Source organism: Gorilla gorilla, chromosome 21 (genome assembly GCF_029281585.2).
Source record: "Gorilla gorilla gorilla isolate KB3781 chromosome 21, NHGRI_mGorGor1-v2.1_pri, whole genome shotgun sequence".
NCBI lineage: Eukaryota > Metazoa > Chordata > Mammalia > Primates > Hominidae > Gorilla > Gorilla gorilla.
The window spans coordinates 34,989,603-35,061,019 of NC_073245.2; the positions used below are offsets into that span (position 1 = coordinate 34,989,603).

At 50.8% G+C, this 71,417-nt stretch overlaps 2 protein-coding genes across 7 annotated transcripts in view; both read right to left on the reverse strand.

The window, feature by feature from the left end:
- Positions 1-3,411: 3,411 nt before the first annotated feature.
- Positions 3,412-58,104, reverse strand: ACSS1 (acyl-CoA synthetase short chain family member 1). 5 transcript variants are annotated; one of them, XM_004061918.4, is made up of 14 exons: positions 57,460-58,104; positions 47,760-47,856; positions 28,019-28,218; positions 20,707-20,882; positions 20,181-20,333; positions 18,639-18,786; positions 17,265-17,402; positions 12,383-12,475; positions 11,206-11,318; positions 10,781-10,907; positions 9,985-10,112; positions 9,774-9,837; positions 6,443-6,561; positions 3,412-5,116 (listed from the first exon to the last, which is right to left on the reverse strand). In XM_004061918.4, exons 1-14 carry the CDS (start codon positions 57,788-57,790, stop codon positions 4,937-4,939), a joined length of 2,067 nt encoding a protein of 688 aa, XP_004061966.2. In that variant the 5' UTR covers positions 57,791-58,104; the 3' UTR covers positions 3,412-4,936. The 5 variants fall into 5 exon arrangements, with proteins under 5 accessions (XP_004061966.2, XP_063558129.1, XP_055228873.2 ...); XM_063702059.1 differs by lacking the exon at positions 57,460-58,104 and adding an exon at positions 53,163-53,323; XM_055372898.2 differs by lacking the exon at positions 47,760-47,856 and having other exon boundaries at positions 57,460-57,914.
- An 11,277-nt stretch (positions 58,105-69,381) lies between these two features.
- Positions 69,382-71,417, reverse strand: part of VSX1 (visual system homeobox 1) — a 12,976-nt gene continuing 10,940 nt past the window's right edge. For both annotated transcript variants that reach the window (XM_004061922.3, XM_055372578.2), the window contains one exon: positions 69,382-71,417. This exon is cut by the window's right edge and continues 806 nt beyond it. The gene's annotated coding sequence lies outside the window, so the exon portion shown is untranslated.

Consider the following 71,417-nt stretch of genomic DNA (forward strand, 5'->3'; position numbering starts at 1 on the left):
CTAGAATCACATCCCTAAGTAATGTACCTGCATGCAAGCCTTTATATCAGGCTCTGCTTTCCAGGCAACCCAGGCAGCAAGAGATACAGAAATTAGAATGTGAGAAATTTCATCATATGGGAAGTTGGGGTCCTCAACAAAAGAAGAGAGAATAGGCAAAAATGATATTTAAAGAGACAATGGTTGAGATATTTCCAAAATGATACAGACATCAATACAGATCTAAGAAGTCCTGCAGAACCCAAGCAAGATAAAAAAAAAGTCAACAAAAAATAAAACTGCAAAAACCAAAGACAAGGAGAAATATCAAGAGCAGCCAAAGGAAAAGTGGTAGATTAACTTTAAATGACCATTTGTTAGTTTGACAGCCAACTACTCAACGGAAACATGGGAAAACAGATACCAATGGAAATGAGATCATTGTAGTGCTGAAAAAAATAATTAACAGGCTAGAGTTATACACCCAGTCAAAATATCCTTTAAGAGTGATCATGAAATAAATACTTCCAAGTAGACAAAAACTAAATGAATTTCTTATCAGCAGACCTTTATTAAAAGAAATGACAAAAGTCCTTTCAGGCAGAAGATAAATTATTCCAAATGGAAGTTTGGAGGTATAGAAGAGATACCAAAAAATGATAAATATATGGGTAAATGTAAGTTAATATTGTCTATATAGAACAATAATAAGATACATACAACTATAATAATACTGCCTTGTAGAATTAAAATAGAGAGAAAACTAAAATGCATGATTTATAAGTTGGAAGAGAGGTTTATATGTTGTTAAAGTGTGCTCTTAAAGTCTTTGTATTGACTGGGAATAGGGTAAGGTACCAATTAATATTGAAGCCTGCAACTTATAATCTAGGGTAACAATTAAAATGGTAAGAGTTTATAACTTCAAGCTAATGAGGAGAGGGCAAAAATTAGAATAATAAAAAATAGTCACTCTAAAGGAAGGCAAAAAAAACAGAACATAGAACAAACAGGGCAAATAAAAAGTACTGAGTTAGATGATGGATTTAAACCCAAATATATAAATAGTTACGTTAAATGTAAGTAGATTAAATGCATCATTTAAATGGCAAAGATTGCCAGAGTGGTTTAAAAAACCAAGGTGAAGCTACATGCTATTTACAAGAGATACATCAAAAACATAAGGCTATAATAAGATTAAAGTTAAAGGAATGATCCACTGGACACCATGGTTTTCTCCTGTGGTCCCAGCTACTTGGGAGGCTGGGGTAGGAGGATTGCTTGAGCCCAGGAGTTCGAGACCAGCCTGGGGAACACAACAAGACCATGTCTCAAAAAAAAAGAAAGAAAAGAAAATTAAAGGGATGGAAAAACTATTCCATGCAAATATTAACAAAAAGAAAGCTGATGTGACTATACTAATATCAGACGAAATATATTTTACAGCCAAAAGAAAGCACATTTAGAGACTAAAGGGGGATGCCTCTTTTAGAGTCAATTCATCAGGAAGTTATAACAATTTTAAATAGCACCTAATACACAACAAATAGATAAATACATAAATAATTGTGCTAGATAAATTTGCAAATAGATAAAGCTTCAAAATGTCCAAAGCAAAAACTGACAGAACTAGAGAAACAGAGAAATTCACAGTGGAAGTGGGAACTTTTAACAAGTCTGTCTCAGTAAGTGATGAAACAACTGAGTAAAAGTGAGATGGGACATGGATTTGAACAACATGATCAGCAACTTGACCCAGTGGATATGTATACAATCTTCTACCCAATGATTACAGAATACTTCTTTTCTATCTCGAATGGGACCTTTCTAAAAATTGGCGATAGGTTGAGGCACGCAGCAGGCCTCAACAAACTTCAGAGCACAGAAGTCATGGGAGAGCATGCTGTCTGATCACAGTGCAAATAAGCTAAACACCAATAACAAAAACTATAAAATAACAAAAACTAAATGTTTAGAAATTTTAGAAATAGGCCAGGCGTGGTGGCTCACACCTGTAATCCCAACACTTTGGGAGGCCAAGGCGGGTGTATCACCTAAGATCAGGAGTTTGAGACCAGCCTGGCCAACATGGTAAAACCTCGTCTCTACTAAAAATACAAAAATTAGCCAGATGTGGTGGCGTGCACCTGTAGTCCCAGCTACTTGGGAGGCTGAGGCAGCAGAATCGCTTGACTCAGGGAGGTGGAGGTTGCAGTGAGCCGAGATGGTGCCACTACACTCCAAACTGGGTGACAGAGCAAGACTCCATCTCAAAAAAAAAAAAAAAATTTAGAAATATTTTTCCAAACAATCCATGATGCAAAGAAGTCATAATGTCAAGTAGAAAAGCCAGAACTGTACCCCCAAAAGAGCAGGTACAGCTGCAGACCTGGCCCTGGCACAGGATATCTGGGAGCAGGTTGGATAGCCAGTCTGTTTGCTCTGCAGAAATTTCTTTGTGGAATAGCAGAGGGGTATTGCAGCGATGCCAAATAAACATAGAACAGGATCCTAGAAGCTGGAGAAGGAGGAACCCTTGGCCAGAAGCCCTGGAGCAGCTCTGTTTGTTAATTATTTCTGTAGTAACCAAGGGAACATTGGTGAGCACCCCACAGAGTAACCACAGGTCAGCATCAAAGTAGGCAAGTAGCTGGCTGGCAGTATTTCACAGCATCTTTGCTTTTCTTCCCAAATCTGCAGTTTGAGAGAGGTGGCTTGCCCTGGGAACTCTGCTGGTAGGGCATCATGCAGCATGGTCCAGAATCCCTTTCTTTTTTGTCACAACCTCTGTACAATATGAAGTAGGAAAGTTGCATTCGTTTGTATTCATTTGTGGCTGTAACTAAATATCATAGGCTGGGTGGCTTAAACCACAGAAATCTGTTTCTATGGAGGCCAGGAAGTATAAGATCAAGGGGCTGGCAGATGGGTGTCAGGAGCAGACCCAGACCACTGAGATTCTGCCTCTGTGGCACTGATTCAGTGTGTCCTGATGAAGGACCAGCCCACCCTAGCAGAGGGATGACCCAGGGACCAGGCCATGCTCCTCATGCACGCTACTCAGAGCCAGGTTGTCCCTCGCTCTTGCCTGTGCTCTAGCCCAGTGCCGCCTGCGGCCTCCAAGTGATGGTGGTAGTGCGCCTATCTGACCTTCTGTGCATGGCCTCTGGGCACTTGAAATGCAGCAACTGCAGACTGGGAACCAAATTTCTATTCTGTTTAAGTTACAGTTAAGTGGCCACGTGTGGCTGATGCATCAGTGCAGTCAGCCATCCTTGGTAAGGCAGGTGAGCTCACCAAGGAGCAGTCAGGGCTGTGAGTGTGAACCCCCCAGGAGAAAAGGCCCCTTCCAATTTTGTCTGTAGGACTATATTCAGGGAAAAAAAAAAGACTAGCATTATTGGACCAAAAAAAATCACCACAAACAGAAAATGAACAAAATAAAGCTTTATTTGAACTCCCTCCCCTACAGATCATTCAGATGCCCGGGACCATGTCCAGGTTCCTCTCAGCAACATGGAAAGCTAAGCCATTTCACAAACGTACAACTGTAGCTACACTACAGCCCCCCATGCCCAGGGCACAGCTTTGTTGCTAAGCCTGTAACAAAAGACCACCACTCAGTATTTGTGTGCGCTGCAGCCAACACCACCTCCTGGGCATCACAGGCTCACTCACCCAAGAGGCCAGCACAACCACGACCAAGTGGGTACTCAGTAGCCCAGACACCCCCCGAACACTGGCACTGCCACAAGGCCCTGAAGGGTAGACTGTGGGGCAAAGAGGACAAACTCTCCCTCCCCTAAGGGACCCGGCTCACTGGGCCTCCTTCCCCTGCCAACCGCCAGCCCCTGCATGCCTAGCAGGGAGGTAAGCACCCACTGGCGTCGTGATTTCCATTATCTTGCTAATGTTGACAGCACCTAAGTCACATTAAAACAAAGAGAGACTGGATCCAGGCCTCCAAGTCTCATCATTGGACCTCAGTGGTTCTCACCGCCACAACCACAGAGTGAAGGTCAGGCAGCGTTTGCCAGGATTTGGCTCTGACCAAGTTAGTGCTCTAACAAGTCACCTGAGTTTCTAATAGCTTCCCTGAAGAACCCAACTATTTGGAGTATGTTGCCTCTCCTATCAAGAGGCATCTGGGGGCACAAAAATCTTTCTGGATCACAGCTTGAAGAAACAGAACATAACTGGTGTAGCTTCAGAACTAAGGTGGCCACATTCACCCCACCGCTTAGGAGTTAGCTCCATTATACACAACCAAGCACAGGAGAAACACTCACCAGGAAAAGATGCCGGAGGCTTGGAAGTTCTCAAGGGAACTGTTTAGACAGAGGTACAAACATCTCCAATTCAGACTTCCAAATACACTAACAATAATTAAAAATGTGGCCTCTGATCCTCATGTTTCCTCACCAGTAGAGGCAAAAAAGGAGATTTTCATAACTACATGTTAAAAAGAACATGTTCAAGTAAATCCACACACTACATGTGAGTGTTGCATGCTGTTCTTCCACAATATAAAAGTATAAAAATAAGATTTCTGACCTTTGTATCTAGACAGATCTGGAGAAAACACGGTTGCTACTAGCTAACTAGCTCTGTGTTATCTGAGCAGGCACGCTATCCCAGGGCCTCACCTTCCTGTGCTGGCTCAAGAGGGCAGAGGAATGGAGATGGCAACGCCTTTTCATTCCAGGAAACCAAACTCAGATGGCAGAACCAGCCCTAGCCATGTCGCATAGCCTCTCCATGGGTGACACTCCTGGGACCTCCAATGGATGGGAGAAAGGGCTCTCAGCCCAGCTTCACGTGAGGGTGTTGTGGGTCATGTGTGGGGTGGGGGCTGCTTCTGGGACGCAGGAAGACGTCAACCTCAGGGGTACCTTCTGGGAAGGACAAGCCAGGGCTTGGGTGCCCGCCCATCCCAAGAGCCCCACAAGGTGCCAGCTCACTTAGCGGCAGCCTGCTTGTCCTTGCACTTCTGGTAGACACTCAGGATCTCCGTGATGATGCTGGGGTCCTCCAAGGTGGTAGTGTCCCCCAGCTCCTGGGCCTCACTAGTGACGATCTTCCTCAGGAGCCGCCGCATGACCTTCCCAGACCTGGTTTTTGGAAGACGTTTCACCACCTGGCAAGGAACAGGCACGGTGTTAGAGCGTGGATGGGCCCAGCCTCCGTGCAAGCATGGACTGCATTGAGATCAGAAGGGCTCTGCTCAGCGGGGATGCCCTCCCGGGGATCCACAGTGGATGTCTAAGCCTCCACCCCAGAGAACGGTGAGGCCCGAGGTCTTGGCTTTATCCTCCTGCTGTCTGGACCTAAGCTGAAATCCACCCCGATGCCCTCCGCCAGGCGGGGTCCACCCAGGCCGGGTTCACCCGTACTGCCGTCCATCTGTCCTGCCACTGTGCCACGTGCAGGCACCCAGGTGGAAGCAGGTCCAAGCACCCACTGGGTGCCTCATCTCCATTCTCTGGCCTGGGACTTAGCAGGTTTTGTCTTACATCAGAGGTGAGAACTACTTAAGAGAAAAATTTTGTCTTAGTGTTTGAAAAGCTAACATGGAGCATGCTCAAACAACTACAGCCCATTCACTGCAAATGGCAATGCATTAAGAGCTGTGTTAGGGATCTTTGACAGTCATTCTGTCTTTTGAAATAGTTCAGTTCACCTAGGGTGAGTCCGGGTCTCCTGAAACTCTGGTCGCTGGGCCAAATGTGTCAACTCTTGTAATACCAAGTGGATCCTGGCTCTGCCGCCTCTGAGGGCCGCCAAACCCAGAGTCACAGCGCGCAATGTTCATAAAGGAGGGAATGAAAAGCCGAGGGTTGAAGAGGCAGCCCAATCCTCCCCTGATTCTGACCCCCTGGGTTGGGGGTCTGCGATCTCCTTCACTGCCACCAGGAAAAGTGCTCAAGAACCACACAGGGGCTGGAGAACCCTGGTACTGTCCCCATGTCTCTAATGAAAATCCCTAAGGTTCTTCACCAGCAGCCCCATTTCTGTGACTAGCCTGCACATGCCAACATATGAGAGCAGAAGCCTGCCTAGGTGACTTCCTGGACAGGTGAGCTGGCTGGGCGTGGAAGCCTGCCTAGGTGAACTCCTGGACAGGTGAGCTGGCTGAGTGTGGAAACCTGCCTAGGTGGCCTCCCAGACAGGTGAGCTTACTGAGCATGTAGGCCTGCCTAGGCAACCTCCTGGACAGATGAGCCCACTGAGCATGGAAACCTGCCTAGGCGACCTCCTGGACAAGTGAGCTGGCTGAGCTCACTTCTCCCTCTATGACAACACAGAGACCCACCATCCTCACCACCAGCCAGGAAAACCAAACAGCTAGTGTCCATTTTGATGCTAATTGGAAAAGAGTAATATGCTCCTAAAAGATCACTGTCACTTGACAATTGTGGGAAGCACAGCAGCATAGCCCCATCTTTGTGGGAGGCCCACTCACCAGGATCTCATCAGGCACAGCATATTTGGCAATCTTGGTGGCCACCATGGACTTGAGCTCCTGCACCACCACATCTGAGTCACCCGCACTATCTTTCACCACAATGAAGGCGAAGGCAGCTGAAAATAAAGCCAAGTTTGGGGATGTATTAAATACTAGACAACGAGCCAACTCCTGAGGCAGGGTGCTATGCACAGACTGCCAGAAATCCAAAGGGCTTTTGAATCCTATGTTAGTGACATTGTAGCAGCTGGTTTCTTTAGTTGCAAACCCAAAGATGCACTTCAGTTTCATGAAAAGTGGCAGCGATTCTAACAGCTCCACAGATGTTCCAGGTGAGTGCACATGTGTGGCTGAGAGCTTGGCATCTCAGCTCTAATGCTGACTGGCTGCGTGTGACCTGGGATATGGAACCTCCCCTCTCTGTGTCTGCATCTGTGAAATAACCCATAATGTGGTTTGATGGAATGAGACTTCCATGAGAAGGTGCACAGATGCACAGCAAATGGGCACCACCAGCCTTTGGGGGCGTGTGTGCAACATGGTGCCATGGGCCAGGGTAGCTATTTCAGTTCAATTAAATCAGCAGCTCCCTGGCTGCATGAGCCACACTTCAAGTGCCATTCAGCACCATGAGCAGCCAGAGGCTGCCACCCTGGACAACGCAGACAGCTGAGAGGCAGCTGAGAGTTCTGCTGGGCAGCACGGGCCAGCCCACATTATAGCATAAATACTAGGTTTCGTTTTTCAGTACTCTGGCATGTTCCAGGAAGAGTTCACACTGTGAAGAGGGATCTAATTTGATTTTTGTCCATATAAGGAGTTGCTCGTCCCGGTGCCATCCCTGATAGCCTGCCCGTCCCCACTGGCCTGTGAGGTGCTCTGTCTCTCCCTCGAAGCTTCTATATGTGTGTGGCTCTCCTACTGCTCATCTGCCCCAGCCCCATGCCACCTTCACCCATTCTTCCCTGGCATGTAGCACCTAACTGACTGTGTCGTTTCCTTGGTGATCATCTTTCTTGCTCTTTGTCTGTCTCTCTCCTCTACTCTTGACCCCTCTATGGGGTCAGAGACCTTCTCACTCACTGCTGTGTCCCCAGCATCTAGAACCATGCCTGGAACACAGGAGGTGCTCAACACATGGTTGTTAAGTGCATGAATGGATGATTGGTTTTCTGAACAAGCTACGATCTGTAAAGACCTACAGCCTTTGCCTGAAAGGCCTTCCTATATCCATGTGGCAAACTCCTATTCATCCCTCAAGACTCTCAGTTCAGCCACCTCCTGCTCTGTGAAGCCTTTCCTGACTCCACCCATGAATCTAGTTTATGGCACATGCTATGTGGGAACAGCTGTCAGTCCCCCTGCTGCCACCCCACTAGGCTGTTAGATCTTTGAGGGAAAGAACACCGTTTTTCTCATCTTGGTCGTTGATATGGGATCAGAAGTTAGCCTGGACTGTTGAGTTCTGAGGATGGTGCTGGAGGGAGGAAACCTTCCACATGGGTGGAGGAGCCAGTTAAGAGCCAGGAGGAGGCAGGCAAGGCTCAGGACACTGGAGACAAGAGAGACAAGAGCCTGGCCAGCAGCACCAGGGGCTTGCTGGGTCTAGGTCCTAGACAAGGTCCAGGGGCTGCCCTTTTTCAGAGCAGCCGCAAAACAGAGACAGTGGGGACAAATATACGATATTCACAGGCAGCTTTAGAGCCAACAAAGAGCTGTTCATCAGCTCTTCATAATTATAGAATGGATACTCAAATTCATTAGAAATCAGGAAAATGCACATCATCATACACATGATAGACAAATTCTCCCCACACACCTGGCAGACATTAAGAAACCTGGCAACACCAGACTTGCAATAGCTCCACACACGCAGAACATGCCCTGGGCAGCAGCGTCCGCAGCAGACCATGCCCCAACACCACCCCAACAGACCTAAGGCTAGGCCGCCCTATGAAAGACAGTGATTGTGATGCCCAAACGTTTGTCTAAAGGTCACTTCCATTGTCCTTTCCTTGATCTTGCACTTGCTTTATGGAGTCCAATCCAGGGGCTGCTGAATCCCCAGACACAGTGGACCATGCCCGGACCCCTCTCAGTGGCCCCAGGGAGTACTGGCTCAGCCACTGGACTCAGACATAGATGGGGCTTTCAAATCCCAGGACACATCAGTGCCCTGTGGACCCCCAGCCCAGAGACGTGAAATGCAGGAGTCCTCAGAGGAGGGGCCCAGGCTCCTGCCAGAGCGAGGTACCCTCAGGGGGGCACTAAGTTACCCTAGTCACACCTGAGAAACTGTCCTCATCTCCATCCTCTCTGACCCTCCTGATCACATCTGGACATGTCACCGGGCAGGGGTCCCTACCAGCTCTCTCCCACATCCCAGCCTTACCAGCATAGCCTTTCCATGGCAACTGAAAATGCTGTTTGTAAAGCACTGAAACAAATTCTCAATCTTGCAATGCGTCAATTTAAACAGAGCATTTAAGTAAATAATGGAATAACGGCACATAGAAGTGCAGGGAGGAAGGTGACATCTGGGACACACTGTGACACAGGGTGGCCTCCCAGCGGGAGGGCAAGCCTGACCCCAGGCCACTGGGCAGGACAGGAGAAGCCAGTCTGCCCAGCAGTGCCCTGGCATGGGGTCAGTGTGTCCAGGTCACGCCAGGCCAGGCAGTGTGCCTGGATGGACCTGGCATTGCAACACCTGGGTGCTCCCGCCCCTTCCCAGACCCAGCCACCAAGAAGCTGGCAGACTCGAAACAAAGCGTGGCCTTGGTAAAGACCATTCTAGTCCCTCGTTCTGCAATCCCCCAGCATGTCGCTGTGCAGTGGGAACCACAGGTCAGATTCGTCCAAAGAGTCCCAGCGCAGCACACAGCCTGCACGCTCCAGAGCACACTCCGGCACACACGCATGGCGGCTGCAGAGCTGGCTTGAGTGCTACAACCAAGCCCGTGAGGATACGTGAGGCTGGACATTTTCTCATAAACTCTCTGTAATGGGGCTGGACGGTGTCCCCACCAGATACACCATGGACAGAGGGGGAAACCCCCCAAGCTTAGCCAAGCCCAACTAGGTCATGGCCACTGTGGATGTGTGTCCTGAAAGGACAGCAGAACCAGGGCATTTCAGAAACCCGACCGAACACAAGTGCTGTTCAGCCTCCTCCCCTACAGTTTCCACTTAAGAGAGAAGAACACCGAGAGCTTGGCCCACAGTATCCCCTATCACTCCACTCTCCAGACTCTGCTCCTCGTACAGAGGTGCCCATAATGGGTGTGGGGTCAGGAATCAGGGAGGAGCCCGTCTCCAGGACACTCACCTTCTCCTTTGATGTCGTGGGGGTAGCCAATGACAGCACTTTCCGGCACTGCAGGGTGGTCGGCCTGTGTACAACAGAGAACAAAAGGGCAAAATGTGGTGGCCCCGGGTGCTAGAAGTCACTCGGGCCAGGGACTCCCACCCCAACTTGCAGGTCCACAGGGGCATCATGGAGGTGCAGGAGTGAAGGAAGAGGCCCAGCCTGTGCTCACGATGGCGTCCTCGATCTCTGCGGTCCCCAGCCGGTGGCCACTGATGTTGATGACATCATCCATCCGCCCTGTGATCTGGTAATAGCCGCCCTCAGTTCGGTAAGCCCCGTCTCCAGTGAAGTAATAGCCTGCACCACAGCAGGGAAATTCAGCACCAGGAACCCTGAGCCAGGACCCATGTCCCAACCTCAGTAAGTATGAAGCTCTGCAGCCCAGCACACGGCTGAAGTCTCACCCATCGGCCCTCCTTGCAACTCCAATGCTTCCCTATGTTCTAGAGCATGGACAGGTGGCTCCGAGATATCGAGACTTCGGGGAGCAGAAGGTATACAAGCAGCACATCCAAGATGCTTCTCCAAAACACTGAGTCTTGTTTACAAGCCTGAGACTGAAAATTACTTGTTCCAACAAGACAGAGGAGATAGCGTTCATATAAATTTCCAACCCAAGGACAAAAAGGGAAACTGGGAAAAAATAAAAGTAAACTGGAAGAAAACTCCCAGCCGTAGCTAACAGGATCCTACCATGGGCCTGGCTGCAGTGCAGGACTTCACACCCACACCTAAGTAGCCCCAAGAAAGTCCCCGAACGGGGAATCACTCCCACTGTCAAGATAAGGAAAGCCAGGGAGGTACAGCAAAGGGAGAGGGGTGTGGAGTCAAACTCTGGCCTCGCGAGCACCTATTCCTGGCCACGGTGCTACGCTGCACTCAAATTCCATTAAAAATGTTTTCTGAGAATAAGATTCCAGAAGTCAGCTGAAAAGGAATGAGAGGGTCCCTGACAGCCTACTCACCTGGGTAGGCCTTGAAGTAGGCGTCCACAAATCGCTGGTGGTCGCCATAGATGGTCCTGGCCATGCCCGGCCAGGCCTGGGAGATGCACAGGGCTCCGGAGACGTTGCTGCCCTCCACAACGCTGCCCTGTAGACCCCGGACACGCATGTGAGACAGGGCAGGCTCTGGGTGAGAAGCGTGCCAAAAAATGACAAGCCCTGCCCTCAAGGGAGCTGTCCATAGCTCTCCCCTCTGCCCCTGAGGAGGGCCCCAAGCCACCTGTGTGGCCACTACCCAGTGCACGATACCAGCTGCAGTGAATGCTGCGAGGTCAGCAGCCTCCTGCCAGGTACAGACCTGGGCACACAGAAGAGAGCTGGGCTGGGCAGGCAGGGACAAGGGAGGGCAAGCACATGACCCCCATGCAGGGGAGGCCCATACACACCTTCTCATCCATGAGGATGGGGACAATGCCAAAGAAGGGCCTCATTGCCATGGCAGGGAGGATTTCCGCCCCTTCTTCCGAGGGCCGTGGTGCGATGCAGATGCCACCTGTTTCTGCAGGTATGACAAGAAAGAAATGCATAATCAGCCCCGGACCCAGGGATACGTGTATCCAGAGTGGGTGGTGGGTGGGACTGTCCCTGTTGTGGGCAAGGAAATGCCTCAGGGGCACAACGATCTTTGAGGCAAACCAGATGTGGGTCTGGTGCCCTCCACTGCGGATATGAGAGGCGGCCCCACGGTGGCCTCAGCCCCAGGAGCTCTGGCATCCCACAGCCAGGTGCAGGCCCCCTCGCCATGTCAGGCCCTTGCTTGACGTGGGAAAGGGCAGAGCCCACCCACTTGCACATGAAGATGGGGAAAAAGAACTGCTTCTAGGCCAGCGCCCATTTGACATGAACCCAACAACGAAAAAAGATGCCCTCAAATCCTACCCTCATATTATTTCCAGCCTGTACCAGGGAAATGCCCCAGTGACTCAGCTAGAGAATCTCTGTCCCAGGTTTTCCCGAATGGATGGGACTGTCCCATGGGAACACCTCATTTTCTGGCTTGAGGATGAGCCCTCAGATAGTTACATTCATTACATCTATGGTGGTCTCTCGCCCCAAGCCTCCTAATAAGTCAGATACCCAAGAGAAGGGGGGACAAATCCAAACAAAATGTCACAGGAAAAATTCCTTTTCCCACTAAAATTTAAATTTAGACTCATGATCCCTTAGAAGATGGGGCCTGTCTCATCAGATGTTCCCCTATTCAGAAAGGGGCACTAGGAAGGGACACGGCCCCTGAGCTCCTGCTGCACACCAGGCCTTGGGCAGCAAGCTGAGCTGTGTCACCTCAGTTCACCCTCACCCAGGCGTGTGGGGAGCGCCCCCACCTCACAAAGGAGGAAACCAAGCCTCAGAGAAGTTGTGACAAGAGGTCCCACAGCTGGGAAACAGCAGCCAGGCGACCTCTGAGTTCCCTCACTCTAGGCTCCAGGGTTTCCGCAGTCTCGGGCGTTGACGCGTCTTCTATCGCACCTGCTGTTGAGAGCTTGGACCCCAGTCCCAGCCTCACACCTGACCCTGCAGACCCAGCACTTAGACCGGAACCTGTTCCCCAGGCCTCCTCACCTGTCTGCCACCAGGTGTCCACCAGCGTGCACCTGCTGTCCCCCACCACCCTGTGAAGCCACTCCCAGGCCTCACAGTTGATGGGCTCTCCCACTGAAACCACACAGAAAAGAAAAAGATGTTAACAGGCTGCAAATAAACCTGAAACCAAAAGGAAGTTTTGTTTTTTGTTTTTTGTTTTTGTTTTTCTTTGAGACTGAATCTCACTCTGTCACCCAGGATGATCTTGGCTCATTGCAACCTCCACCTCCCAGGTTCAAGCGATTTTCCTGCTTCAGCCACCTGAGTAGCTGGTATTACAGGCGCCTGCCACCACACCCGGCTAATTTTTTGTATTTTTAGTAGAGACGGTGTTTCACCATGTTGGCCAGGCTGGTCTTGAACTCCTGACCTCAGGTGATCCTCCTGCCTTGGCCTCCCAAAGTGCTGGGGTTACAGGTGTGAGCCGCTGTGCCCAGCCAAATAAAGAGATTTTTAAGGAGAAAACAGCTCCGTGATTTTTGTTTTTGAAGAACATACAAGGAGACCTGAAAATGCAGTGAGACATACCGTATTTATGGTCATCAAAGAAATGCACATGACCATGATGTGTTTTTACCATTAGATGATCGATATCAAAAAGCCAGTAAGAATGTGGGGAAAACAGGATTTCACAGACACCATTAGGAGGATAGTTTGGTTCAGCAATTTTGAGGAGCAATCTGGATGTTTCTCTTAACATTTAAAACTCCATACAACCAATACAACTACTCTGAGCAACTGCTTGGGGCAGAATCTACTACAGCTAAATACCTCAAAAAATGACCCTTGACGTACACCCCACAGAAATGACTGCAGATGCCACCAAAAGTGGCTATGTAAAGGGTGTCCTCAGCAGCTCTGCTCATGTTAGAAGCCACACACATCCCTCAGGAGTAGGTGGCTAAATACAATATGGCACGCTCCTGCAGAGGAACGCCACATTGCAAAGAAGATGGCGAACCTCCACGACCCACAGCGGCATGGGTGAGTCTGAGGCATGACACTGGGCAAGGGAGGGGTGTGCTGTGTGATCCCACCCAGCTGAGGTTCAAGTGCAGCCGGATCTGTCCGTGGTGATGCAGGCCACACTGTGGTCATGGCTTGGGTAACTCTCGTGACTGGGAGGAGCCATAAGGGGGCTTCTGGGGACTAGGAATTTCTGTAGCACTTATACACGTAAACATCTCTCAAGTTGAACACTTAACATCTGTACCCTTTAGTACACATTATATCTCAATAGAAAGGAAGAAGATATGTGTACACCCTAGGATTCTCAGTGTCTACCTTATATGACATTTCCACACCAGGCCAGCACTCAGCCAGAACTCACCAGGCTAGACGTGCTGTCACTAAAACACTGAAATACTCTCGTGCTGGTGGTTGCCTCTTGCTCAGGACCACTCACAACCCACAGCCTGTCCCGGCAGTGGCCCCCGCGTCCATGCTGCATGATCAGTGCTGGCCACATGGGCAGCTCAGTGTCTTGTGTGTCACAGCTGCACTCAGAACATCCACAAGGGGCAGGGAGATGCCCCACAGCGCTGGTGGACACGCTGGGAGACTGCGACAGCCTGCACCCAGCCACGGGGCTGTGACCACACAAGCCAGGGCAATCCCCACAGCAAAGCAGGTCCATGTCGAAAAATGCAGATTCTACAATCTTAAAAGAAACATTACAGCATCATAGCACGGTGTGGTAACTTTGGTGTTAAAGAAAACATCATTTAACAGAGCTGCATCCACTACAGGAACTTAACTGCAGAGACAGGGCCGAAGGTGCAGGAGCAACAACCCCTGGAGCAGAGGTCAAGGAAAACTTCAGCTTTTTTTTTTTTTTTTTTTTTTTTTTTTGAGAGAGAGAGAGACAAGGATCTTGCTCTGTTGCCTGGACTGGAGTGCAGTGGCACGATCATGGCTCACTGCAACCTCGACTTCTGGGGCTCAAGGATCCTCCCATCTCAGCCTCCCAAGTAGCCGAGGGACTACAGGCATGTACCACCATGCCCAGCTCCTAAGGACATCAGCTTTAAGTACAATGCTCCAATTTCTTCTTTTCACAAGAGTGTGTCCATGTGTTACTTATGAAATTGAAAGTTTAAAAAAGCTTTGAGAAATACAAATCTAGGGGGAGTGTCTTGAGTGAGTGGGATTCTGATGACTCAATGGATTAAATGTCGCGAGGGCTGATCCCAGCTGCCTGGAATGGGTCTGGGCTGTGGAATTGCACCGACAGGTGTGCCAGCACAGCGCTGGCCCTGGCCAAGGTGTGGAACACACTGACCCCCAGCACTGCTCCGAGGTGCTGGGAGCCCCAGGTGCAAGACATCACAAGACGCCACGCTGCCTGCCAACACCGTACACCAAGAACAGAACAGCGAGGTGTGTGATTAGCACCTGGCCTCCCGCAGGGCTCTGCGGCTAGAACCGGTTATGCAACAGGAATAGGAATGTGCCTATCAACCAGCTAAATACACAAAACCCAGCTGAGCCTCTGCTGGGGGCTGTCCCCCTGGCTCAGAGGTGTTCCAAGTCTGTGGGGACCCCTAGGAGAGGCAGAGGCTGCTGGGATACACATCCCACTCTAATGCAGCTGCCAGAGCACACCCCTTCCTGAAATGCACTTAGGACGGTACCCCTTGTCATTGGACCCCGTGAACCTTCCTTCAGGAGACAAATCCCATGAGTGTATCTGGAAAACCAAATCTTGCCCTTCAGCCCTGTCCCCACCTAATGCCTAGGGCCCACTCAGGTGGCCCTGCTGACAACACCTAGAGGATCTGGGTGAGTTTCTATGGCCCTGGCCACCCCGCTGTTTGTTCCCAGTCCCTGGGTACTACATGGCCCAGGCAGTCAGAATCACACGGGCCTCTCAAGCCCAGCTCCAGCATGCCAAGAGAGACCACTCAAACTCACCACTTGTTATGGTTTGAATGTTTGTCCCCTCCAAATCTCACGTTGAAATGTAATTGCCATTGTAACAGCATTAAGAGGTGGAACCTTTATGAGGTGATTATGCCAAGAGGCTTCCACCCTCATGAGTGGGATTGGTGCCATTATAAAAGGGTGAGTTCAACCTCCTCTTGCTCTCTCTTGCCCTCTCTTTGCCCTTCCACCATGGGACGATGCAGCAAGAAGGCCCTCACCAGATGCCAACACCTTGATGTGGACTTCCCAGCCTCCAGAAATGTGAACCAATAAATTTCTGTTCATTATAAATCACCCAGTTTCAGGGTATTCTATTACAGCAGCACAAAGCAAACTAAGATACACCATCTAGAAAAGAACCCCATACTCTTTCTGAGAGGTGAAGGGGACAGTATGGCAAGGGACTTGTTGAGGGTACAGGGTGGGGGCACAGAGCCCATCAATCAGGTGGGGGGCAGAGTGAGTTTTACGGACTCTAGAACCAAGTGCTGCATTCAACACAGGCTGCCCTACTTGCTGAGTGACCTCACGCCGGTTCTCTGACCTCTCTGTGCCTCCTCTTCCTTCTCTGTAATGTGAAGCAACATCTGCTGTTTGCTCAAAGGACTGATGTGAAGATAAAGGCATTTAATACATATTTGCTCTTATTAATAGTATTCAAACTCCTCCTGTTTTTTCATCTAGAAAGCTGGTTGAGAAACAGAAGGTTTTTACTGTTAATGGGGAAAATAAGGGAAAAGAGGAGGAGGAGTCATTGGATGCCTGCTATTCCTCAGGAGCTCTCCCCATTAATCACCTCCATGCTGAACATTACACTAAGGCTCACATCTGACCCTCTGTGGCATCCTCGCCACCCTGTAGGTGGGTCTCATCCCCATCTCACATTTGGGAACAAGTGGTGAGTTCTGCAGGGCACAGCCCCAGCTGCTGTGCCTCTCAGCCTGTGGCCCAGATGCCCGCATGGCCTCGTGGTCACCCAGCAGTAGTGGAATCACATGTTCACTGGGAGGTACATGCTCCCTTCCCAAGGATGCATGTGGCCGAATGGGACACTCTTCCATGGTCATTGCCCTGCATGCTTCCCCGGTGAAAAGCCACCAAGCAGGTGGCTGACCATGGGTGACCACACGTCAAGGCAGACATGAAATGTGGCAGGGACAGAAGAAAGAACAGCAGTCACCAGCACCCAGTCCCTCCCAGCACCAGCCCAAAGGACAGACACTGCCGATACTGTCGAAACCACGCCACTGGCACGTTTCCAAAATGTTTCCATGTGATTTGGCAATATCCATCAACATTACCAATAGGCCTAAGCTTTGAACTGTCTGCCTGGAAATGTCTACAGTAACAGCAGGGCAAAAGTGCAGGATGGCATCCTCTCCACAGACTTGGAGACAATCAAAAGGTCCAACTATGGGGCAGTGTTTAGCAAACTGTAGTTATACTATTATTACTATTATTTAGACGACTGAGTCTCACTCTGTCACCAGGCTGGAGCGCAGTGGTGCAATCCTAGTTCACTGCAGCCTGAAACTCCTGGGCTCAAGCAATCCTCCCACCTCAGCCTTTGCCACCACACCCAGCTAAGTTATACAGTTAAATCCCATGCAGCCACTAAAGAACTGACCTGGCCCTTAACTTATTGAGTGGGTAAGTATTCCTAATGAAGATTAAGCTACAGAAATTGGGCACAGAAACAACGGCACAGAAAATGTCTAGAATGTTGTTCCCCAGACTGGTAACTGCTGCCAGCTCTGGGGAGGGGCTTACAGGTGGGAAGAGGTGCTGGTGCTTTCTACCAGATCCGGTCTGGCATTGCATGAGTTCACACATACAAAGCCGGGCAACTTCATGACTGAAGTCCTGCTGAAGCCCATATTGGCTCTGAGGGTCTAGGGCAAGCACACCCTCTCCTGCTGCAGGGCAGGCCACTCACCTGACCCCAGGGTCCGCAGGGAGGAGCGATCATACTTCTTCACCCAGGCATCACCATATTTCAGCAACAGCCGGACAGCCGTTGGGGCGCCATAGAACTGATTGATCTTCAACCTCTCTACTGTCTCCCAGTACCGACCTACAGAAAGGCCGAAATTCACTGTCAGCAGGAGAGCTGACATGGTTTACTTTAAACTCAGAGATCAGCCAAGACTTCCTGAGTGCTGGGCATGTGCAGACGTGCATATGTCCATATAAAAGGGATCCCCCCAACCCCCCACCCCTGCCAGTGAAAGATGGAAAGAAGCCCCATGGGACAGGTCCCCAATGGCCGCTCTCCTCCAAGCACTCCCCAGATCCATGGGCGGCACATTCAGGAACAGTCTTCACCTGGCTTAGGGTGATGGCCTAGTTCAAGGTGATACTACGTGGATTTAATAACCCATGGAGCATTAACACAGAGCTTTCACTCGGTCACACTTACATGGGCTCTAAAGTGGTGACTGGTGCTTCCCCTGGTGACAGTACAGCTGCCACTGCGTGTGTCCCAGGGAGCAGGGCCATGTGCCCGGCATGCATACCCCTGGTTCCTGTAAACCCACTACCCACACCATCCCCTCCACATGGGACACTGAGCTTCTAAGGGCTGAAGTGGTGGCCTGAGACAGCACCTGGGCCATGGCCCTTAATCCCTGGTCTTGCCCCTACAGCTTCTTCCTTGAGCACACCCAGCCCCCAAAGGCAGGGATGGAGCACTGGGAGGTGATAACACAGTCCATGCACAGTTGTCAGTGCCATGGAACGCTGGAGCAGCAGCCTTTGGGCAGAGCCACCATGATCTGCTTACATTAAAGAAAATATTTGAAGACACTGTGCTGTGTGGGAGGACGATGCCCAAGGGAGCCAGACATCACCTTGTCCTCAAAGTGATCTGAATTTAATGGAGATGGTTCTAGGCCATGCATAACATGGTCTGAGGGACGGCCCTGAAGGCTCAGGGGCAGGGCTGGGGACACAGAAGTGGCGGGCAGCTGGCCCTGGCTTCGAGAAAGGGCTGGATCTGGGCAAGCAGCCTAGAGGTGAGGAGGATGCCAATGGCCTGAGGCCGGCAGTTTAAGTCAGAGGGCAGGAGTGCAGGAGCAGGGGCCTTGAGATGTCCTCCAGCACCAAGTCAGACTCCCTGCTGCTGCCTGTCGGATCTTTCTGAAGACCTAGTGCCTGGCCCCACCGGGCATTTCGACAGCAGGACCTGGAGAGCCACACCCTCACCAGAGCCCAGGCGTCCCCCTTCCATGAACCTCTCCACAAGCCTCGAGCCTCAGGCTCTCTCCCCTGACACCAGCATGGGGTCCCAAACAGGGTTCACCATCCTTACCAGCATTGGGATAAACTGGGGTGCTCTCAAAAAGGACGCTGGTGGCACCATTGCAGAGAGGCCCATACACCACGTAGCTGTGTCCTGTAATCCAGCCGATGTCGGCCACACAGCCAAAGATGTCACCTGGCTGGTGGTCAAACACAAGCTGCAGAGACAGGAAAGGAGCATCAGGAGCTTGTCCCCCCACCCCACCATGTTCACACCAGGTCACTAGGAAATAGGCATGCATAGGCTGCAGTCCATAGCTGTGAGAGGCAGCTGGCTCCTCAAACGGCCTCCAGCAGCAGGACAGGTGGGCACACTGCAGAGTCCGTCTAGTTGTACATTTAACACATGGACACCTTTTTGCATTACCTTATGCCACGATTTTTTAAACCCCTTAAGAACTACAAAAAATAAAAGCAAAAAAGGCCAAGAATGGCATCAAGCATCATCAGCTTCAAGGAGCATGAGAGGACAGACATCCGAACCCCCTTTATTCTTCCACAGCAGCTGAGTGGAGCCTGATCCCATCTCAGGATCTAACTGCCCACGTGCAGGAAACACAAAGGCAGAGGGACAACAGGCACAACCCAGACCAAAGGACACCAGAGAAAAATGGCTGCATGTGACAATGGCCAAGTGTAAGGAAATGGGGGAGCATAGGCTTAAAAAGACTTAAAAGACATATCAACAATATTTTAGGCCGGACACGGTGGCTCACACCTGTAATTCCAGCACTTGGAGAGGCCAAGGCGGGCAGATCACTTGAGGTCAGAAGTTCAAGACCAGCCTGACCGACATGGCAAAACCCTGTCTCTACTAAAAATACAAAAAAAAATTAGCGTGGCGTGGTGGCAGGTGCCTGTAATCCCAGCTACTCAGAAAGCTGAGACAGGAGAGTCACTTGAACCCAGGAGGCAAAGGTTGCAGTGATCTGAGATCACACCACTGCACTCTAACCTGGAGAACAGAGTGAGACTCCATGAAAAAACAAAACAAAACAAAACGAAAGAGAAAACAATATTTTAATTGGCAACAGTAAGCTACAGTGCCCACGGATGCTCATATGGGTCACAAAACTATCAAAATAAAAACACAGGGCAGGCGCACAAGACGCATCAAGACATGCTGGACGGGGCTGTGGCCATATGGGCCTGGAAGGGGCTTCTGAGAAACCGGTGGCCTTCCACTTCTTGATCAAAGTGGCATTTGCCTTATAATAATTCATTAAGCCATGCATTTAATTTGGGTGGTTTTCTGTATCTGTTCTAAAAAGAGTTTTTAAAAGTCTTTGGGCGAGTGGCCCTTAGTGTCCTGCTGCCGCGTTACATGATCAGATTATCTGGGAGTTTCCAGACAGTGCAGTGGGGGCTTGAGGCAGCCAGGGCCCTGAGGAGCTGTAGGGTGGGAGGACTCGAGGGGCCCTGCCCCGAATAGGCCAGGAAGAAACACTGACCTCTCACACCTACAGGCCTCGCTCTGCAGCAGGAGGACTTCCAGCCCTGCCCCTGCCTGGATCCCTGCCAAGGGCCCAGCACCGCCCGCACAGGCCTGTACCTTGTGAGTCAGGGCGGCATAGAGCAGGTAGCCTGCCTGGGTATGGACGATGCCCTTGGGCATTCCGGTGCTCCCGGAGGTGTACAGCATGAAGAGCATGTCCTCACTGCCCATGCTCTCTGGGGCGCACACAGGGTCCTCCTTGGCCATTTCCTGGCAGGGAGAAGAAACAAACAGCCCACCGAGGGCACTCAGCCTCTCTGAGAGCAGCACTCCCCCTCCGCAGCAGGACTCCACACACAGGATTCAGAATTCACCTGCTCTGACCTGTCCAAGTTCAATTCCAAATGTGGAAAGGACACAAAACAAAAGCGTGGGTGCAAGCATTTGTGTTACAGTAAATGTTCCAACATGCTTGTCGTATTGGAGTTTTATCTTCCCAGTCAGGACTCAAGCTCACCAAATACCACAGAGGAACCCTGGGCACCTCTAGGGAACCCAAATTGAGAACCACAACCCGAGAAGCCTCAGAGCCAGCTAACTTGATATGACCTCTCCTCAAACTGTGCAAAGCGAGGTAACCCACCTGCTCCAGCGGGACGTCCAGATCCCCCATGTGGACCTTGTTGTCTGTCCTGTGAGCCACCAGGACATGCTGCACGGTGGGGCAGTGCTTCACAGCCTCATCCACTATTTTCTTCAGCTCCACCACGCGCCCACCCCGGAGTCCTTGGTTGAAGGTGATAACCACCTTGCACTTGGCTAACAGAGACAACACAGACATTTCTGATCAGTCTCCTCCCGACTTTAACCCTCATAGCTCTGACTCACATAGGACATCCAGGCCTAGGAGTGTGAGAAACTCAGTCCAATCTTGAGTAAAAGATTCAATGGAAAAAGTGAGGGGCTGCCTGCTCTCCAGCCTCTGTGTGCCATGAAGAAGCACCAGGCCTTTGTCCAGTTCTGAGGCTGAGGGGAAGGAACCAGAGATAAATTACTTTGAAGCTCAGCTCTTCCTCCTTGAGTCAGCAGCGTAAAGACAATTTCCCAACCAGACTTCCACCTTTCTCTCCTGTCTGCCCAGGAGCAAACCCCAGGAAAGAGGCCATCATGCCACCTGCAGCAATCGAGGTGACAGAGAAATACCGAGAGGCAGAGAACAAGAAAGCTGGACAACCAGAGGCCAAGCCCAAAGGTGTCCCATGTGGCCAGGCCCTGTCTAGAGTGACTTGTGTGGGCCAAGAGCCTTCACTGTCCAGAGATCAGAAACCACACCCCAGTGGATGATCGGGAGCTGCCTGCCCTCCTTACCTTCAGGAGAAGGCCCTCCTGATCCCACACCTGCTCTTCAATGACCAATGGTGCTCAGCCAGGGCCAGGGGGAAGCCAGGAGGACCCTAGCTTCCATGGCTAACCTAGGGGGAGGCCCAGAGCAGAGAAGAGGGGTGCACGCACAATGGGCCTCAAGACCCCAGGAAAAGGAGGTGTCCTCCACGCTGTGCCCCAGTGCGGGATGACCCAGAGGGATCACAGCTGTAGGGAGTTACTACACAGCCCCTCAGGAAGAGCCTGGGACAAATGCCCAGCTGTGACCCTGACTGGCAGGGCCTCACCCACATCCCTTGGGCCTTTCAGTCATTCTGCACCAAAGGCCTCTTGCAGAGCTATGGGCAGAAGTGCTGGGGAACCCTCGACCAATGGCTCTCCATAATTGGGGTACAAATCCTGCAACTCCCTAACCTTTGCGTGGAGCCATTTGAGGCATGTGTGCCACATTCCGGTCCAGAGCCACCACTGCCCTACCACACTTCCAAGACAGACTCTGGCCTCAATGTCGCCTCTGGGAGAGTCCTACCTAAATAAATCTGAAAGCACTTTTGCACAACAGGCCCACCCTTTCTCCTCCTAAGAGCCCTGGAGATGTCATGGCCGAGGGTTCCCTGAGAATTTTCCAGCACACACAGCACCATCCGGGGGTCAGAGAGATACCCTAGACCTGCCCAGATGCAGCCACCCCTGCATCTGGCACCAAGAGCCGTGGCTACACACACTCTTTGGCCTTCAAGCCTCAGCGATAGCTCACCTGGGGAAACCAAGTCAGTTGGGTGGAGCCTATCAGAGACTTTCCAGACCTACATCCCCAAGCAGGGGTTGGTCCAGGTGAGCCCCCTATGGGCGAGGAAGGGAGATGGACCAGCAGGAAGGAATGAACCTTTCTCAAGGGGATGGGAGACAAAGAAAGCTCATGGGGGTCAGAAGCATTCATGATACAATGACCCCAGCCCATGCAACATGCTGAAATCACACTACACAGCAGGCAGTTCCTTCCCCACCTCCCAAGGCGCACACCTCACTCCTGACTCGCACCTGTCCAGGGCCTCCCTGCCCAGTAGGCTCTCCAGGAGAGGCCTCTAGGAAGTACCCAGGAGCTTCTGAGCACCATGAGCATGTCTGGCCCACTGGTGCCCTCCAAGGCTGGGCCACAGCATGGGTGCTGGCAGGAACCACGTGCCACTCTGGGAGGATTCAATTTTCTCTCCCTGGTTTTGAGCAGGTACCAGCATCTGCGTTCATTTTCTGCTGCTTCCATAACAAATGACCACAAACTTAGTGGCTCAGAACACTCATTTTTAGCTCAGAGTTCTGTTGTCTGGACAGGCTTGGTGGGATTCTCTGCTTAGAGTCTCACAAGGCCAAAGTCAAGGACAGGGCTGGCTCCTATGTGGTGGCTCTGGGGGAGTATCCACCTCCAGGCCATTTCAGTGGTTGGCAGAACTCAGTTCCACGCGACTGAGGGATTAAGGTCGCCTTTTCCTTGCTGACTGTCAGCCAGGGGTCATTCTCAGTGACTACAGCCACCACCTGCCCTGGTTCATGGCCCTGTTTATCTTCAAAGCCAGCAACGGCGGGTAAAGTTGCTTTGAATCTCTCTGACCTCCCCTTCTGCTTCACTTCCTCTGCCTCTAGTTGGAGCAAGTTCTGTGCATTAAGGGATGTGGGATTAGATGGAGCCCACCTGGATATCCTATTGCCTTATTCATATGTGCAAAGTCCTTTCACCATGCAAGTGACATAGCACAGCTTCTGGGGGATTACAGTGTGGCCATCTGAGTGGGTCATTATTCTACCCCCACAGTCTCTCTCAAAGCCATTCTCCTGACCTCTACCCTCCCCTGCAACACTCTCCACTCCTCAAGCAGCCTAAAGCAAGAGGGAAGACAAATGAAGAGGGATGGTCCAAGCCTGGAAGCCAGGCCAGGGGACTGAACTCTGGAACTGCACCTGCTGACTGAGGTGGCTGCCTCAGTCATGTGAGAGCCTAGCGGTCAGACTCACAATATGCACCCACCTCCCAGTGGCCAACTGAAGATGGCTGCACATTCTTTCACCTGCTTTTATAGAGAAGCAGGATCCAGGTCTCCTCCCCTTGAATCCAGAATGGCCACGGACTGGTTTGGCCAATCTAGTAAGGCAAGAGTGATGCCAGGCCTGTGCCAGCCTGGCCTGTAGGACACTGGCAGTTGCTATTTCCTTCCTCTTGGAGCCATGTGCTGCCATGTGACAAGCCTGACTGCTGAGGCTGCAAGGCTATGAGGAAGCCCAAGTCAGCCATGTGGAGAGGCCACATGGAGAGAAAGACAGGCCCGCCAGTCCCCAACCCTTCAAGTCAACCTGACTAATGTCCCAGATGTCATGGAGCAGAAAACAGCCATTCCCCTGTCCCCATCTGATTCCTGTCCCACAGACCCATGAAATAGAATACTAAACTTTATTGTTTTCAGTTTTATTAAACACTAAGTTTTGGAGTAGTTTGTGACACAGCAATAGAAAACCAAAACAGCCCCTCATTGACCCAAGAGGACACAGATACCCATCTCAACAGGATCTTGTCCCCAGGAACCTGGCACCTGCAGGCTGCACAAAAAGGCTGAAGGATATCGGGGCAGAGTCCTCTTCAGGACAGAGTCATGGCCCCTGCCCTCCCATGCTTGGTTGTTTAGGAATTCTGAGGTTCTGGGAGCTGCCCCAGCATCCAGCTACTAAATCCCCACATGCTGAAGTCACCAAGAGTCAACTGCTATTGCTTGTTTCAAACAATCTTAACAGAAGCACTGGGTGACCATGGCCACACCAGCAAGAGAGGAAAGGGGCAGCTTAGCATAATGCCGAAAGCATCAACTATGGCAGCAGAATGTCTGTGTTCAAATCCTGGCTCTGTCACTTACCAGCTACGTGACCTTAGGTAAGTCACTTAAACTCTCTGCGTCTCAGTTTACCCATTTTCTTCCCTTTCTAAAAACCAGAACCAGATGACTTCACTGGTGAATTCTATGAAATATTTAAAGAATTAGCACCAATCCTTCTCAAACTCTTCCAAAAAATTGAAGAGGAGATACTTTCAAATTCATTTTATGAGGCCAGCATTACCCTGATACTAAAGCCAGACAAAGATTACTATAAAAAAGAAAACTACAGACAAATATCTCATATAAACAATGATGCAAAACTCTTCCACAAAATGTTAGCAAACTGTATCCAGCAGCATATTAACAGAATACACCATGACCAATCAGGACTCACCCTAGGAAAGGAAGGGTGGTTCAACATGCAACAATTAATCACTGTAATACATCACACTACTACAATGAAGGAAAAAACACATCTCAATTGACGCAGAGCAAGCATTTGACAAAATCCAACACCCTTTGATGATCAAACACTTAAAACTAGGAATAGAAGGGAACCTAATTGATAAAGAGCATCTGAAAACCCACAGCTAACTTCATATTAATGGTAAAAGACTGAAGCCTTCCCCCTAAGATCAGGAACAAAACAAGGATGCCCACTTTTTACCACTGCAATTCAACACTGTAAACAAAGTTGTTGCCAGAGTGATCAGGCAAAAAAAAAAAAAAAAAAAGAAAGAAAAGACATCCAAATTGGAAAAGAAGAAGTAAAACTATATTCAGAGATGATATGATCTAATATGTATAAATCCTAATGAATCCACAAAAAACTATTTATTAGAGCTAATAAATCATTAAATTTGCAATATACAAGATCACTATGCAAAAATTAGCTGTATCTCTACATATTAGCAATGAACAATCTGTAAAGGAAATTAGGAAAACAATTCCATTTATAAAAATTCATAAAAGAATAAGATACTTAGGAATAAATTTAGCCTAGGATTGCAAGACTTGTACACTGAATACCACAAAATATTGCTGAAAGAAATTTTAAAATACTTAAATAAATGGAAAGATATCCCATGTTTGTGGATTAATATTGTCAATATGGCAATACCTTCCAATTTTTCTACAGATTGAATGCAATCAAAATCCCAACATCTTTTTTTGCAGAAATGGAAAAGCTAATCCTAAAATTCCTATGAAAATACAAGAAACCAAGAAGAGCCAAAACAATCTTGAAAAAAGAAGAACAAAGTTGGGAGACTCACGCTTCCTGGTTTTAAAACTTACAAAGCTACAGTGTCAAAACAGTTTGATACTGAGATAATAATAGATACATAGGTAATCATACGGATAAATGGAATAGGATAGAGAGCCCAGAAATAATCCCTCACATATATGGTCAAATTATTTTCAGCAAGAGTACCAAGTCCATTTAACAGGGAAAAGAACAGCCTCTTCAGCAAATGGCGCTGGGACCACTGGATAGCCATAGGACAAAGAATGAAACTGGACCCTTACCTCACACCCTGTACAAAAATCAACTCAAAATTAAAGATCTAAATGTAAAAAGGTAAAACTTAAACTCTTTGAACAAAACATACCAACAGGGAGGCCGAGGCAGGCGGATCACGAGGTCAAGAGATCGAGACCATCCTGGTCAACATGGTGAAACCCTGTTTCTACTAAAACTACAAAAATTAGCTGGATACAGTGGCATGTGCCTGTAATCCCAGCTACTCGGGAGGCTGAGACAGGAGAATCACTTGAACCCAGGAGGCGGAGATTGCAGTGAGCTGAGATCATGCCCCTGCACTCCAGCCTGGCAACAGAGTGAGAATCCATCTCAAAAAGAAAAAAAAAGAAAAAAAAAAAGAAAACATAGGAAAAAATCTTCACAGCATTAGATTTGGCAATGTTTTCTCAAATAATACAGCAAAGACACAAGCAACAAAATAAAAAATAGATAAATTAGACTTCATTGAAATGTAAAACTTTTATACACCAAAGTTTACTACTGAGAAAGTGAAAAGACAACCCACAGAATGGGAGAATATTTGCAAATCATATATCTGATAGAGGTCTAATATTCAGAATATATAAGTAACTTACACACTCAACAACAAAAAGACAAGCAAGCAATTAAAATATTGGCAAACAGCTTAAGTACACTTTTTCCAGTGAAAATATACAAATGGCCAACAAGTACATAAAAGATGTTCAATATTATTAGTCATTAGGGAAATGCAAATCAAAACCACAATGAGACACAACTTCATTCTTACTATGATGGCTATAATTTTTTAAAGTGAAAAACAACAAGATGCAGAGAAACTGGAGCCTGTGTACACTATTAGTGGAAATGAAAAATGGTGCATCTCCTTAGCAAAACAGTTTTACAGTTCTTTGATAAGTTAAACATGGAATTACCACATGAGTCAGCAAGCCCACTCATAGGTATATACCCCCAAAATTAAAAACAGGTGTTCCTATACATGAACATTCATAACAGCTCTATTCACAATAGCCAAAAAATGGAAACAACCCAAATGGCCATCAATGAATGCATATTATTCACCTATTAAAAATATGAAATACCGATACATGCCACAACATGGATGAATGGAGAATGTCTGCTTAATGGGTGTAAAGTGTACATTTTGAGTGATGAAAAACTTCAGGTACTAGATACTGATGATGACTGCATAACACTGTGAATGTACTTAATGTGACTGAATTGTATACTTTAAGATGGTTACAACAGTAATTTTAGGGGAGGGGAATAATAATAGTATTATTGCATAAAATACTTATGAAGAGTAAGGTAAATTAAAGGACATAACCTTTGTAGAGTGCTTAGAACAGTGCCTGGTACACAGTTGGTATTACAGAGTTCTAGAGAGAGGAAGAAAAAGAGAAAGAGGTAGCAGCATCACCCTTGAACGTGGGAGAAGAAACTCTGAAAGGAAGTGGAAGGGCTTCCCAGCCTTTTATACAGAGGGAAGTCAACAGGGTTCTGAGAACTCTACCCATTAGTTCTATTTTCTATGAGGCACAAGAATTCTCAATGGCCCCTAGAACCTGGCACCTGCCTTGCGAAGCCAGCTCAGGGAACTCCCTCTAGGAGACAGCAGGGAGCAGAGATCAGACTGCATGGACATAGGGCCACCATCCAGACACTCAGTCCTTTGACAACAGCAAAACAAGGAAGTTATTGTTCTGCACAATGTCCAAAACACACTGACCCACATGCAGACAGAAAGACCCCCTTCACCTGACTCCAGATCCCCAAACATGGTCCACCCCTTCACTCCTCAGGATAGAAGGCTTCCAGTTGTTGACCTGTGGGACCTTCCCTGTGCATCTCCAGCCTTATCCCACCTCCACACTTCCCTCCTGCTGCACTACACCTGCCTCCACTAGGCCCTCATGTTGTGCTCCTCCTCCACTTGGCCTGTGCCTCTGCTGTTCCCTCCAACTGGAACTGTCCCTTTTTCACCTGGCTAAATCCAATGCACTCAGATCTCAGCCCACAGAACAAATTCTCATTCGGCCATGTGCCTGTCCCTAGTAAGATCTGTCATTTGTCTGTGTGACATTATATTAATGTCTGCACTCTGATGGTCTCTACACTGATGGCCAGGCCCCCAGGAACAAGGATCAGGGAACTCCAGGGCTCCTCCCTCCCCATGCCCACCTCCTCACCATCATTGATCCTCCCAGCCAAGGACTCCGCACTGAAGCCAGCAAAGATGACTGTGTGGACAGCTCCGATCCTGGCACAGGCTAGCATTGCTGCCACAGCCAATGGGGACACGGGCATGTAGATGGCAACACGGTCCCCACGGTGGACTCCATGCCTCTTCAGCGTGTTGGCCAGGCGGCACGTGGTCTCCAGTAGTTCCCTGCAGCACAGGAAAGAGAAAGCCATCAGAGATGGAGGAAGGCCAAAATGCAGAGCAGTTTGGGGGTGGAGCGATACTGCAAATTTTATGTCATATACACCCAGCCCAGTGCCAGGAAAACAGGCACTTGAATACTTAATGCATGGAAAGTACTTTTCCAGAAAAAGAAAAGTTTTTAACATTTGTAGATTGCTATTGGCAGAGATTCACTGCCACATTGCTAGGGTGACAAGGCTATCCTTAAGTCCGCTTATGGCAGGGTTTTGTTAGGGGAACAGGAGCGTAGGGGAGCCATGGTGACACCATTTTAGAATCAATTCCATCTTAAAACTAGCAAGGCACATTCCTTGCCAGTCATGACCCACAGTCATAAGATGTTTACAGCTGAGGAAGTAGCTTAATACCTGCAAAGACAAACTCTTGCAACAACAGAATGTCCAGATGCCCCAATATTGCATAATATATGCTTTTAAGATTATAGGCATGCTTTGATGTACTTATGCACTAAAATGCCAAGGATAGCTTTCTTTCAATCAACAAAGTAATAAATGTCACTTTGTCAGCCTACCCGCAGGGAGACATAGCTTAGCTTTTACATAGGCAAGACCCCTATATAAGAAAAAAACAAAACAGAGGCATTCCTCCTCTTGCTGAGGACGCCCTACTATGTAACTGAGAAGCTTTCAATAAACTATCTCTTTTCACTGCGCTCTGCCACTCGCCTTGGATTCCTTCCCGGCAAGATCCAAGAACCCTCTCCTGGGATCCGGATGGGGACCCCTTTTTCCAGCAGTAGCTTCTCAGGGACCACAAGTGTCTGAGGCATAGATCATCATGGTTCCAAAACTTCCGAAAATGTTTGCCTCCAAAAGAAAGACTGATCTCATAAGATATTTAGTCGAGAAACAACAGGTCCCAGATTTCTGAATCAACACAGTCGAGGGGCACCAAATAATGCTCTCAGGGAGCAGACCCCCAAGCCCAGATAGGGCGGACTCCAGCTCTGCAAAGCCAGGTAGTTGGGAGTGAAGACCGCAAGCAGGGCAGCCACATCTCCCTGCAGCCCCGAGACAGCACTGGCGGGTAGAGCAAGCACCCTGCTTTCTCCCCAAGCTAGGGGACCATGGACAAGGGGAAGGGAAAGCACTGGGCACAAGGTGGGTGAGCAGCACCCCCGCCCAGCCCCCATGTGGTCCACCACGTCGCCTACGTCTATGGTGTGCGCGTGCCCTTCCTCTCTGGCCACTCTGGGGCCTATCACCAGGTTCACCCACCACTCAGGGCGCATCATCTCTCTGGGCAAGCTGATTGGCTCAGGGCTGACACGTGACCCAACCTGGTCCAGTCAGAGTCAACCATACTCAACTCCGGGAAAACTGGGAGCAGGCGAGAGCCGCCAACTTGCCGGCCATGCAGCGCGAAGTGGAGGAAGTGGAAGTGATCCTAAGGTTGTCTTTCCTTTCAGCGCCTCATCCCTCTGAATCTGGACCTGGCAATTGCATTAACCACTTTCCCACTCTTGCTGTACTGACTTTAATTAATTATTTGCAATAAAAAGAGCTAACACAGAACGAAGAATGAGGGGAAGCCAAGGCCCTTTCTCTCTGGGCGGGGCAGGCCACCAGCCCGCGACCCCTGCCCTCTGCAGGGGCCCAGAAAGCAGACCCTCCTCGGGCTCTCAAGGCCCCTCGCAGCGTGTTTGCATAGCTCTCCTCTGTTCAAAGGGTAGCCAAGGAAAGGGCTCCCGAGAACAGTGAAGCTCAACGAGGCCACCCGGGAAACCACAGCAGAATGAAAATGAGCTGTCCGCATCACAGGCAGGGGCCTCAAGGAGGCCTTTGTTTCTTCCCAAGGCCATCTGCAGAGGGGACCACATGAGAACCAGATCGCAAGGCCAGCCTGCAGTTCTCCCCGCAGTCAGCACGCCTGCCCAGCCTGGCTCCAGCGGCCTCTTCTGTGGGATTTCATCGTTTTCCCTTCAGGCTTTCAGAAGGAGGACAAAGGCGCCTTTCAGTGGCGCCCCACCCACGCACCCCTTGCCAAGGTTTATGATAAAAGACGGAACACTCCCCCGGAAAACCCCCAGCACCAAGCTCTACAGAATCTAGGGCTCAGAAACACTTCTGCTACTCCGGGGAGGAGGCTGGGGTGGCCTGTGACTGGCTGAAGAGGGAGCCGTGGTCCATAGCAGGGAAGAGTCACTCAACATCTTCGGCCAGATTCCTTTTTTATAGCTCTGAGAGCTTAAGCCTCGCTGCTACGAGAGATGAAGGCTTGAATGTATGCTCACCAGTAAATGGCGATGAAATTCAGTCCCTGTTCTGCAGACGGAGGGCAGCAATCTGAAGCCAAGAAAGGACACTGGACTGTCCCTATAGAAAGGCCTGGGGTAGCTTTCTATAGTAGCTGCCTAGACGTGGGAGCTTATCTTTCTGAGCTGCCATGTGACCATCTGAGAAACAGCAAGCACCCTCCACCTTGTACAGCTGTCACAAGTATTAATAAAAAGCAAGACTGACTTGGAACTCTGCCAAACATTCAGTAGCTATCGTCTTTCCCATCAGATGGAAATTCTCAGAAATCTTTGTTTGAAATCGTTTTCTAAAATGACAAAAATCAGCTAACTCACTTCAGTGAATTCCTGAGATGTTAAAAATCCCATTCTAGGCACCTTGGGAGTGAGTGGGGTGTTTGCATTGGAGAAAGGAATTGACAGGGAGAGTGTCCTCCAGGAGCACAGCTCCGATGAGGAAATGACGGCACATGTGAAGGTGTGCAGGGCACTGAGCAACTCAGCTTGGTGGTACAGCCACTGGGGGTGGCAGGGAAGGGCAGCAGGGAGAGCTTTCTGGATAGACTGGCTGTTGGGAGGAGGACTGGGGCAGAAAGAAGAGTGGATTTTCCCTATAGGGGCAGAAGTCACCCAGTCATTGAAGCTGGACAGCTAAACGACAGCCTCCAGGGAGGGTCTAGAGACCAGGTTTCCCTGGAAGACTGAGGGGCCTCAACATGGGCCCAAGAGCTGAAGCAGGGTCTGGTGAGTCTCACACTCTTGCTGCTGAGTCCAGAGGAGGGGCTTCTGATGAAGGATTTGATCCAGGTAAATCTCAGAGCTCTCTCCCTTCCTATTTTCTCTGCCAAGGTCATAAACCTTGAAGTGGAAAGGATCCTTGGACGTCAGGCGGTGCAGCCTCCTTGGGGTTCTGAAATCTGGCAGCCACATTCTGGCCTACAGCAGCCCAGCCTCTACTTAATCATCACACTGCCAGAGCTCACCTCATGGGGCCACATCTCTGTCACTTTAATAGGGAAACAGTCTACCAAAAATTGGACCAAGATTTGCAGCTCTTCAAACTCCACCCCTTAGTCCTACCTCAGACCTTTAAAGCTTCCCAGAATAAATCTAATTTCTCAATGACAGCCCTTCAAATTCCTGAACACTCCTTGCCCCTCGTCCTCTTGGAAGCTTTTCCTCCCCCAGGTTCTCTGGTCGAGCCCTCCATGACGGCACTCGATCTCAGTAGACACCCCCAGACTTCCAAATGGACCCCCACATTCTCATGGTGCCTGCCCAGAGCTGAATGTGGGTACCCAGACCCTTGACCTCAATTCTATATTTAACCTTTTTTTTTTTTTTTGAGGTGGAGTTTCACTCTTGTTGCCCAGGCTGGAGTGCAATGGCACTATCTCAACTCACTGCAACCTCCACCTCCCATGTTCAAACAATTCTCCCACCTCAGCCTCCCGAGTAGATTACAGGCATGCACCACCACGCCCAGCTAATTTTGTATTTTTAGTAGAGACGGGGTTTCTCCATGTTGGTCAGGCTGGTCTTGAACTCCCGACCTCAGGAGATCCACCCACCTCGGCCTCCCAAAGTGCTGGGATTACAGGCATGAGCCACCACCGCGCCAGGCCGACCATATGGATTTTTTGTTTTTTGTTTTTTGTTTTTTTTTGAGATGGAGTCTCGCTCTGTTGCCGAGCCTGGAGTGCAGTGGCACGATCTCCACCCACTGCAAGCTCCGGCCCCTGGGTTCATGCCATTCTCCTGCCTCAGCCCCCGGAGTAGCTGGGACTACAGGCGCCCGCGACCACGCCTGGCTAATTTTTTTGTATTTTTAGTAGAGACGGGGTTTCACAGTGTTCGCCAGGATGGTCTCAATCTCCTGACCTCGTGATCCACCCGCCTCGGCCTCCCGAAGTGCTGGGATTACAGGTGTGAGCCACCGCACCCGGCCGACCATATGCATTTTTAAAATACCTGACAGGTGGCTCAAATTCAACATGAGGTCACTAACCTGCACCCTCCCAGCTCCTAATACATGTAACAGATGCCCTTTAACTAGGGCTTGCTCCTATTATGGCCATGGAAATGTTTTGTGTTTTTTTAAAGCAGGCTTTCCATTTATCCCAATCTAATTCTATCTCCATTTCTCCCCATCTTTCCAGCTGACTTTTTTTTTTTTTTGAGATAGAGTCTCACTCTGTCACCCAGACTGGAGTGCAGGGGTGCCATCTCCGCTCACTGCAACCTCTACCTCCCAGGTTCAAGGGCTTCTCCTGCCTCAGCCTCCTGAGTAGCTGGGACTACAGGCGTGCACCACCACACCCAGCTAATTTTTGTATTTTTAGTGGAGACAGGTTTCACCATGTTGGCCAGGCTGGTCCCGAACTTCTGACCTCAAGTGATCCACTGGCCTTGGCCTCCCAAAGTGCTGGAATTACAGGCATGAACCACCACACCCAGCCGATTTTTGAAGCCTGGATTTTAAAGTTTAAACTCTCATTTTTCATTAGTAATATCCTCCAGACATATATTATTGGAAAATATGGTCTGCAAACCTAGGTCTTCAAATCATTGAAAAATAAATGTTGTTCAAGTAAGTGATCCTGCCATTCCAAGTACTCAGGAACTATTTGAAAGCATGTTTTTGGATATTCATAATTTCTCAGACTTCCACAAACCGAAATGTTACTGTTTCTTTATCAGAAAGATAATGCAGCCACTCAGTGACTGGTGCCTTGGGCTACAGTTGCAGGAAACAGTGGCTTCCTCACTACCTGCAGGATCCTCTTATGTAGCACCCTAGTGGGTTTCCAAAGCACGGGACATGCAGCTTTCTGAGTCACTAAAATGAGTTAGAGTTTTACTTTTAAGTCCAAGAAGAAATATAACACTTGTTGTTCAGGTACTGAGCAGGATATTTAAGTTTGTCTGCGGTGTACTCTGCCAGGTCAAGCTTTTGGTGCGGACGTATGCAAATGATGTGCACAAAAATACAAATGTGGCCTTGTGTTCCTGGTGCTTAACACTAGGAAAATGCTGACTGGCCTTGGGGAAGGAAGAAGACTTATTACCAACTCTTAACATCAATTGGGAATAACTTTTATCCAATGCTAAAGATACAATCTGACTGCAAGTAATTGTGACCAACATGATAACTGCCTGAACTCAGACGGTACAAATGCACCCCTGCCCCCCACCCCCCGCCTCAGAATTTAAAATTAGTCCAAAACAGGAAACAGCTGGAAACAGAGTTCAGAGAAAAGAGAGGAAGAAATACACTGGTATTTATTTTTTCATCTGTCTTTCAATCAGAGCTAGTTTTGTCACGGTTAATATTGAAAGTGTCTTTTCCTCCTAGACATTTCCTGATGAAGGCCCAGGATAAGTAAGTCCTGTGTGTGCTCTCGTGTTTAAGAAATAAACAAATTGAGGCTGGGCATAGTGGCTCACAGCTGTAATCCCAGCATTTTGGGAGGCTGAGGCGGGCAGATCACTTGAGGTCAGGAGTTCAAGACCAGCCTGGCCAACCATAGCAAAACCCTGTGTCTACTAAAAATACACAAATTAGCTAGGCGTGGTGCTGCATGTCTGAATCCCAGCTACTTGGGAGGCTGAGGCAGGAGAATCGCTTGAACCCGGGAGGTGGAGATTGCAGTGAACTGAGATCCCATCACTGCACTGCAGCTTGGGTGACAGAGCTAGACTCTGTCGAAAAAAAAAAAAAAGAAGAAGAAGAAAGAAAAAGAAAGAAAGAAAGAAAGAAAGGGAAAGAAAGAAATTGAGAATGCATGATTGTTTATTGCTTACAATTATTCTGGCACTCAGTATTCACGAAATAAACACTAGCTAACAGACTTCTTTGTTGTCCATCAAGTACAAGGTCTGCTTGGGTAGAGATCTGGGTTTTGCTTATTGCCTTCCTCCTGGCATCCACCTAGCTCATATAAGGTACTCAATAAATATTTGTTGAGCAAATGGGCGCAGCAGGTGAGCATGAAGTGGGAAGGACCTCCACCAAGAGCAACACCCACCCTGCAGACACCCTGTGTCCTCCTTCCCCTGAGGGGCTAGGCTGCTGTCACCTTGCATCACGCTGGCATGAAGATGTGCTGCTGCTCTGAGAAGCAAATGGGAAGGACCCCCTCTGAGAAACCAGCCTACAGAAACGTTTCATTTTCTTCTGCCAATAAGGGAAGTAAACCCAGGTAACTGTCTTGATATGTGAAGGCCTCTGACAGACACAAAGGATTTCCTCGGGCTCAGTCACTTCTCTCCAAGCACCGGTGCTGATGGGGGCTGGGGAAGGTCAACTCCATGGTCTAGATCCAAAACTTGAAAGGACATTCCTATGCTGTCTCTAGAATTTGATATTTTCTTCAGCATGCTGTGTCAGGAACATATTCGTAGTAAGAGAAGAAAGGATCAGCCTTAGGGAAGGGAAGCCTGGCGAGGCTGACCCCTTCTCACGCAGGAGGAGCGTGGAAGGCCACGCAAAGCATGGATGGCCAGCTCGCGTCTCATGGACCCAGGCCTGGGGAACAGACTCCTTCCCTCCTGGCAGCCTCCTCTGGCCCTGACATTACTGTAGCCACTGACTGTCATTCAATGGTGGTAAGATTTGCTCACTCTGCTCTTTACTACCGCTGAGAGAACAGAAGACCAGGAAGTCAGCTAGCAGGGCTCATAAACCAAGTATGAAATTTCTCACGTCATTATTTGATGTCATGACCATGACATTTAGCAAAGAGAAGCTTCCGTGAAAACATAAAGTGGCAGCCACACTTGAACATGAATGGTCCCCTGGGCCAAGGCGGGCCCAGGCACAGCGAGGGCTCCCAGGAGACATGAGCTGAGTTGCTAGCAGTGATGCCAGCTCAGCCAGTAACAAGATCACTAAAGCTATGTGTGTTCTAAATTCCTTATGGAAAGTGAAAGTCTCTTCCCTGAGGTTTTGCTAGACTCTGTGGAAAGTGCTGAACCTGCAAGTTTATCACTCAGGAGTCTCACGGGAGGCCAAACAATGACTGATCAGAGAGCAGGGTTCCCAACACAGCCCCCCACACCACTGGGGCCTGAACTGTCTCATCTGTGAAATGGTCTAATAATAGGACCCACTACCAAGGTGGTCGTGGAGACCAAATATGAAGTTGCAGGCACCTTTGAAGGTGACCTGTAAACAGCGGCCATAATGACTGCAGAAAATACAAGACATGGGAAAAAGAGAATTATTGAACACTGATGGACCTTTAAGAAAGGTGGGCACCTCAGGCACCTCCTTCTCAGGAGGGCAGGTGCAAAATGCTGGTTTGCCTTATGGAAGCTGCAGTCTCCGTGTCGCCGGCTCAGAGCACATGCACCTCAGCTGTGTGAATGCCTTGCAGGAAGCCCTCACCTGCACAGCCTGCCTGCTCCATGCCCCCAAGGCAGGTGCTGAGGGCGGGAGTAGATCTGAGAAGGATGCAGAGCCTCCTACAGTTGGGGTTGCTGCCAGTCTGGGGGTTCCAGGCACTCAGCCGGAGGCCTGTGCTTCCAAAAGGCCAGAGGGAAGGCAGGTCCACCCCACATGCTCTGCACAGCCTACCACCATCTGCCATGTCGTCCTGTCACTGCCCCCCTGCTGGCTACCCAAGCTTCTCCAGCCATGATTGCCTGCCACTGCCAGCACAGGAAACCTCCTCTCCAGGCCCATGGCCTCCTACCTCCTCTGCATCCAGGGGGTATTCCCTCCCCTGCCCCTCCTCCCACTTGCCCTCACCCCACCCTCAGTTCACAGCCCCATCCCATGGAACAAGGACAGAACAGCTATCAAGCAAGTATCCTGTACCCAGGGCTGCTCCCACAGAGCAGGTTCCCATGGAGAACCCACTTAACCCTCACAACAGCCCATAGGCTCTGAGCTCCCCTTCCCTTCTTCACTTTCCTGATGAGGAAATTGAGGCATAGAGAAGTTGGGCCACTTTCTCAAGGCTATTCAGCTGAAGGAGTCAGGGCAGGATTCAAACCCAGGCCCAGCTCCAGGGGCCTTGCTGTCAGCCAGCTCCTCAGTATCAGAACCACTCCTATTGCAAAGGCTCCCAAACTTCAAAAGATTTGCCATCTGCCAATGCTATAATTATTCATGTAACATTTTTCTTGAGTTAGTTCACTTTTTTAATATAAATTTATTCTAAGAATGAACCTGAGGCTGATTCTCATTCAAAAGGGAAAGTTAGCAAGAGAAGTGCCCAAAGTCCCCACACGCATGGGGGTTCAATCGAGCCTTTCTTCTTGTCCCCAGAATGGAGGACAGGGCCGAGGGTGGGTGTGGAATGGCGTTTTCCTTCATCATTCAGTGTTTGGCTCCTCATTCAGGGCCACCTGCCCAGGGCATGCCTCCCCAGGCACAGGCAGGTCAAATCCCACATCCTTAGTTTTTCTTTTCTCCTCTAACCAGAGCCCAGGATGCAGTCAGCTTCTAAGAAAGCCTTGTAGGACTAAAGTACCAGGCCAGACTCCAGAGAAGCTCTGTCCTCATTCCTGTTAACGCCTGGTTTTCCCTTCGACCTCAGCACTTGGCCTTTGGCCCAAGTCTTGTCTCTGGAAAGGAAGTTCTTTCCCTTCCAGACACAAAGCCCAGCTCACATGACTGCGGGAACCAGGTGTCAATGCCTGAAGAACTCTGGAAGCTCCTGCAGGCTGGCAGCCCAGGACAAGAGCACACTGGGGGACTGGAGTCCTGGAAGCCAGCCCCGAGAACAGCTGGTGCCCTGGCAGAACATTCGCCCCTGGCTGGACAGACTTGTTTACCTCCTGGGAGAAAGCCACAGAAGTGAGTCCTTTCCCTTGTGGAATTTGGAAAGGGATGTAGGTTTTAACATTCTGTAAACATTCACTTTCCCCTGTGGTTAAAAAAAAAACCACAGGAGATTTTTCAGGTCCCACTCCAAGTTTGCACACCCCACATGCCCTCTGTTCCGTCTCTCTGAATGGCTCTACCAGAGCCCATTCGGCTGCCACAGACACAGCACAACACAGGGCAGCCAACTTCACACAGAACGCTCCAGAGCCTGGACGCAGGTTGGGGGTCCTTCTATTTATCAGGCTTTCCTGGGAGTCCACACAACATTCCAGATTAACACCTGGAGGAGAGTAAGCCCTGGAGGGGGAGTTCACAGACACAGCCACACAGGTGGAAATCCAGAGAGCACAGCCACTTGGCATACCTGCCTTGGGCCCAGCGACTTTCCTTGCCTCTTGGCAGCAGCCTAGAGAAGCATCAAACTCCTCCAAAGAACAGGAGGCTCCTGCTCCCCAGTGCTGTGCTGGATAACAGCCAGTTTCTCTGCAAAAGAAGCCTTGACTTATAACATTTGCCAGTGATCATGGTGCAAATATTTCCACCGCTGATTCTCGGCTCCTGATAGGACTGACTGCACAAGGAAGATATGCACACACAACTGCTCCACAGAACCCGTTTGACACTAGCCCCAGCCTGGGAGCCTGCAGCCCCAATACCCAAACCACCCAGCCCCAGGGGCAGCCTCCTCCTCTCTCTTTGCAGCCACACCCCAGAAGCTGCCCAGATGCCCCACCCCAGGCCACCCTTAAAGTTCACTTGAACTAATTTTCCCCTTTATAAAACAATAATTGTTAATAATTTATGATTTCATTCCTTTTATTGAATAATTATTCATTTAATGATAAGTAATTGCTAATAAAAACTTGTTAATTTGGCTGGGCGCAGTGGCTCATGCCTGTAATCCCAGCACTTTGGGAGGCCAAGGCGGTTGGATCACGAAGTCAGGAGATTGAGACCATCCTGGCTAACACGGTGAAACCCCGTCTCTATTAAAAATACAAAAAATTAGCTGGGCGTGGTGGCAGGTGCCTGTAGTCCCAGCTACTCAGGAGGCTGAGGCAGGAGAATGGCGTGAACCCAGGAGGCGGAGCTTTCAGTGAGCCAAGATTGTGCCACTGTACTCCAGCCTGGGTGACAGAGTGAGACTCCATCTCAAAAAAAAAAAAAAAAACAAAAACAAAAACAAAAAACAAAACAAAAAAACCTGTTAATTTGGAAGGAAGGTGAGAAGCAAAAGCATGCAGCTTTTTCAGTCCACCCCGTGTGACCTCCAGGCCACAGTCCCTCTGACCCTGGGTTTAAGATGGCATGGAGGGTCTGCATAAGCTCAGGGCTGGGCTTCCACAGATGGCACCATACTCCTGGGCATAAGGCCACGGGCTGAGAGCACGCCCACAGACTCTCCATGGCAGCCCTTGTCCCCAGGCCACCGCACGTGGCCTTGCAGCTCATCCCTGTTCAAAGGCACTACCCCAGGGATGCTGGAATCCGCACCAGGCAGAATACCCTATGGGAGGGGAGCCCTTCCACAAGAGGGGCCCCATTCGCACCGGGAAAACATGGCAGAAACCATACAAAATGTTAGCCTGGAAAACTGTCCCACAATTTAGTTGTGAAGTCCAAAAAACTAATGGGTTTCTAATGTGAAGACAGAAGACTGTTCTTGTTGAAAACGGGCTGGCCTACAGGGAATCCACATGAGATGGGCCACCGTGGGTGGAATAAATACATCAGGGTGAAGACCAGAGCCTGTTAGTTACAGCAGATTTTGAACAGCTGTGGTGGCCAAAGGCCTTTGCACACTGGAGTGACTTTGAGGGTTTGGTCACCTGCATGAGAAGGAAGGATGCCAGACTCCATTCGAGTGGCCTGGGATCCAAGAAGGTACAGGTGGGATCCTCCTGCCCTAACAGTGGGTTGTGGAGCCCAGGTGTCAGCCCAGTCAGGTTCCACAACCCACCCGCTGGCCTAGAATTGCCTGTGGTCACCACAGCGTCTTCTCCCTCCGCATCTGCGCCAACCTGGCATCCTCCACCAGAGTCACCCTTGCTCCCGAGGTTCTGCCTGTGAATCAGCTTGCATCAGACAGCTGCGCATGGGAGCAGCTGCAAGGCGTGCTGCTGCTCTGCTGCTGTGCAGAGCGGCTAGAGGATGCTGGGTTTCCTGGGGCAGCCCCACTCGCTGTGAGGGTGCCGAGACACAGGTAAACCAGCAGCAACGGTGGTTTCCTGAGCCCTGGACCGAGGCTGCAGCAGTGTGTTTGGAAACTCGGCAGTGCCAGTGAGGTCTCTGGAAGCCCTTCTGATTGTGCCAGAGGTCAAGGCTGAGGGTCCTTCCAGAGGCTGCTCCTCCTACCTCCCAGGGATTTGGAAGCACCCTGCCTAAACTCCCTTTCCACTTAAAAGAACAGTGAATCCTGACAGATTTCTGACAAGCCATTGCAGCAGCATTCCCGGGAATGCATTTTCAAATACAGATTCCCAGGACCTTCCCAGAAACTCAGAATGGCCCAAGCAAGGCCTGGGTACTGTCTCACTAGAAACCCTCCCCAGGGGACTCTGAGGCATGACCTGCAGCTGGAAATCACAGCTGTAAATTCCAACCAGAGTGACACAGTTGCTAAAGCTGCCTGGCGATTTCCCTGGCATGTTTGGAGACCACGAGGAATTCCTGAAGACGTTCATATCTGAGAAGATCCCACATGATCACTTCTGAATTCCCTGTCCACATGGCCTCCCTCCCTTGGTCGAGGCTGTTCCCCTAAAGGCTTTGTCCATGCAGAACCAGCAGGAAGAGTGGGACTGTGCTGGCCCAAACAGGGGGCAGACACATTCACCATATCTGCCAATGGCCCTGAAACCTCTCTCCAGGCTTCTCAGGGGAACTAGACTGGATTTGTTGGTGGGAAATTGTCAAGCCCCCACCCATCCCAACCCCCTACTGTCACCATGTGCAAATGAGGTCAAGACAGCCATGGGGAGGGTCAGAAGAAAGAATGACAGGGGAGGCCCCTGTTCCAAGAGGCCAGCAGCACCGTGCCACCACCCCCTGTCCTGGCACCAGTAACTCCACAGCCTTTGACCCTACCTCCTCTGGCAGCTGGCCCTCAGTCCCTGAGCCCTGCACAAGGGGTCCTGGAGTCCTCTGGCATGAGCCCCTTAAGCCCCAGCTGGTGTCAGTGTCTGATGAGTGTCTGCTGGTCCTCTGAGGCCCCAGACACCTGGAAGACATGGCCCTGGCCAGCAACAGGGCATCCTGTCTGCATGCAGCAGAGTTCAGCCTGGGCACACCAGGACAATGTTTATTTAGAGGTGTGTGGAGGGCCAGAAGCCTCAGCCGCAGAGCCCAGGGGTCCCATTCACAACTGAACTCCACTTCTGATGGGACTATAGACTCCTCAATACATCCACCACAGCCAAAGCTGGGGGACCTTTTCAGCTGCATGAACTCCCAAGTTCCTAAAGCTCTGTTGATACCAGAGTCCCCAGCTTTAAAAATCAGGGTCCCAAGCAAACATCAATATGAAATGAGATCCTTGGTGTCAGCTCCTGCCCAAAGTCAGACCCACGGAGGCAGGGTAAGAGTGGCAAGGCCAGACTGGACACCAAGGAGACATCAGGTGACTTGAGGAGGATGGAGGGCTGGTGCCCCATCCATCCAAGGCCTTGTGTGCAGGCCCGTTACCAGGAATTAGGGGTTCCTGGGCCAGCTGGGAGGTCTAGTCCGTCCTCACCCCACTGCCTTCCCCTACCCGGGGCTGCACTGGGCACCCTGCCACAGGGGCACACTCGCTACTGAATGGGCTTTGGTTTCCATTCTGTGCACTGGACCCCACATCTAACCCATGGTGACACCTTCACTCTGTGTCTGCCTAGCAGGGGAGGAGGCAGTGTCAAGGGCAGGAACTTGGGAATGAAGATGTAGCCCCCCCCATGGGGAAGGGATGGGGGTGAGCTGAGCTGAGCTGCAGTTCTGGGCAGGTGAGAAGGTTTCACCCATTGGCCTCTGTGCTGCCCACACTGTGCTGGTGGGGACTGGACACAGGCAGGACCAAGGGACCCCACAGTGCAGCCCACAGCAAAGCTGCGAGTCACTTACCCCCTGCCTAGTGCCTGCAGAAGCAGGAGGGAAAATGTAAAACAGGAGCCACAAAGCCGTGTCCTGGTCCTTGAAGACTCATCTCCAAGCGTGGCCCTCCCCCTAGGGAGGCTGTGCCCCCACCAGCCCACGCCCCTCCCCCACCTCCTCACCATCACCCGCTAGCTCCCACGCCTCCCCTCAGTCAGCTGTTCCTTCCCATCCCAGAACTGGGCTATCCCCAAAGGCCCCTGCATGGTAGCAAGGGGTCACAAAAGCCAGGATCCAGCTCCACGGCAGGCATTTGCTCGTGTGCGTGCCCCTCGAGTTAAACCTTGGCGCGCTGTGCCCCAGAGAATTCTCAGAAAGGTCCTGTCCCCAACAAAGAGGTCTCTGTGGACATAAACTCCCTCAGTGTGGGTCACTGTGCTGCAGTCTGAAGATGGGGCCTCTCTAAACTACGACGTGCCAGGACCTCGGCACCCAGGAGAACGCAAGGGAGCACAGGCAGCGTGCGTAGGAAGACCCCAAATATTCCAGTGGCAGCAGCCGCAGCCTGGGGCTGGAGGAAAGGTGGATGCTGCTTCAAAAACAGCCCGTCCAGAGTAACATGGGATCCTATCAGATTCTGGCTGTAGCGTGCAGATTCCAGACCAAGGGTCCCAGCCCAAGTCTCAGAGGCTGCCCGGGAACCCTCCTCTCAGGTGGGGCAGCTAGGCCGGGACTCCACGCCTCACCCCACCAAGGGAGCCCCACAGACCACACCGAGTTTGCCTTCCATGACAGCCGCTGTGTCACACACGGGTCAACGAGGCTGTTCCCCAACAGCCTCCCGTGAGTTAGGATCCTCCCCCAGCTGCCCTGATGTTTTAATAAGGGAGTGTGCTCACTAGGGTAATTAACTTGGGAGGTAAGCAGAAGAGCAAGGGGCAAGGGTCACCCACTAGGGACATGGGGAGGGGGCACATTTTAGCTGATGTACGTGTCCTCCCAGGCAAAGTCCCGCTGAGTACCGTCACCCCTGAAATCACCACCCACCCACTCTCGGCCCCAGCAGCCATGGGGCCACCCATGTCCTGCCCTTCTTCAAATCTGAAACCCTTTGCTGGCCTTCCTTCACCTGGCCCTGACCTGCAGCTGAAACGGACCCTCATCCTCCAGACACCCCTCTGGTTTTCATCCCACATGCCCCTCTCCACGCCCAGCAGCCCAGTGGAGGAGAAGTGTGACTGCATTTTGCAAATGAGAAAACCAAGGGTGGGAGAGGTGGAGTGACAGGCTCTAGGTCCACAGCCTCCTGCCTCCACCAGGTCCTGGGCCCTGGCCCCTCCCCCTGCCAGGGACAGGGCAGGCAGGGCACAGCCTCCCGCCTCCACCACTTCCCAGACCCTGGCTCCTCCCCGTGCCGTGTCCTCACCAGTCCCCCACTGCTGCCTTCACCACACTTCCCCTTCCTCTGCCTCTCAAAACTCAACCCTCCACAAAGCCTTCTCCACCTAAGTGTCTGTGACAGGACTTCCTGCTTCCTGCTCCCCACAAGCGACCAGCCACTTCTGTGACCCCCCTAAATGGCTGTGTTCGAAGACATCCAGGGCTGACAACAGAAACAAGCCTCTCAGAGAGGTGGCCCCAGGCTCAGTCCCCGCCCCACCACAGCTGGAGTGTGTGGCAGCTCCCTCTCCCTAGGGTGAACGGCCAGGCCCTGTCATGCACAGCCCTGCAGGCCTCCGCACAGATTCGCAGTAAAGCCCCATGCCCAGCCCAGCACAGCACACCCAGGGAGAAAGCCTCCCTCAGCTCCCTGGGACTCTGAGGTAGGTGGGGTTGGGGGAGGCCTGACATCCCCTCTGCTCCTCTGGTCAGGGATTTCTCACTGTGCACGACCCCACCCAATAAAAAGGCCAGGAAGGAACAGCCACAGAAATCACCCCCACCAGCGGGAGTTTCCACGGGGAAACAGCTCCCAGAGCGGCACACGATGCCTGTGCTTCCTCACAGAGTCGGGGCCAGCTCTGTTCCTCCGTGCTTCACGCACGCTTGCCAGGGCTGGAACACTGGGGCCATCGAATCCCTCCTTTTACAGATGAGGACACCAAAGCCCAGAGGGATGGGTCCGAGGCCATAGGACATGCCAGAGCTAAAACTTGGTCCTCTGGCTTAAGATGCTCTCATTTAAGTTCAAGTTCAAGTTCACACCCCCCTACAGAGACCCTCAGAGAAGAGGTTCACTGATTTGGAGGCTCTGCAGGCACCCCCAGCCTGGCACCCACAGTCCGCTCTCTCCTCTGTGTGGGGGCACACCCTGCTGGCTGAGAAGATCTGGACCTGCACAGGGCCTCAGGCTGCTTCCTGCACCTAGAGTCCAACCCTAGCCTGGGAATTCCTGGCCCAGACTCCAGGTTCCAGGCTTCAGGCTCCAGGCAGGGAGAAACACACCAGCTAGGCAGCAGCCATCTCAAAGCCTCATCCATCTACCTGGGCCACCACTTTTCCGAAAGAGAGGAACTTGCATTTCTCCACATGGCCACCCCCCAGGGTCTCTAGAACCTGCCCATGTGAACTACAGTGTGAAGGACAGTCTTCTAAAACAGGCACCGGCCAGGCACGGTGGCTCACGCCTGCAATCCCAGTACTTGGGAGGCCAAGGTGGGCAGTCACTCCAACCCAGGAGTTCCAGACCAACCTGGGCAGCATAGCGAGACTCCATCTCTACAAAAAATAAAAAGCTTAGGTTTGGTGGCACACACCAAGCTATTGGGAGGCTGAGGCAGGAGAATCACTTGAGCCCAGGAGGTCAAGGCTAAAGTGAGTTGTGACAGCACCACTACACTCCAGCCTGGGTGACATTTTTGAGCCCCTGCCTCAAAAATCAATAATTAAAAATAAAATAAAATGGGCACCTGCTGGAGAAGTGCAGGTAAACAGCCAGAAAGAGCCACTGCCCTCCCAGAGTGCTGCCTGGCCCCACAGCCTTGGGGCCACCAGGCCTACAGCCTCTGGCAGGCACTGTCCTGCTCTGGGCTTTCAGCCTGCTGGCTCACCAGGGGAGAAGGGCTGCCTCAGCTGGCTCCGGGCAGAGGAAGGCTGGAAATGGAGCTGGGACCCTGGAGTCGGGTGGCAGACTGCCCTGGGAGATGGGTGCAGACGTCCCAGGCTGAGCCCTTCACCTCCCAGTGGGAAGTGAGGACTGCACTTGTGAAGGAGGAAGCGGGGCAAAACCGTGGCAGGGGAGGGGCTCCTCCTCCCCAAGCTCTGCAGCCAGCCAGCACGAGGTCCAACCTCGCTGCCCAGTTACAATGCTGAAAACAGCTCTAGAATCCAGTGAGTACTCAATAAATAGCAGCTACATCATTATCACGGCTATTCTTACTTGCTAGTGCGTTCGGGCTGTCATCTCCCTGTGCCTACTTTACAGTCATCTCCATTGTGATAATTACCCTGGGTGTACAGATGGGAAAGTCACACCCGGGGAGATTAGGGAGCTGCACAAGGTCACAGGCCAGCAGCAGGATGGTACTGAACTAGAACTAGAACGGGCCTCTTTCTGCTGACCCTGCACCCCAGAGGACCTGGGGAAGCAGGGATTGCAAATCCTCCACTTGCAGGGTAAAGGCCATGGGCACCCGTCCAGGGCTGCATCTGCCTGTGCTGACCCAGCGTCACCTGTGCCTAAGGTCACGGTGGGGGTCAGAGTCGGGAGGTTTCCCTTGCCAGGTCACCTGGGATTGTAACACACAGACTTCCTCACTGCCTGCAAGCTTCCTGCATCGGCACCAGCGTCCCAACCTCTACCAGCCCCACGGGGTTTCTTTAAAGGGACCAGGCTGCTAGTCTGGACATTGATCTACCAGCTGAGGAGGCCTGCAACCATCCTAGGCACCTCAAGTGCTGTGGCACGAGGCCCATGGGCAGAAAAGCACTGTGTTCAGTGGCAGTGATGTGTCTGTCAGGAGGACAACCAGTGCCAATGTCTGGGGGCTTTCCTCAGAGAAAGGAAGAAGAAAACCTCACATCAGAAACCTAGCCTGACCAGGACAATGAGGAACTCACATCCCTCAAATACTAGCTGCAATTACAGGTAACACTTTTCACTCAAACAGTAAATAGAAATGGTCACCTGGTACTAAGCCTGGCTAAAGTCTGCAAACCATTTTAGAAGAAGTCAATTTATTTTTACTTTTATTTTTATTTTTGAGATGGAGTCTGGCTCTGTCACCCAGGATGGAGTGCAGTGGCACAATCTTGGCTCACTGCAACATCCACCTCCCAGGTTCAAGCAGTTCTCCTGCTTCAGCCTCCCAAGTAGCTGGGACTACAGGCACACATCACCACACCCAACTAATTTTTGTATTTTTAGTAGAGACAGGGTTTCACCATGTTGGCCAGGTTGGTCTCAAACTCCTGACCTCAAGCGATCCACCCACCGTCCTCAAGTGATCCTCACTGTCCCAAAGTGCTGGGATTACCGGCATGAGCCACTGCGACCGGCCCCTATTTATTTTTAGAGACAGAGTAATAAGTACTTTGCCAGGGCCATTTCAGTGTCATGGACCTGAAGCTGTCCTTAGCTTCCACAGGCTGGCTGTGGTCCTGAGAATTCTCACATGGTTTATGTTTAACCACACGTCTCCACAGGGCTCCAGCCCCGCTCACAGACCGAACCGCTACTTAGCACACACTCAGTGCTCCCACGGGCAGCGTCCAGCCGAGGGGGCGTGGCACACAACCCGCCTGCCCCAGGGTCCAGGCACACCTGAGAGACTGATGGAGAGAAACAGGCCCTTCGGGGAGTGCCATGGCTGGGCCCTCCCTGCCGGACCTCCAGGTGTCCAGTTAGCTCTTTTGCCCCCGACCCCCAACAGAGGGTTTTCATCTTTTACTGAAGAACTACTCCCGGGGCAGCAGCCTCAAGTTCCTTCTCAGAAGGGGCTTTGTTCGCAGGCAAATGGAGCTGGGCCCACCGTGGCGAGGGGCGGCTGCAGCAGCTTGGGTCTTCAGAGCCAAGCACACTCCAGTGTGCAGGGGCCACCTGGGGGCCGCTCAGTTGTCCAGTGGGGCCCAAGGCTCCCGGGCAGAAGAATGCTGCTGGCCTATGGGCCACACGGCATCTGCAACCAGGGACTAGAGATAAGAAATGCATGCTGTATAGGCTGTGAGTCTGGCCAGTGAGGGAGACGGGTCAGCAAAGGAGCCCTGGCCGAGGCTGGTGGAGCTGTGATGGGCCTGAGGGCTCCTGGGGGCCGAGGGGAGGAACGAGCAGGACAGGGCCCACCGGGAGCCACAGCAGATCCACTAGCATCACTCGTCTGCCTCCAAAAGTCAGCATGAGCACGGTTTTAGCAGGTTTGGTGAATTTGGTCTGTGATAAAATTGGAGTTCAAGAAACAAACAGGAAACTACAAGTGCCCCTTTGCCCCCAGGTCACCCGAGTGGCAGGGCAGTGACCGCTGCTCTCAGGCTGCCCAGTGCGGACCTGCCTGTCGGAATGCTCCTCCTCCACGTCCCCTCACTCCTGTGTCCCAGCCACGTGCACCTTCCCTCTACCTCTGAGACCCCTGCACCACATCTGCCCCTGTCTTCTCAGGGCTGCTCCTCTTGGCCCACAGGACCTCAGCTGGAACGTTGCCTCCTCCAAGAGGCCTTCCTGACTATTCAGCTCACAGTGGCCACCCAGCCACGCTCTGCCATGTGCTTGGGGATTGTTTGTTACTGCAACATACCCCAGCCCATACTGACACGAAGGCACCCAGTGAAGACTTGCTAAGTAACTGGACAAGAACACCCTGGAGCTGCCCCCAGGAGAGTAATTACGCTCGATGATTGTGTGTGATGGGGACTTAGGAACTCACAGTTTAGGGGCACAGTGGGCCTGAGGCATCTCTGTAAGGGTAAGGTGAGCTTCAGGCAAACGGGGTTTGCATGGAGAACCAAGGTGCTGCACCAACACAGCAGCCCCTACAGGAAGCAGCTTGGGGAAGGCCAGTGCAGACCCCCCAAAGCACACAGCATCTGAAGCATGCTTGGCACATAGAATCTGCTTAAGGAATCAGAGACTAAAAAGATCAGCTTAAAAACAAAACAACTCTTCTAAAGACGATTTTATTTATTGTCGCATCCTCACAAGGCGCTGAGAGTGTGGCCAGGCAGGCTAGACCGGCTTTTACTGTGTTTCATTCTGCTTGCGTTCACATTTACTTTTCGTGGATAAGAGAGCACTTGCAAAGCCAAAATGCACTCCCTGAGACTCAGACGGCCCCTCCCTGACAGCCAGACTCAGCACACAGGACTGGGCTGGGCGCCTCCCTCGCACCTTGAATATTCGAGGGCACACAGTACCTGTAGGTGATCCTCACTTCCGTTCCAGGCTCATCGCGCTCCCAGATCAAAGCAACGCTCTCGGGGGACTTCCGAGCATGCTGGTCCAAGCAGTTGACTGTACAAAAAGAGGGTTTGCGGATGTTACACTTGGTGCTTTTGGAGTGAGAATTCGGCCAGGTTGAGGGGTTGGAGCGGGGGTCTAGTTTGCTGTGGCTCTCTCTTCTTCCACTGACAGAGACCCTGTCCTCATCAGTGATGATGTTTCTACCCCCTTGCAAGGAGAAGGGTGAACAAACATGATCTCAGAGGTACAAGGTGATGTCCTGCAAATATTTTGAAGTGGTTGCTTCACACCAGTGGACCCAACCCTGGCTGCATATTGGCATCTCCTGGGCCGCCCCTAGAGACCCCATCCAATGGGTCCTGGGCCTTCAAAGCCTCAAAGCCCCCATGGTTGGTTCTGATGTGCAGCCAGGGCTGGGCACTGCAGCCTGAGCTGTTGGAAAGAACACTCAGTGCAAACAGGTTGTTCCTGTTTCAGGGCTTGGCTCCTGCAGTTCCCATGTGCCCAGTGCTGACCTGCCCCCAAGGTTAAAGGTGCAAGAAGGGACCAGGACCCAACTCCCCCACGTGTTCCACCAGCACCCAGTAAACCAGCCTTGTTCCAAGAAGTGGCTCGTGATGGGGAAATGTCCTGGTTTTGCAGAAGGCTCTGCTCCCTCCCTCTCCATTACCCAAGCTCCCACACATGACCCTCTGGCAGAAACAGCTCTGTGGCACACCGTGAGACTGAGGATTAGCAGCACGGGGCCCCTCCACTGGCAGGCTGGTCACTACTCATTAGATGCCAAAGCTGAGCCCCTTCTGGCAACCCTCAAGCCAGCTCTCCTCACTCACTGGCCCATCGGCGGGTCCCCAGGTATGCAGGGACATAAGCCCCATGAATGGTTTTGGGGGCAGCAGCACCCACTCACCTGGTCTCTCAGGGTCACCTCTGTAGCCTGTTTGTAAATTACACCTCAGAAAATGTAACAAATGTAGACAGATTCCAGGAAAAAATTACTAATACTAGTAACAGACACAGGAAAGTTCTTTGAACTACTATTAACAGAAAAATAAAAGAGAAGACATGCCCAAAAAATAGAAGAAAATAAAAACAAGAAGACAAACTAAGAAGGGGATCAGTGGCAGACCTGAATTTACACAACATCTCTGTGTGTGTTGGGGGGCTTGGGGTGCTAACCTCTGTTCACTGTGGTCATGCCAAGTGCAGCATTAACCCCACAATGTTTTGCTGGGTGTTGGGGGGTCTCTTAGGAGCAAAGAGAAGGAGCATACAACCCTGAGATGGTTTAACCCAACCAGTCCTGGGTGCCAATCCTGATCAAGGCCCCACACTGAGCACTGAGGGAAACGCCAGGGCAGATTTGAAGCCCCTGCCATGGGTGAAGGAGACAGATGCAACGTAAGAAACATGCAAAAGTGACCAAACACACAAGGCCGGTGGCGGCAGGCTCATGACACTTGTCCAAACAGGGCACTGGAGCTGAATTTACCCTGGGAAGGCAAACCCTGGGAAGTCAGGAACAGCCTGGGGCTGAAACAATAATTACTGCAAGAGCCTCCACGGAGGCAGCGCCCGCACCACCAGCATCTCCCATTATGGATGGGAGAACAGAGGCCCCGAAAAGTTAAGCTGCCTGGCCAAGGTCACACAGAGGCGGAGCTGGATTCAACGCAGGCAGATTGGCTCCACAGTCTGTCCCACCGCCCCACCCTCCAAAGTCCTCCAGTAACAGTCCAGTTCTTCACCAGGCGGTGAAGAACTGCTCTATGCAACAAGTGGGAGGGAAGCGAGCTTTGCCGGTAGTGGGGGAATTGGGGAGGAGGGATGAATCAGGCTTGGTCTTACAGACAGAAGACAGAACAGTTGAGAAGAATAGTGAGGCCAATTCAGGCAGGCGACAGGAACATGTAAACCCTGAAGGAGATGGAAAAACAACACAACTGCCAGGGAGAAAATTAATACACAGGTACAGCAGATATTAGCCAACGTGGTCCCTAGGCTGAGTCCAGCATATAGTTGTGCTAACCACCCTGACCAGGGTGTGCGGGCATGCGTGTGTGAGTCCAGTCCCATATTTAAAAATCGAGAGCTTTCACATGAAAGCCATGGACTTCTGGCTTCTGAACAATCAGCAGGAGACCATCCCTCCACAGAGGGTCCTACACCCCGCTGCCTGCCTGTCACCTCCAGTGACTCTATGATGCTATGACAAGCCTGGGAATGTCCAGCTGAGGATCGACACTGTCTGCACCCACCATCCCCCCTGGGAGCTGGTCACAAATGCAAATCTTCAGCCCCACCCAGATCTGCTGAGTCCCAACCAGCCTCATAAGAAGCCCCAGGAGATGTGAACCCACTCTCACATCTGAAAAGCTCTGCCTGACATACTTGCTCCACTCCAAATTTGACCCTGGAGCCCCCCAGAAGAGTGGCCTGCCCAGATGTAGATGAGCAAATGCCCTCTGCATGGCCTGGTGACCTGCCCAAGGCCCCAGCCAAGATGAAGCAGGAAGGGCTCGAACCACGCTGGACACTTCACCTTGGCATTCATCTCATCGCCTCACCTGCTCCCACAGCAGCCAGGGCACCAGGACACTCTTCTCAGAGACAGTGACTGCCCAACTTCAAACAGGCCCTCACAGCCTCCCAGCCCAGCAGGACATCCTGCACCATTTTATACCAAGCAGGAAGGCAGAGGTGAGGAAGGTGGAGAGGGGCAGGCCAGCCCCAGGATGGACAGCACCCAGGTGCGGCCGGGTGGCCCGTGAGATAAGCCCTGTGTCCCTGTCTTTCCAGGGCTGACAGGTGGCCTGAGTCCAGCAGATCAGAAGAGAGCCCCAAACACAGTGTCCCCCAGGTGCCTCGCCACATGCAGAAGTGCTCAAAAAGTGGCCACCAAGGCCCCAGTGACCTGCCTCTCCCTGCTGACCGGGCCACATCTGGTGAGCTCCCCTGCCCTCGGGCCTTTGCTGTGGCTTCTCCCTGCCTGGGGCGCTGTGCCCTCCTCACACCCACACTGCAGCTCTCAGCCCAAGGCGCTCACTCTCCCGAGCACCTCACTGTCCCAGACCCTGCGCATCTCCCAACTCTTCCAGATGCTCACTGCCTGCTGCGCTGCCTAGGGCGAGGGCTGAGTGTCCTGCTCAGGTCTGGGTTCAGGTAGCCTGGTCCAGAGCACAGAGCTGAGGAACAGACCACTTGCATCCTCGAGCCAAAGGGTCATATTGAGGTGTAACTGGCACCAGGTGGTCCCCTCATGCCCAAGGGAGGGAGCAGACCTCTTCTTGTCTTTGTGGCTTCATCCCTCAAGTAGAAGACATTCTCTTTTTTGGCCCAAATCAGTGCTTCTCAACCTTGATTGGCATCAGAAGTCCCCAGAGGGCATGTTAGCTGCAGCCAGTGTGCCCCGTCCCTGCTCTGGGCATCCGCATTTCTAACAAGATCCTAGTGATGCAGCTGCTGCTGGTCCTGGGACCCGACTCTGATGATGTGTGCACATGGACCTACATGCACATCCACTTTCTATGCAGATGCCAGATTTCCAATGGTTTTCTTTTTCCTTTGGGACAGGGGTGATTACACATACTTGCCAGCCTCATGAGCCACTGGTTGGCAGCCTGGAGTCACCACTAAAAACTCAGGGTCTAAAGTCCAGCCCCTGTCCAGCCACTCACTAACCACAGACAATGCACATATCATTTAATCCAAGCCCATTTCCTAATCCTTGGAGTGGGTATAATGATCCTTGGTCTGGGTGGGACTGGAAGGATTAGGTGCCATTGGGTTGTTTCTGGCTGTGGGTCAGATGGAGTCAAGGTGTCCCCCAAGAAGGCAAACAGAACAACCCTCCCCCTGTCTTTGTTCTGGCCACCACGGCTGGTGCTCAGACCACACAGGCACCTGAAGAAAGCTCCATGTGGGGTTTGGGGGGACAGTGGCCCTAACACCCATGTGCACATGGCTCTTCACACATAGTTATGGTTCCTGCTAGTGCTTCAATTTCAGGATGAAAAGGTGGAAAGGAGGGGGAGGAAGGAGGTAAGAAGGTGAGGAAGGATGGAAAGGAGGAAGGAAGGGGGGAAGAGAGGGAGGAGGAAAAGAAAATTTTAAAAAAAAATCTGCCCAAAGAACTGGGCAGTGAGACAAGAAAATTCCATTTCTCAGCATTTCCAAGAAGAGTTGGGCGAGGACCCATGGCAATTTAAAGTGTAGCTGAAACTCCACCTCCTATTTCCGGCCTTTCCCAAGTTTCCCAGCACATGATGGATGACCTGTCCTTCGCCTCTCAGAGGCCCACACCATTTCACACTGCCCCATGCTCCCTGGTGGTCCCCATTATGGGGCACAATGCCATTCCCCAAGGGCAGGGACTGCGTCCCTAGGATTCCTTTATCATGGAGACTGGCATTGGGAATTACATCACAATTCCCCTCCCACCCCAGTGTGGACTTACTCATTTTCTGACTTATGGTTCATCTCCTCATTAGAATGTGGGCTCTGTCGTATTGAGCATTTTCTGGATTATTCATAGCTGTACATGAATTGGAGCCTTTATTTCCAAATCTGTGCAATGGGACCACCAACCACTTCATGTTGGTGCCATGAGGATGCAACAAGCCATGTGGAGCAGAGGGACGGCCAGCCAGGGTGCTCCATCTCGCTCACAGATGCCCAGGGCCCCACCCAGGGACTAACACAGCTGGACGCAGTCAGCCAATACCCGTGGCTGGGGCAGGGGTTTGGTATTTTGTTTTAAAAAGGCATTATAAGAGTATTGGGATTTCCATTACAATCCTGACACACACGTAGGAATTTTCAAGTACTCTTGTTGCTTATTTAAATACATCCCTCACATTCACACACCCTAACTGAAAGTGGAACCCAGCATACAGAAATTCAATTTGAATAGGGAGTTACTATTCACAATGGGCTTTTTTTTTTTTTTTTTTTTTTTTTGAGACAGGGTCTCACTCCATTGCCCAGGCTAGAGTGCACTGGCGTGATCTCAGCTCACTGCAACCTCCACCTCCTGGGCTCAAGGGATCCTCCCACCTCAGCCTTCCAAGTAACTGGGACTACAGGTATGCACCACCACGCTCGGCTAATTTTTTTTTTTTTTTGAGATGGGGGTCTCACTACGTTGCCAGGCTGGTCTCAAACTCCTGGGCTCAAGCGATCTGCCCACCTCAGCCTCCCAAAGTACTGGGATTCCAGGCATGAGCCACGGCGCCTGGCCCACAGTGGACTTTCTTTTAATAGCAATCTTCCCTGGCAGGCTTTGAGATATTACGTCAGTCACAAAAATTGTTTTGGACAATTTTCCCAAAGCATCTGTTATTTAAAGTAAGTCATACCTCTGACAGCTGGGGAGGACTTGGATTCCTCTGGAGGATCCTCCTCCTAAGATTAGGGGTTCCTTTTTCATGTAGAGTTCCCTGAAAAACCTTAGAAAAGTTACTTTAATCACTGGAATCACTAGGAGGAAAATGAAGCACAGGCGCACAGCATCTTGCCGCTGTCAGTGTCCTGCCTTCTGAACGATTAGAGGCATGCCACAGAGAGGAAACTACAGCAAACGCAGAGGAACTACAGCAAAAGGGCCTCTATTCCTGCAATTAATCTCCAAAAAGCATCCAAGAAATTTCCCAGTGCTCAATGCTTGGTTACAAAGAGGATTTTTACACTCTTGCTTAAGAGTACACACACTGAAAAACATCACTTAAAATTGGGGGTTTTGAAAATAGAGCTTAGCTGTGTGTTTTGAAAGCAACACATGTCATTACCCTCCGGTTCTGCATTTACAACTTCCTGACATCTTGAGTTGATATGCCACAGGGCAAAAACAGCTGCAGAGCCCTACAAAGGACAGAGCCAAATTTCACAGGTGGGAAAGAATCCCTTTTAGAACCTGGCTCTCCAAAGAACCTTCTGCAAGGCAGTTTTACACAATAGAAGCAAGTCACAGAAGGGCACAGACACTCTGTCTACCCTGCCCGGTGAGTCTCAGACACCATAACCTCACCTGGCTATTGGAGTTGTGGGATGGGCAGGATACTGTGGAGCTTTGAAAGCCACCTCAGCCACCTGCATGCTCTCCGAAGCCTATTCCCCACCTATCCCAGGCTGATCAGATGCAAGCCCATGTGGTCCAGTTCAGATGAAGCTCAGCTCTCTCGGCAGCACTGCCGAAGGCCAAGCACAAGGTCACAGCCTCCCCACATGCTTCATTAATAAATAACAAACGGCCAGTGACTGGGGATGTATAATGTGTTAAGAAAGTGCTGAGTGCCTTACAAGCGTTTCCTCATTTCATTCTAACAGCCCTGGGATGGGTGTGCTGATAGACACTCCCATGGATAACAAAACAGGTGCAAACAGTCAGGTCCCCTTCCCCAGGTCGGAAGATGCCTAATAACATCTGTGCTGGTCTCTTGGACCTCTGGTTGCAGGACATTGCCTGGGCCCAGCCACCATGCTGTGACAAGCCCCAGGAGGTGCTTTGGGCCACAGTTCTGGCTGAAGCCAGCCTGCAAGTTGTCCCAAACCAGGCCCCAGACTTGGGAGTGAGAAACAGGCAGATGACTCCAACCTCAGACACTGAGGAGCAGGAGCAAGTGTTAAATAAAATATATAGGAGGCCACTGGTCTGGACTGAGCTGCATGAGGCCCAATAGATCACACAAAAATGGAGTCACTCTTGCTAAAGTGTGGTGTCACCAAATGGAAACTAAGTTGTTTATCCGGCCTTCTAAGAAACAAGGAGAGTGAAAGATAGCTAAATCTCCAAACAAGCTGGCATGATAAGGGAGCTCCTTCCACTTTCACCTTTACAACAAAAGTAGCTTTGAAATAACCAGTCCACTTTTTGTTCTCCATGTCTGCATTCTTCAGCCCCTTCTGTCTATAAAACCATCCTCCTCTGTTCAGCTCATCAAACATTCCTTCTGTTTTATGGATTGGGGTGTTTCCCAATTCTATAATCACGAATAAAGTGAAGTAAGGTCTTTAAACTAAATTTGTCCTAATTTTGCCCTTTGACATGAGTCATCCCCATCGGGCCCTGTCCAAAGTCCTGACCCACAGACTCTGCGAGGAATATAAAATTGTTGTTATCTTGTGTCACTAAACTTAGGGGTGGTTTGATGTACATCAATAGTAACTAGGACAGAATTCAGTTACATACTGCCCTTGTTTTACAGATGAGGAAACATGCAAAGTACAGTACAGGGAAAGCAAGAAATCAACCCGAGTCATGATTCTAAAGACACCTGGAGCCACGAAACTGTGTTGCGCCATCCACAGCCCATCATTTGCTTGCTGTTTGTTTAATAGGGCCAACGCCAGGACACTAATCCCAATTCTGTTTTAGAAGTGCCTTCATCTGCCCTGGTTTGAGGCGTACAGGCCAGTGGTTCTCAAGCCCAAGTGTCCTCTGGAGCATCTGAAGGGCTCGTTATAAACACAGGTGTCAGGTCCCACCCCAGGGTTTCTGATTCCAGATGTCCAGGATGGGCTCCAGAATTTGTATTTCTCAAAAGTTCTCAGGTAATGCTGATGCTGCAGGTCTGAAGACCATGCGTTGAGAACCACTGGTATTCTTGAGGGGGTGAGGTGAAGCTTTCTTCAAGAGTGATATTCCTTTGGAACAAGCCATCTGACTTTATCACACACAGCTGACAGATCAGACCAAAGTGTTCTCATCCATCCCATGACTTTCTAGATGCTCCCAGAAGAGTCATGGCCTGGCCTGGCCCTTTTTCATACTGTCCCCTCTATGGTTTGCAGACACCGGCAAAGGAAAGAGATATTGCTGACCCATGAACAGGAGGGCACGCACATCCCAGGGGAGAAAGCTGCTGAAAAGCTGTTTTTCAAGTTAGTTTTCTGAAGCTCAATTTCTGGCTAAGGTAGCCATAAAGGCCATATTATCAGAAGAAATAAGTGAAGGAAAAGGAGACAGAAGAATGCTTGCTGACCACACCCTGATCCTGACCGAGCGAGGTTCAGAAGGTCCTTGCTGTTGGCCCCAGGAGGTCCGCCCCACTGTCTTATCTGAGTGGGGCTGCAAGTGTGCACAGGCCAACTGTGAATGTTCCCCATGATCTTGGCCTCATAAGTCCAGAGCAGGTCACTTTCCACCTCTGTCCTTGGGCAAGCTGCTCTAGTCTCCTTCAAGGGCACATTGCCCCAACTCAGCAAACCAAAGGGTTTGGTTTTTTTCCCACTAGTTCAAGGGCACTTGCTGCTGACTCAATGTTAAAGAAAACACTTATCTAGTAAGTGACTCATTTTAATTAAACCAGCAAAGTAATATACAATATCGGGGAGGGGGGGAGGTCCAAAGTTCCTTCCAATTTCTTTGAAAAATAACTGCAAGACACTACCTATAATTGTATGACTATTTCTGAAGTTAATCTAAAATCGCTACTGCTTATGGGTCACCAGTAAGCGCTGGGTCTGCTGCACACCTTGCAGCACTCAGCCTAACCTCTGAGCGTGACTGCCCCCATCCTCACAATGAGGAGACTGAGGGCTGGGGGGGCAGAACAACAGGGACAACTGAGGGAGGAGTTGGAGAAAATGGGGCCCTGGTGACCCTGCCATAAAGACCCGCAGGTCCTTTCTTAAACACTCCCGAATCCAGCAAGCTGATTATGGCCACCCTTCTGGTCTGCATCCCTCTGATCAACACCGTGTCTGCCAGCCCCTCCCCGCAGGCCCCACACCCAGGCCCACCCTGCATCCGGAGCCCACCTCGCACTTGGCACCCACCCTGCGTGGCCAGCCCTGCCTGCAGTTCAGGGCCTCCCCCTCGCTGCCCAGTCAGCGCCTTAGGTGGGTGCGAGGGTGCTGTGTACGACCCCCAGCCCCAAATCTTAGCAGAGCAGCAGGGCCTCTGCTCAGCAAGTTCCAAACAACTGACCACCGGCCAACTGTTTGGGGCCGGTTTCCCGGGACCTCAGACCCCGCGGGTCCAAAGCAGGCCCCAGGTCGCTGGGGTGCAGTTCTCTGAGGCCGAGAACGAGAACGGGGAGGCCGCCGTTACTTCCTTCCCGCCCACAGGCCCCAGGCCCCAGGCCCGCAGCGAAGAAATAACTGGTTCCAGCTGCCACGCCGAGTTTCCTCCTCCCCAGATCGCCCGCCACAGCTCTGTTTGTTTACGTGGGCAGGGCTTGTCCCCAGGCTGATCCCCGGGCACCGCAGCCCGCAGTGACAACCGCCACCGCTTTGTTTTTCCCTCCACCCCGGTATGGGAACGGGAAAGTCCCGACTCCGGGGCGCTCGGGTGTAGCCCGCGGCTCCCCGCCGGCTCTTGCTCAGCGGCGCTATGCACCCGGTAACGCAACTCTGGAGTCCGCAGAGCGAGGAGCCGCGCCGAGCAAGGCCAGCAGCGGGGCGTCCCAAGCGGCCGCCGGGTCCCCGCGGGCGCCGGCCCGAGCTGGGCACGTGGATCTGGGGCCCGATGGGATGAGGGACGGGGTGACGTGGAGCCACTGCTTAGAGCGGGCGGGGCGGACGGAATACCGGAGGGGGGGCCCCTGCAGGGCTGCGATCTGCGCTGGCCGGGGACGGCTGCCGCTGGCGAGAGGCTCCGAGTCCCCTCGGGACCCAAGAGTTGGGGGCGTCCTGGGTCTCCCGAAGCCCACTCACCAGAGACATTTAACTGGCCTCCCAGGAACCAGCCGATCTTGCCAGTGCTGAAGTCGCAGTCCCAGACGGTGTGGTAGGGGGTGTCCCACACGAGAGTGTCCCGCGCCAGAGGCCCCCAGAAGGCTGCCGGCTCCCGGGCTGCCTGTGCACTCAGAGCCGGATACGAGCCTGGCTGTGCTGCTGCTGCAACTGCGGGAGCGCTGCCCGAGGGTCCCGAGGCCGCCCTGCGCGGCGCGCTCACCCCGCACGGCGGCCGCGCGGACTGCCCCGAGAGCCCTCGCAGGCTGCTCAGCAGCCTCCCGACGCTGCGGCCCAGGGTGCGCGCCGCCATCTAGCCAGACTACCTGAGCTCTCTGTGCTCCCAGAGTGGGTGCCTCACGCCCGGGGCGCCCCGTGGAGTCTCCGCGGGCCCCGCCCCTGCTCCGCCCTTCGGCCACCATCCATTCCTCCAGGGCCCCTTCCCGGAGCCCGCCCGGGTCCCACCCCTTCTTCTGCTGCCCGGGAGAGGGGGGGCAGCTTAGGAAGAGGGGAGCAGCGTGGAGAAGGGGTGCAGGGGAGCGCGGGGCGGAGCAGGGTCCCAGGCCCTGGCCCAGGCGCTGTGCTCCGGCGAGACTGCAGTCCCACCCGGACGTTCCTCGCGTCGGCCTGTTTTGGTTTCAGTTTGCACGCTCTCCTGCAAGCCCCGACAGCTTCTTCGAGCTGCCAGAGGCACGTGCGGCCCAGGACGCAGGCTCAGGGCCTGGGGCGAGGGGACCCCCTGGGATGGGGAGGAGCCGGGAGGGAGCCGGCACCAACGTTAAGGGGGCTGGTGCACCCAAGCGCACTGGTGGGTCCCAAGACAATAGGTCGGTCAGTTCCGCATCTCAGAGGCTGAAGGCAAGGTTTTCATGCCTTTGTGCGCCCCTGAGAGTGAACCCCACACCTGGCGTCTCAGCGGCACGCGAAAGGGGCTGGCGGGGAGCCTAGAAGCCAGGAGGCTGCGCAAGCCTGAGTCCGTGTTCTGGGTCCCATGCTCCAGCCCCCCAGCTGCCGGCCTCCGTCCTGGCGGGGGTCACGTCCTGCTGGGGGTCGGTGGTGGGTGATATGGGGCGATGAGGACTTTCTCCAGTTGCTGCAGCATCTGTAGCCTGAGTTCAAACTCTGTGACCTTGAGCAAGTTCCTTAACTTCTCGGTGCCTCGTTTTCCTTTTGGGGAAGACGGAAGTAATGTCTCCCTGGGGGGCGGGGACGGCGGGGGTGGGCAGCTGCAGTAAGGAATACATTAGACAATGTCTGTCAAGCGTCTACCCTTGCGTGGCCCCATAGTAAGCTCAGTAGTGGGGATGATGTTTTTGCAGCTGTGGAGCCAGGAAGGACAGAAGGAAACGTATAAAACTGGTCTCCACCGAGTTCTTAAATATTTTGACACCCAAGAAGTAAATTCATAACAAACGGGTAAACACAGGGAAGAGAGGTTTTGGAAAACTGGTTTATTGAGTTCTTTGTGATGGGAAAGTTTCTTTCCCTTGAGCTGTAGGGCTTGCAGAGGGGAGGAGCCTGCCATTGGAGGAGCCTCCGCGTGGGCCAGCCACCAGCCCCTGCTGGGGAATGCTGCTGTCTGCCAGAGAAGACAGGAGTGTACCTAGAGCTGGAGAATCAGTGACATCTACTAGCATAACACATGCCCTGCACAGTGCTAGCCCTTGACCTGCGTTTTCTCCTTTGTTTATTTATTTATGATACTTTTTTAGAGATAGGGCCTGTAGCCCAGGCTGGAGTGCAATGGTTCCCATCACAGCTCACTACAGCCTGGAACTCCTGAGCTCAAGCGATCCTCCTGACTCAGCCTCCTGAGTATCTGGAACTACAAGCGTGTGCCACGGCACCCGACTAGTCTACTTAAATAAAACTTATCTAGTGCTGTCCATTCCCACCAACTGTCAAACTCCAGGTGGAAAAAATGAGGAAACTGAGCCCAAATAAATAAAAGGACTTACTAAAGAGCATGCAGCTGGCTAAGGGAAGAGCAAGACTAACACCCAGTGCCCCCAGTGGGGAGCTCGTTGGTCTAAGTTCCCATTTGAATAGAATATTAAAGACACCCCGTACAGGGCACTGAGAGGCAGAGGTCAGTGAGTAGTAAAATTGTAAACTGAGAAAGCTCCTAACTGTGGCAGGGGGTCCCAAAGACGGCCACCAACTCTTCCTTCCCACACCTGCACGTGATGGTGTGCTGCTCTGTCCAAAGGAGGACCCTGGCTGGCTGGATTGCTTTGGCCAGTACAGCCTGGTGGGAGGGATGCTGTGACAGTTCCATGTGGAGGTCCTGAGAGACCCCGTAGCCCCAGCTTGTCCTCCCATGGAACCCAGCTGCGAGCTGTGAGCAAGCGGGGCTGGCCTTCCAGAGGAAGGGACCCAGGGAGAGGATGAAGCTGCCCCATCCACAGCCGGGACCAACTCCCAGACAAGAATGACGCCAATGTGGAGGCTCCTGCCCCAGCCAAGGCAGCCTCATGAGTCACCCCAGATAACACCTGGGATGCAAAGGAACCTCCCAGTCCACTTACAGAATTGTAGAAGGAATAAATTGTTGTTTTAAGCCACTAAATTTTGGGATGGTTTGTAACTCAGCAGTGGTAACTGATACAACAACTGAGGCTGAAAAATGCATGGTTCTTTCACTCACTGACCACTGCCTCTCAGTGCCCTGTACTGGGTGCCTTTCTTCTCTCTGCCTTCCAAGTGTTGAAGTGCCCAGGAGCTCAGCCCTCAAATCCCCCTTTCTCCCCTGCCCCCTAGGAAACAGCAGCCAGCTCTCTAGCCTCTCACTTTCATATTGACACCTCCCGCCTGGACCTTTCCTCCACATCTCAGTCCTGTATTCAAATGTCTCATTCACATCTGAAACATACCAAGTCCTGGGATTCTTCCCCACAACACGGATCTTCCATGTCAGTGAATGGAAATGGCATTTTCCTGTTGTTTGGGCTCATACCCTTGTCATCCTAGATTCCTCCCCCTCACACTCCACATGCAGCCTGTCAGCAAATCCTGTGGCTCACCTTCAGAACACCTGCAGCACTAACCTCTTCCCCCATCACCATCCCCTCCTGCTACCATCCTAACCATACCCATCTCTTTTAGGATTATTCAGTAGGCTTCAAATTGCTTTCACCCTTGCCCCTGACAGCCTAACCAGCAGCCAGTGCAATTCCTTTAAAACAAGAGTCAGAGGAACTTGCTCTGGAGCTTGGAACAATCCAAAGGCTCCCCAGTCTCCTCAAAACAAAGACCACATCATTCCCTGGCCCACAGGCCATAGCCTCACTACTCAACGTGTGGTCCATGGACCAGCAGCATCACTTGGATACTTTGTAGAAATGCAGAATGCCAGGCTCCATCTCAGACCTGCTGCCTCAGAATCTGCATCTTAAGCCCCAGGGGAGCTGCATGCACATTCACGTCAGAGATGCATGCACATTCATGTTAGAGAAGCGTTGCCCTCCCTGATCCAGTGTACCCTCTTCCTCTGCTCTCACTCATTGGGGCTCCAGCACATCAGCCTCCTCCTGTCCTTCCCATCACCCAGCAGGCTCCCACCTCAGGACTGCCACACGATGTCCCTTCTGCCTGGAATGCTCCACCCAGTTGTCCACAGAGACTCCCCCTCGCCTCCTTCAGGTGTCTTCAAACATCCCTTCATCCAAGAGCCCTTCCTTCCCTGTCACCTACATAAAGTTATACCTCCGCCCTCATTCCCTAGTCTCAACCCCTGACTTGATTTTTCTCCATGGCTGTTACTTATTAGCTCTGTGTTTATCTTCCTAGTCATCCTACCAGGAGGGAGCCCTGTGAGAGAAGAGACCAGCCATGCTGCTTGTGACTGGGCCTGGCACCGACAGCCACCCCATAGAGAGTGCACGGCGATGGCTCCGTCTTCCCACTACCTTCGTTTCTAAGGTCTTCTACAGTTGCAATGAGAAAAGTACGTAGAACTAACCCTATTTTAAAATAAATACTACCTCGTTCCTTCTGGTTGGATAAGAAGAAGTGATCATTTCAGAACCAAACATGTCAGAACCAACCATGTCAGAACCAACCAGGTGGTGCAGAACTGCACTTCTTGCTGCCCGAGTTACCTAGAGGTGGCCTTGAGACCCTCCTTCTGAGTGTCACAGCCCAGGCCAAGGTCGTCCCCACTGCCTCCCTCCTGGCAGCCAGTCATCAACTCTCGCATAACAAGCACAAGGTTGAACAAGCACAAGGAGCACCCGCTCTTGGCCCTGCATCCCGAAGGACCCTCAGAGGTTTGGAGAGGGCAGCAGGCTATCTGGGCAGCGCTGGTCACATCTTCTCCCTAAGAAGCCACTGGCCTCAACTTCAGGAGAGCTCACCTTGGAACGCTGGATGCTGTCAGGCAGGGGCTGCAGACACACGAAGGGCTTGGGGGGCAGGGTTCTTGGGAATCCGGGATTCGCTTCTGTCTCGGGACTAATGCCAACACAGCTGTGACTACTGACCCTACAACCTGCAGCAGTGAATGCTCTTGCCCTCGCTGTACATGTGTGAAAATAAGCAGGAGGACAGAAGCTCACCTGAGGCCACCAGCTAGTAGGTAGCAGAGACATAGCGTCCAGAGCATCTTAATTTAACAGCTTTAGGGACAGAGCCCACCAACACGGCCTTCGCCATTTGCCTTCATAGCTCCTGCCATGCCCATTACTCCAGAGTTGCAGTGCTCAGATGCTCAAGAAACAGTCCTGGCTGATAATGGATCCCCACCCACTCCCTGTGCACTCAGTGGTCTCCAAAGAGCTGGTAAAACCCTCCCTTCCTCTTCTTTCCTCCATCTCTCCTTCTTCCTGTTCTCTTCATTTGTCTCTGTGACCCCACACACACACACCTCTTTCCAATGACACTCAGAAGAAACCTGTGAGCTTCTCCCATGTGCACCACCAAGAGCTGAGGGCTCTCAGTTGGACAAGGATGGTCCAGTTATGGTCCCTGCAAGCAAGCAGGTCACAGTTCAAATTGGGGAGAGACAGACACTGTTCAAATAGCTGAAATGCGCAGTAAAACCAAAACACAGAATTTAGAAGAGCATGGCAGAGCTCAGATCAAGTACAGGACCCAGATGCTGGGAGTCTGGAATTGGCTTCGTCACCAGTTCACTGAGTTCTTTCTCTACTCTGCATCAGCTACAAAGAAAGATCACCAGATTGGGGAAAAGGGAAAGCAGGTTTTATTCCCCACCAGGCATGGAGAAGGAGAGAGCGCTTGCTCTAAAGACAGCTTCTTCCAGAGCGGTGGGGAGCTGGGGAATGTAACAGGGTTAGATGTGGGGCAGGGGCTATGTAAGCTTATGTGGGGAGGAACTTCAGACACGCAGGTGCAGATCATGAACAGGCTCTTCATACGACACGTGTGCAGAAAGTGGCAACGATTCTCTTCTATGATTCTCTTCTATGAGTGGGGACTTTAGCATTATAATGATATGCTAATGATCTAAAGGTGACAGGGGCCACTGGTTCTGGTTTGCTCGGTTTTGGGCAGGCCTTATCTTCCTCTGGTAATTGGTGAAGCGTCCTGAAGTTCCCAGGCCACCCAAAGTTCTTTTAAGCAAGCTTACCTATAGATAAAGAGATTAGAAAAAAAATTGCGTAAGAAAAAATGAGGAGCTTTCTCAGCTATATCTCTAGGGCTGCCCTGGTGGCAGCTTCACAAGGTGACAGGGCTCCCTTCCCTTCTGGCTCCTATTTCTCGATGTCCCCATGAACTCTGGGTGAGGATGAGGTATGTGGAGTCTGCGCATACATCTGCTTCAGCAGGGGGCTTGAGGATCCCATATGGCTGCAACACACCATAGCCTCATGCACTGTGGCACCGTGCACCAAGCCCTGCAGAAGTGCAGTGCGCCCCTGACCCTGCGGGGTCAACCCAACAACACACAGTGAAGCACAGGACAAGAGAGGGTGGCCACAAGCGCAAGAAGAGCTGGGAAGTGGGAGTGCAATCCAGCAACTGCCCGGCATCCTTCCTGGGGCTGCGGGATGCCCGGCCAGGCAGCTATGCTCTCTGATGTTCTGAGGGCGGTGCAGGAGGCAGAACAGTTGGGCTCTGTGGTGGGGCAGCTCCCGGTCAGCATGAGCGACATGGTAACTCAATTCCAGCAGCACCAAATCCTGGTAACTCTTAATCACTCACCCCAGCCATCCATGAGCATGCAAGGCTGGGGACATCATCCATCCACCACCCATAGAATGGACTTCCCCACAAGACCCCTTGCAGCCCTCAGTGTTCAAGGAAGGCACCATGAGAATCGTTACACCTGGGAGAACAGTCCCTAACTGCCAGGCCTGCAGGGCCAAGGGGGGCACAGCAATTACCCCCACATGCCAATGCCCTTCCCCATTCCCAAGCTGCCTCTCCTGGGGTTCCCCTACTGTGGTAGCTGCACTGCCTGCTCTCGCTCAAGGCCAGGCGTCACTTTTAGTGCTATTTGAGAGCTGTAAGTCTCTGAGATCACAGGGACATCTTGGGGTCACTCCAAGGGCAAAGCTCTGAGAACTTTGAGCTGTGGCCACTGTCCTGCCTCCTGTGTGGATCAAAAATGGCTTCCTCCTTCATGGAGCTCCTGAGTGTACAGATAGCACTAGACAGGGAACCAAGAGAGAGGCCTAGAACCCCTCCTGGCTTCTGCCCTCTGTTCTGCCTCCAACCTGCCATGTGGCAAGGCCCCTGACATCTCTAGGCCTCAGTTTTCTCATCTGCAAAATGAACCAATGAGATCCAAATTCTGAATCCTTGAGCTCTAAAATTCCAAGAGGTGTATGAGTCCCATTAAGAACATGCCAGACTTAATAGCCAGAGTTTCTACTCCTTTCCCAAAATCACAGCCTCTGCCAGTGTGGGGCCCTCCACAGATTTCCCTAAGGACCACCGGACTCTGGCTCTGGAGAACTCCTGCCCTCCTTCCTTCCATTCAATGTCTTCTTTGTCTCACAACTGCCCCATCCCCATCAGCCGTCACTCTGGGCCAGGGACAACCGCTGTTTCTCACACTATTTTAGGGCTGGAGCAGAGACATAGCCACCCAAGCCCATGTCTGAGGGATATAGACAGGAACACCCTTTGTGGTTTTCTTTTCATGTTAGTTCAACTAGAATTAACTTTATCTTGGACTTAAGTGCAAGCAGGCATTGACATTTTGGTAGATTTCCAGTCCAGTAGCTTCTGAGAATGGCAGCCAGCTCTGGCTGGGAAGGTTTAGATTTTGACTTGCATAAAACTAAAAATTGAGAGGTGAAGCTACGAAATGGATCCTCAGCTAGAACTCGGCGTTTGCTTTAGTTTGAATTTGGGTGACAACTAGAATGTGGACCTTAGAGGAGGAGGCTTATAGTCCAGAGGACAAAAGGGATAGTCCCAAGTTCAACACTGTGCTCAGAGAAACAGACTCCCACACCCAGGCAGAGGCACCAGCAGCAGCAGGGTTTCCACTGTGCCTGAAAGACCAGGGGCCACCTGCCCTCATGGCTTTGTCCTGTAGTTTCATCGTCCAGCAGAAGCCTGAACCAGTCCCCACACACATGGAGGGCCAGGGGTCCTGATGCCTGCTGGTGGCCCACCCTGTCCCCGAGTGGTCTTGGAGCCAGGTGCACTGCTTGAGTCGTCACGCAGATATTGCTTGGTTGCTTGTTTTGCAGCAATCACCTGGTTTCTTGATCCCTCCATGATAAGAGGCTACAAGGGGGAGAGGGAAACCAGGGAACAGCCTTTGGCTAGATCTGAGCTGTCGGCCCCTTTGCTCTGTCCTGAGAAGGCAAAGGTCACTAAAACTGCCATCGCATCTCTGCCTACCGCCTCAGGAACTTCTTGGGCTTCCCAGCCTCTCAGCTCAAACACTGCTGTGAAGGTTTATGATGCAGTCACAGCTCTGAGCAGAGACCACAGGCAGGGGAGGAATTAGTCTGCAAAGGTGCTGATCGCTAGGGCTGGACATGGTTTTCTCAGGGACCAGTTTCTGTGGGTCCCAAAGAGAGATGAAACATGGCCCCAGTCCTGAAAACACCAGCGAGGACCCAAGAGGATGTGTATCTATTGATGAGGAACTAATAGCATTAGTCAAATTTCTTACCGGGCTGAATGTTGAGAAATTGTAAAGCTGGCCAACACTGCCCCCTGGCGCTGTAACTGATGCTGCTTTCCAGCCTATCTAAGCAATCTGTCAAGTCTTCCGCAGGACAAGCCAACCAGAAGAACTCACGCATTCCTTAAGATCATATCGCCATCAAAGGAAGCCCAGGAGCATTTCCCTAATAATGAGCCCTCTCGGAATAACCTTTGTCTCCTTAGTAAATTAATCAACACAGACTGACTATGGCCAAGGCAGTGTGATAGTCCTGAACTCGGGGAATTCTGGATGAGGATATGAGAAATCTGTTCGCCCTCGCAAAGATACATCCTCCATCAAGACGGAGGACTGGGTACAGGAAGTGTATAGATAGATAGATGATAGATAGGTAGATAGATAGATAGATAGATAGATAGATAGATAGATAGATAGATGATAGATAGATAGATAGATAGATAGATAGATAGATAGATAGATAGATAGATAGATTCCTTTAAAAGTCTGATAAATTGGGAAAACACAAATCCCTTGGTGGAAGAGAAATTCTGAGGAGGAGCCCCTGGCAGGTAGCAGGCAAATGGGTTAGAATTCAAGGCAGAAACTATAACTGAGGGATATAGTCAGGAACACCCTTTGTGGTTTTCTTTTCATATTAGTTTAACTAGAATTAACTTTATCCTGGACTTACATGCAAGCAGGCATTGACGTTTTGGTAGATTTCCGGTCCAGTAGCGTCTAACAATGGCAGCCAGACCTGGGAAGTGGCTTGAGAGGGCAGCTGGGAGCACTGCGAAGGTGCTCTGGGGAAAGCGTCAGGTTTTTTGGCTGGGGACCAGGGAGAAGTAGAAGTAAAGTAAAGCCATGCAAAAGTTTTTGTCTGGATGGAGGAATGATATAAATGCAGGCTAACTCTACATAGTAATAGAAACATGTTTATTAGGTATGTTTAAATTTTATGTATAATTATTAGAAAACTAAAAAGAGTATGTGATTTCCAAACCATTGGTGAAAGAAATGGAACAAAAGTTGGTCAATTTTAATAAAACAAAACAGGAAAGGGTGGAGTGGGGAAGGAACAAGCAAGGATGGCAAGTTGGGAAATATAAAATAAGATCAAGAGATATGTCCATACATCATATCAGTAATAACTGAATTAATTAAATTTTCCCATTAAATAGAAATTGTAGCATAGAGTAAAAAAGAAAGAAAATTTAGAAAAGAGGATGCAAGACATGGGGCATGGGATAGACACATATACACTACACACACACACCACACACACACACCACACACACACCACACACACACAGACACACACCACACACACACAGACACACACACACACAGACACACACCACACACACACAGACACACACCACACACACCAAACACACACACCACACACACAGACACACCATATATACACCAGACACACGCACACACCACACATACACCACACACAGACACAGCACACACATGCACACCACACACACACGCACACACCACACACAGACACACACCACACACACGCACACACCAAACACACCACACACGCACACACCACACACACCACACACACGTGCGCACATACAAAGACACCACACACACCACACACGCACACAGCACACGCCACACCACAGACATCACACACATCACACACATGCACACACACATATCACACTACCACACACATGCACACACCACACACACCACATGCATAGACACCACACGCACACACCACACACACCATACACAGCACAAACACACCCTCACACCCCCCCTACACCACACACACACACCACACACACGTCATGCACATGCACACACCACACACAGGCATCACACCACACACACGTCATGCACATGCACACACCACACACAGGCATCACACCACACACACACCACACACACGCACACATCACGCACACACCACACACACGCACACATCACGCACACACCACACACACCACACACACCACACACACGCACACATCACGCACACACCACACACACCACACACACCACACACACCCCTACACAACCACACCACACACGCACACACACCACACACACTACACATAATGCACACGCCACACACATGCACACACACACCACACACATTCACACAGACACACAACACACACACATCCCACACACCACATACACACAACACACACACGTGGTCACAAATACCACACACACGCACCTGCACACACCACTAACACACACATGCACAAACACCACACACATTACACATACCACACACACACTTCACACACACCACACATATGCACTCACACATACCACACATGTGCCCGCACACACATACACCACACGCACATGCACACACCACACACACTCCCACACAACTACACCATATGCACACAAACCACACACAGGCACACACCCACACACACACGCACACACACACCACCACACATACACACGTGCACACACCGCACACATGCACACACATGCACACACACACCAAATACCACACATGCGCATGGTCACACACACATGCGCGCACATACACCACACAGACGTGCACACTTGTGAGCAAACACGCGCACACACACATTACATATGCCCATGTGCACGCCACACACACGTGTGCACACACACACCACACCACACACACACCACACATATACCACAGGTGCACGCACACACCACATGCACACACACCACACACAGGCACATGCGCGCACACACATTTGGAGTTTTAGAAGGAGAGAAGGGGAGAGGAAATATTCAATGAATTAAAAGCTGCAACACTTCTAGAATTAATGAAAGACAATACTCAGGCTCAGGAAGTACACAAATTCCAATCAAGCTAAATAAAAATGAAAGCGGCACCTCTACACATGATTGCGAAACTGTCACAAACCAAAGATCAGCAGCTAGTCTTTAAAGAGCCAGAGAGTGAAGATAGATTACCTACACAGGAATGGTGTTTAGACTGACAGCTGACAGCTGAGTAAAATCTTTAAAGTATTTCAGGAAAATAATTGTCAACTTTGAATAGTGTAGTTAGCGAAATCATCTTTCAAGAACAAACACAAAATACATTTTCAGACAAACAAAAACTATAGGCTTTTCACCCTATTACTTCAGGATTACTTCCAGAAGAAGGAAAAGTATCCCCCAAATGAGGATAATAAGGGTGGTGTGCCTGCAATGGAACGACAATGAGCAAGGAACTTGTTACACTTGTGGGTAAATCTAAAGAAACATTAGTGATATGAAATTATAGCAATAACGCCTGCATCATGGGGTTAAAAAAAAAACAAGGTAAAAGAAAAATCCTGAACAAGAGTGTAGAAAGTAATTAAGAAATCAAAAGTAGCATCCTATAATTTCTCGAATGTTCGGGGCAGTTTTACATTTACATCAATATGCATGTCAGATTTTCTAGATTAACCACAAATAGAAGCAGAATATATACCTTCTAATCTAGTAGAGGGGGAAAAGGGGTAAGAAAACTGAGCAGTTTGAAAAATGAAAAAAAGGAGAAATAGATTTAAAAGAAAGGGTAAAAAACATTTGCAAATACACACAAAAAATAAATTTGTTAAAATAAAATTTAAATGTCAACAATTATAATTGATGTAAATGGAGTAAATTCTCTAGTTAAAGACAAAGATTTTTGGAATGGATTTTTCAAAATCTCAACTATATACTCCACAATAGACAAACCTAAACATATTTAGAAATGTTGATAGTAAAAGTATAGAAAACATTTACCAAATAAATATGAATTAAATATCAGACAAAATGCACAGTAAGACAAAATGCAAGAAAGTTAAAAGGGGAAACTTTGTATGATAAATGTTCACCAGGAAGATCTAGAAGTTCTTAACTTGCAGACAACTCCAAAAATATGAGCAAAAATTGATGGAAATACAAGGGGAAACTGAAAAATTGAGCCTCATAGTATTTTCAGGCCATGTATAAGAAATCCCAAAATCATTTTTTTGATTGGAGCAGTGACTGTATTTCATCTAGATTCACGAAAGTGGCTATTTCACTGGATGCAAACTTTGTTTACAAAACTGAACTCAGTAAAACCAGTTTGTGTGTGCAGGAGGAATTTTAGGTTGTAATAATTCTTCCAGATTCTGTGATGCATTCAGTCATGGCTGGGGTTGTTGTCCCTGGCATCCTCTCCCGCTCCTGCTCCCAGTCTTGTGGGCTTGTGGGTAGGTGCCTTGACTTGGGAGAGGATGCAGGACTGAGGAGTGGGAGAGGGGATGGACAGAATACCCAGCAAGTGTTCCTTCTCCAGTCTGTCACGCCAAGGGCAACCAGGGCTAGGTGCCACCAGGATCTTCACGTTGCTGCATAGAATGACTTCAGAGGTCTCCATCACAGAGGCAGAAGAGGAGAATTTATCACAAGAACTCCCCCGACTGGTCACGGGCTGCCTTGTGTGTGCTATGGACTTCTAGGAAGTCCTTCAGGGTCCACAGGTGGAAGTACCAGGCAGGGGTAGCTAAGGCGTCCACATCTCAAAGTCAGAGAAGCCCCAGGGCAGTGTTAAAAGAAAAATCTTAGGCAAACTAAATGTAACAGAGTTTAATTGAGTAAAGCATGATTTGTGAATTGGGCAGCCCTGAACCAGAATAGGTTCAGAGAGTCACCAGTGCTGCCGCATGGCCAAAGAAGACTCATGAACAGAAAAAGCAAAGTGACACACAGAAAACGGAAGTGAGGTACGGAAAGGGTTGGACTGGTTACAGCTTGGTGTTGTCTTATTTGAACACGGTTTGAACAGTTGGCCCCCTGTGATTGGCCAAAACTCAGTGATTGGTATGAGAGTAGGTTATAGCCTATTTACACATCCAGTTAGGTTATAGTTTACTATGTACAAAGAAACCTGTTGGCCAGACTTAAATATGTAAGGAGGCAGCTTTAGACTAAACTGAATTTAACAGCGGGAAGCAAGACCAGTTGCTGTGGCAATGGCCGGAGTAAGAGATATTTGAGGAGATGTGATCTGCGGCAGAGAAGTGTCCCACGCAGGAATTTCTTGTAAGACTCATTGCATTACTTAGGAAAAGGAATGCCCCCCCAACCCCCTGCACACAGACACTCCTGTGCAATATTGGGCTTCACCTTGGTCATTGTTATGGAATCCCTGGCCCTCCAAGGGCTCCCTACATGGGACAGTAAAGGAGATCCCAGAATCTCCCCCACTTCCCAGTTTAGTTACTGCACAAAATTGACTGTGTTAAAGAGCGAAATAGAAAAGAGGCAGCCTGGTTGGTCGAAGGACAAAAAATTTCAGTTCTGCAGGAGGAATGAGTTTAAGTCCTCTATAACACGGTGACTATAGTTAATAACAATGTACTGTGTACTCAAAATCACTAAGGGGGTAGATTTTCAGTGTTCACACCACAAAAAAAACTGTATGTGAGGTAATGCTATGTTAATTAGCTGGATTTAGCCATTCCACAATCTATACACATTCCAAAACATTATGTCTTACACCATAAATATGCAATTTTTATTTGTCAATTAAAATTTAATTAATTCTTATAACGAAAGAATGAAAAGGAGGAAGTACTTTTTCTTAGTAGGTGATCTTCAACAGAAGAAAGTGAAAAAAAGTCTTAAAATGTCAGTATGAGACAACAGATTCTGCAATGACAGGAAGGGTGGGTAATGGACAATTATGTGAACAAACACATTTCAAAGCCCGGGTTGAGATCAGGGGTCAAAGAGGAGACGACCACAGCTGGTGACTTAGAGGGTCAGTAAGAGGAACCAGGGCAGAAAAGCACAGAAACTCCTCCATTTAAAATTTCAGGCTGCAAACTCACATGGGTGCCAAGCTGAGCAC

Bases quoted from the DNA above. Each gene is read 5' to 3' on its own strand.
- ACSS1 (XM_055372898.2), bottom strand. From the start codon at position 57,899: ATGGTGGCCGAAGGGCGGAGCAGGGGCGGGGCCCGCGGAGACTCCACG. The intron at 18,787-20,180 runs GTACAGGCCTGT...CTGTCTCTGCAG, and splicing joins ATGCCGCCCTGACTCACAAG to CTTGTGTTTGACCACCAGCC. The intron at 9,838-9,984 runs GTGAGCACAGGC...TGTTGTACACAG, and splicing joins CAGAGATCGAGGACGCCATC to GCCGACCACCCTGCAGTGCC.